The following is a 72,089-nucleotide window of genomic DNA, read 5'->3' as shown; positions in this document are numbered from 1 at the left end:
CTGTTCTTATTAGTTTAATAGCTGATACGACACCGAATGGTGAGAAATATGATTGCTGACAATTGGCTAGGTGGGCCTGGCTCACAGCAGGCTGCAAGGCAGGAGGAAAGTGCTATTCAATGGCACCAGCAAACTGAGGATTCAAATCACAGCAACTATTACCAAAAATTTTAATTTTTAATTATTAGAAAACTGTCACAACAAATATGATTGGTGTAAATATTTTTTAAGTAGGCCTGGCACACAGGCTTGGAAGGCTGTAGAAAAGTGCTATTCTAGGGCACAAGCAAACTGAGGATTAAGATCATCAACAATAAAGATTTTTTTAATTGTAATTATTAACTATACTGTGACAAAAAATTAGGATTGGTGTAAATAGTTGGAAAGACGGCCTGGCACAAAAGGATGGCAGGCAGGAGGTAGATGCAATTCAAGGACACTAGGAGACTGATTACTGACAGTCTAAACAGTGATGATTGACAATTTTTGCAATACTGTTAACAGAAATATGATTGCTGACAACAATTGGCTAGGTGGGCCTGGCTCACAGCAGGCTGCAAGGCAGGAGGAAAGTGCTATTCAATGGCACCAGCAAACTGAGGATTCAAATCACAGCAACTATTACCAAAACTTTTAATTTTTAATTATTAGAATACTGTCACAACAAATATGATTGGTGTAAATATTTTTTAAGTAGGCCTGGCACACAAGCTTGGAAGGCTGTAGAAAAGTGCAATTCAAAGGCACGAGCAAAATGAGGATTAAGATCAACGCTAAAAATTTTTTTTATTTAAATTAATAACTATACTGTCTGACTGTGACAACAATTATGATTGGTGTTTATAGTTGGCTAGACGGCCTGGCACAAAAGGCTGGCAGTGGCAGGCAGGAGGTAAATGAAATTCAATGGCACTAGGAGACTGAATATTTGCAGTCCAAAAAATTATGATTTTTTTTTTTATTACTGTTACAAGAATTGTGATTGGTGCCACTAATTGGCTACTTGGGCCTGGCAGACAGGTTGGCAGATATGAGTCGTGGATGGTAGGTAGGGCAGTAATTTAACACAGTATGCTGTGTAAGTGACAAAAACACAGGACTGATAGAAAATTAAGTTACATTAAATTATGTTAAGAAGTGCAATGCACATATGACTCTATGAGTGGTCGCACTGGCTGGCTGCTACGTAGGGCAGCAATTATAACAACAGTATGCTGTGTAAGTCAGATAGACAGTTACACACAGGCCTGATAGAAAATACAATTAGATTACACTAGCATAATGATTTAAAGACTTTTTTTTGGAAATTTTAAGAAAAAGGTTAAGCACATACATATGAGTCGTGGCTGATAGCCTTGGAAGGGCAGCTATTAAAAACAGTAAGCTCTGTATGTCGGATACACACACGCCTGATAGAAAATACTATTAGATTACACTAGAAAAATGATTGAAATTATTTATTGGGGGGGAAATTAAAAAAGGTTAAACACATATGAGTCGTGGCTCATAGACTAGGGAGGGCAGCAAGTAAACACAGTAGGCTCTCTATGTCAGCAAAACACACAGGCCGGATAGAAAATTATATTACATTACACTAGCAAACAAATTTAAACTTTTTTTTTTTATATTAAAATTAAGGTGAAGGAGAATAGATATGAGTGCTGGGTGGCTGCCTGGGGCTGGCACAGACCAATTAACCAAAAGACTGAAAAAAAAGAGGTATATTAATGCTGTATAGAATTCTATCAGCCAATCGGAATTAAGGTAGAAAAAAATCCAATCAGCCAATAGGATTGAGCTCACATTCTATTGGCTGATTGGAACAGCCAATAGAATGCGAGCTCAATCCTATTGGCTGATTGGATCAGCCAATAGGATTGAACTTAAATTACGTCACTTAAAGGTACCTTCATTCAACAAGAAGATTTCGCCAGAAGAGGATGCTCCGCGCTGAATGTCTTGAAGATGGACCCGCTCCGGGCCGGATGGATGAAGATAGAAGATGCCGTCTGCATGAAGACTTCTGCCTGTCTGGAGGACCACTTCTGCCCGTCTGGGAGACCAATTCTGCCGTATTCGTTGAGGACTTTGGCCCGGTTGGGTGAAGACTTCTCACGGCAAGGTGATCTTCAAGGGGTTAGCGTTAGATTTTTTTAAGGGGGTATTGGGTGGGTTTTAGAGTAGGGTTGGTTCTGTGGGTGGTAGGTTTTAATGTTGGGGGGGTTTGAAAAAATTTCTTTTACAGGTAAAAGAGCTGATTACTTTGGGGCAATGCCCCGCAAAAGGACCTTTTAAGGGCTATTTGTAATTTAGTGTAGGGTAGGGCTTTTTTATTTGGGGGGGGCTTTTTTATTTTGTTAGGGGGATTAGATTAGGTGTAATTAGTTTAAAAATCTTGTCATTTGTTCATTATCTTCTGTAATTTATTGTTTGTTTTTTTGTACTTTAGATAATTTTATTTAATTGTATTTAATTGTATTTAGTTTAGGGAATTTATTTAATTATAGTTTAGTGTTAGGTGTAATTGTAATTTAGGTTAGGTTTTATTTTACAGGTATATTTGTATTTATTTTAACTAGGAAGTTATTAAATAGTTAATAACTATTTAGTAACTATTCTACCTAATTAAAATAAATACAAACTTGCCTGTAAAATAAAAATAAACACTAACGGCTAAATTTAGAGTTTGGCGGCCAAAGGGGTGCGTTAGCTACGCGTGCTTTTTTCCCCCGCACCTTTTAAATACCGCTGGTATTTAGAGTTCACAGAATGGCTGGGTTTTCAGTGCGTTAGGCTCCAAAAAGGGAGCGTAGAGCATAATTTAACGCCACTGCAACTCTAGATACCAGCGGTACTTACGGACGCGGCCAGCTTCAAAAACGTGCCCATAGAAAACAATAGGGCAGTTTGAGCTGAAAAAAAACCTAACACCTTCAAAAAAGCAGCGTTCAGCTCTTAACGCAGCCCCATTGTTTCCTATGGGGAAACACTTCCTACGTCTGCACCTAACCCTCTAATATGTACCCCGAGTCTAAACACCCCTAACCTTACACTTATTAACCCCTAATCTGCCGCCCCCGCTATCGCTGACACCTGCATATTTTTTTTAACCCCTAATCTGCCGCTACGTAAACCGCCGCTACCTACATTATAGTTATGTACCCTTAATCTGCTGCCCCTAACACCGCCGACCCCTATATTATATTTATTAACCCCTAATCTGCCCCCCACAACGTCGCTGCCAGCTACCTACAATAATTAACCCCTAATCTGCCGATCGGAGCTCACCGCTACTATAATAAATGTATTAACCCCTAAAGCTAAGTCTAACCCTAACACTAACACCCCCCTAAGTTCAATATAATTTTTATCTAACGAAATAAATTAAATAAATTATTCCTATTTAAATCTAAATACTTACATGTAAAATAAACCCTAATATAGCTACAATATAAATTATAATTATATTGTAGCTATTTTAGGATTAATATTTATTTTACTGGCAACTTTGTATTTATTTTAACCAGGTACAATAGCTATTAAATAGTTAATAACTATTTAATAGCTACCTAGTTAAAATAATTACAAAATTACCTGTAAAATAAATCCTAACCTAAATAAAATACCTACAATTATCTACAATTAAACCTAACACTACACTATCAATAAATTAAATACAATTCCTACAAATAAATACAATTAAATAAACTAACTAAAGTACAAAAAATAATCAGCCAATCAGATTGAGCTTGCATTCTATTGGCTGTTCCGATCAGCCAATAGAATGCGAGCTCAATCTGATTGGCTGATCGGATCAGCCAATCGGATTGAACTTGATTCTGATTGGCTGATTCCATCAGCCAATCAGAATTTTCCTACCTTAATTCCAATTGGCTGATAGAATCCTATCAGCCAATCGGAATTCGAGGGACCCCATCTTGGATGACATCCCTTAAAGGAACCGCCATTCGTCGGGAAGTCGTCGGAAGAAGAAGATGGGTCCGCGGTGGAGGTCTTCAAGATGGAGCCGGTCCTCATCGGATGAAGATAGAAGATGCCGCTTGGAAGAAGATGGTTGCCGGTCCGGATCTACTCTTCTTCCCGGATAGGATGAAGACTTTGGAGCCTCTTCGGGACTTCTTCAGCCGTCGCTTGATAGAAGACTTCAGCCGGATGATGGATGTCTAGCCCCCGCTTGTGCTTGGATGAAGATTTCGGAGCCTGGAACGATCGGTGACACCTGGCATGGTGAAGACAAGGTAGGAAGATCTTCAGGGGCTTAGTGTTAGGTTTATTTAAGGGGGGTTTGGGTTAGATTAGGGGTATGTGGGTGGTGGGTTGTAATGTTGGTGGGTGTATTGTATGTTTTTTTTTACAGGCAAAAGAGCTGAATTCTTTGGGGCATGCCCCGCAAAGGGCCCTTTTAAGGGCTGGTAAGGTAAAAGAGCTTTGAACTTTTGTAATTTAGAATAGGGTAGGGCATTTTTTTTATTTTGGGGGTCTTTGTTATTTTATTAGGGGGCTTAGAGTAGGTGTAATTAGTTTAAAATTGTTGTAATTTTTTTCTAATGTTTGTAAATATTTTTTTATTTTTTGTAACTTAGCTTTTTTATTTTTTGTACTTTAGTTAGTTTATTTAATTGTATTTATTTGTAGGAATTGTATTTAATTTATATATTGATTGTGTAGTGTTAGGTTTAATTGTAGATAATTGTAGGTAGTTTATTTAATTTATTTATTGATAGTGTAGTGTTCGGTTTAATTGTAACTTAGGTTAGGATTTATTTTACAGGTAATTTTGTAATTATTTTAACTAGGTAACTATTAAATAGTTATTAACTATTTAATAGCTATTGTACGTGGTTAAAATAAATACAAAGTTGCCTGTAAAATAAATATAAATCCTAAAATAGCTACAATATAATTATAATTTATATTGTAGCTATATTAGGGTTTATTTTACAGGTAAGTATTTAGCTTTAAATAGGAATAATTTATTTAATAAGAGTTAATTTATTTCGTTAGAATAAAATTATATTTAACTTAGGGGGGTGTTAGGGTTAGGGTTAGAATTAGCTTTAGGGGTTAAAAAATGTATTAGAGTAGCGGTGAGCTCCAATCGGAAGTTAGGTGTCGGCGATGTTAGGGAGGGCAGATTAGGGGTTAATACTATTTATTATAGGGTTATTGAGGCAGGAGTGAGGCGGATTAGGGGTTAATAACTTTATTATAGTAGCGGTGCGGTCCGCTCGGCAGATTAGGGCTTAATAATTGTAGGTAGGTGGAGGCGGTGTTAGGGGCAGCAGATTAGGGGTTCATAGGGATAACGTAGGTGGCAGCGACGTGCGGTCGGCAGATTAGGGGTTAAAAAAATGTAATAGAGTGGCGGCGATGTGGGGGGGCCTCGGTTTAGGGGTACATAGGTAGTTTATGTGTGTTAGTGTACTTTAGAGCACAGTAGTTAAGAGCTTTATAAACCGGCGTTAGCTCAGAAAGCTCTTAACTACTGTTTTTTTTCTGCGGCTGGAGTTTTGTCGTTAGATTTCTAACACTCACTTCAGCCACGACTCTAAATACCGGCGTTAGAAAGATCCCATTGAAAAGATAGGATACGCAATTGACGTAAGGGGATCTGCGGTATGGAAAAGTTGTGGCTGGAAAGTGAGCGTTAGACCCTTTAATGACTGGCTCCAAATACCAGAGGGCGGTAAAAACCAGCGTTAGGAGCCTCTAATGCTGGTTTTGACGGCTACCGCCCAACTCTAAATCTAGGCCTTAGCTAGCTACAATGTAACTATTAGTTATATTGTAGCTAGCTTAGGGTTTATTTTATAGGTAAGTATTTAGTTTTAAATATGAATAATTTACTTAATGATAGGAATATTTATTTAGATTTATTTAAATTATATTTAAGTTAGTGGGTGTTAGGGTTAGGGTTAGACTTAGGTTTACGGGTTAATAAATTTAATATAGTGGCGGCGGTGTAGGGGGGGGAAGATTAGGGGTAAATAAATATAATGTAGGTGGCGACTGTGTAGGGGGCGGCAGATTAGGGGTTAATAAGTATAATGTAGGTGGCGGCGGTGTAGGGGCGGCAGATTAGGGGTTAATAAGTATAATGTAGGTGGCGGCAGTGTAGGGGCAGCAGATTAGGGGTTAATAAGTATAATGTAGGTGGTGGCGGTGTAGGGGGCGGCAGATTAGGGATTAATAAGTAGAATGTAGGTGGCGGTGGGCTCCGTGAGTAGTGGTTTAGAGGTTAATAAGTATAATGTAGGTGGCGGCAAGGTCCGTGAGTGGCGGTTTAGGGGTTAAAAACTTTATTTAGTTGCGGCAGGGTCTGTGAGCTGCGGTTTAGGGGTTAATACATTTATTAGAGTTGCGGTGGGCTCCGGGAGTGGCGGTATAGGGGTAAAAAGTATAGTATAGTGTGGGTGTTTAGTGACAGGGTACCAATAAAGCTGTGAAAAGCAGAAGAGCAGCGAGATTGATGACTGTTAGTTAACAACAGTCTGCTGCTCATCGCCCTGTACTTGGTGCGCGGCTTTTTGACAGCTTTTTTGATAACTGCGGCAGCGATGTTAGGTGATCTTAGGCAAGCGTATTGGTGCCGTTGAATGCAAGTAAGTTGACAGCTTTATAAGTAGATGCCAATGGGTTAAAGAAGCATCAAAAAAATGTAATTTTACCTCAGTCTCACATTTCTATCATAATCTGTTACTAACAGACGCCTAGATTACAAGTTATGCGCGCAATAGGGAAATTAAAGAACACAACAAATGTTGCCTTATTTAACCCTCTATAACGCAGCCATTACAAGTTTTCAAACAGCCAGCTTGTGCATGCAATATGGCTGCATTGAGCTCACTACCTCACACAATCCAAACGTCCGCCATGAGGCCAAATAATAACTGCATATATAACATTAGTAGGCACTATGTCTCAGGAATCAAAAAAAGGAAGAAGAAAAAAAGGTTACAAGTGACATACTTTTGAGACTGCAAAAGATGGATGCCTAACTGTTATGTATATATACATGCATTGATGTTGCTTCATCTTATGATCTTAGTAGGTAGGATTTGTTCAATAATAAAGGAACAATTATTAGGTGGGTTTATAACAATTGAACAAAGCATTAGTAGCTAGAAACAGGCAACCTCCAGTGTGAATGAAATAGAGATAGGGAATATACATAAATAAATCGTACAAAATAGCATATGGTTTACAATTATTGTGAGTTTACTATAGAATAATAATGAAGCAACAAAGAATTTATGGCTAGATTACGAGTTTTGCTGATTGGAACAGCCAATAGAATACAAGCTCAATCCTATTGGCTGATTGGATCAGCCAATAGGATTTTTTACCCTTTAATTCCGATTGGCTGATAGAATTCTATCAGCCAAGCGGAATTCAAGGGACGCCTACTTGGATGACATCATTTAAAGGAACCTTCATTCTTCAAGAGGATTCGAAAGAAGAGGATGCTCCGCGCCGGATGTCTTGAAGATGGAGCCGCTCCGCTTCGGAAGGATGAAGATAGAAGATGCCATCTGGATGAAGACTTCTGCCCACCTGGAGGAAAATTTCTTGCCGCTTGGATGAAGACTTCTATTGGCTTCGTTAAGGACTTCTGCCCACTTGGATGAAGACTTCTCCCGGCTTAATGAGGTTGGATGTCCGGTCTTCAAAAACTGTAAGTGGATCTTCGGGGGTTAGTGTTAGGTTTTATTAAGGGTTTATTGGGTGGGTTTTAATTTTAGATTAGGGACTTTGGGCAATGTAAAGGAGCTTAATGCCCTTTTAAGGGCAATGCCCATCCAAATGCCATTTTCAGAGCAATGGGGAGCTTACGTTTTTTTATGTAGGTTTTTTATTTGGGGGGGTTGGGTGTGTGGGTGGTGGGTTTTACCGTTGGGGGGTTGTTTGTATTTTTTTTTACAGGTAAAAGAGCTGATTTCTTTGGGGCAATGCCCCACAAAAGGCCCTTTTAAGGGCTATTGGCAGTTTAGTGTAGGCAAGATTTTTTTTAGTATGGGTGGCTTTTTTATTTTGATAGGCCTATTAGATTAGGTGTAATTAGTTTAAATATGTGATCATTTCTTTTTTATTTTGTGTAATTTAGTGTTTATTATTTTGTAATTTAGTTAATTGTATTTAATTAATATAATGTATTTAATTTTAGTGTAATCTTAGGTGTTAGTGTAAGACAGGTTAGGTTTTATTTTACAGGTAAATTTGTATTTATTTTAACTACAGGTGAAACTCGAAAAATTACAATATCGTGCAAAAGTTAATTTATTTCACTAATGCAACCTAAAAGGTGAAACTAATATATGAGATAGACTCATTACATGCAAAGCAAGATAGTTCAAGCCATGATTTGTCATAATTGTGATGATTATGGCTTACAGCTCATGAAAACCCCAATTTCACAATCTCAGAAAATTATAATATTGTGAAAAGGTGCAATATTCTAGGCTCAATTAGTGTCCCACTCTAATCAGCTAATTAAGCCATAACACCTGCAAAGGGTTCTTGAGCCTTTAAATGGTCTCTCAGTCTGGTTCAGTAGGAATCACAATAATGGGAAAGACTGCTGACCTGACAGTTGTGCAGAAAACAATCATTGACACCCTCCATAAGGAGGGAAAGCCTCAAAAGCTAATTGAAAAAGAATTTGGATGTTCCCAAAGTGCTGTATCAAAGCACATTAATAGAAAGTTATGTGGAAGGGAAAAGTGTGGAAGAAAAAGGTGCACAAGCCACAGGGATGACCACAGCCTGGAGAGGATAGTCAGGAAAATGCCATTCAATCGTTTTGGGGACTTTCACAAGGAGTGGACTGAGGCTGGAGTCAGTGCATCAAGAGCCACCACACACATACGGATCCTGGACATGGGCTTCAAATGTCGTATTCCTCTTGTCAAGCCACTCCTGAACAACAAACAACGTCAGAAGCGTCTTACCTGGGCTAAAGAAAAACAGACCTGGTCTGTTGCTCAGTGGTACAAAGTCCTCATTTCTGATGAGAGCAAATTTTGCATCTCATTTAGAAACCAAGGGCCAAGAGTATGGAGGAAGACTGGAGAGGCACACACTGCAAGATGCTTGAAGTCCAGTGTGAAGTTTCCACAGTCTGTGTTGATTTGGGGAGCCATGTCATCTGCTGGTGTTGGTCCACTGTGCTTCATTAAGTCCAGGGTCAATGCAGCCATCTACCAGGAGATTTTGGAGCACTTCATGCTTCCTTCCGTAGACAAGCTCTATGGGGATGCTGACTTCATTTTCCAGAAGGACTTGGCACCTGCCCACACTGCCAAAGCACCAAAACCTGGTTTAATGACCGTGGGATTACTGTGCTTGATTGGCCAGCAAACTCACCTGACCTGAACCCCATAGAGAATCTATGGGATATTGCCAAGAGAAAGATGAGAGACATGAGACCGAACAATGCAGAAGAGCTGAAGGCCGCTATTGAAGCATCCTGGTCTTCCATAACACCTCAGCAGTGCCACAGGATGATAGCTTCCATGCCACGCAGCATTGAGCCAGTCATTGCTGCAAAAGAGGCCCAAACCAAGTACTGATTACATACAGTATGCATGCTTATACTTTTCAGAGGTCCGATATTGTTCTATGTAATATTCTAATTTTCTGAGATTGTGGATTTGGGATTTTCATGAGCTGTAAGCCATAATCATCACAATTAAGACAAATCACGGCTTGAACTATCTTGCTTTGCATGTAATGAGTCTATCTCATTATATATATTAGTTTCACCTTTTAGGTTGCATTAGTGAAATAAATTAACTTTTGCACAATATTCTAATTTTTCAAGTTTCACCTGTAGATAGTTAGTAAATAGTTAATAACTATTTACTAACTAGTCTACCTAATTAAAATAAATACAAACTTACCTGTGAAATAAAAATAAAGCCTAAGCTATCTACAATGTAACTATTAGTTATATTGTAGCAAGCTTAGGGTTTATTTTATAGGTAAGTATTTAGTTTTAAATAGGAATTATTTAGTTAATGTTAAATAGGAATTATTTAGTTAATGTTATTGCAATTTTTATTTAGATTTATTTTAAATATATTAAAGTTAGGGGTGTTAGGGTTAGGGTTAGACTTAGGTTTAGGGGTTAATATATTTATTTACTGTTAGTGATGTGGGAGGCCAGAGGTTTAGGGGTTAATAACTTTAGAATAGTGGTGGCGGCGACATTGGGGGCGGCAGATTAGGGGTTAATAAATTTATGTAGGTGGCAGCGACATTGGGGGCGTCAGATTAGGGGTTAATAAGTGTACGTAGGTGGCGGCGATGTCAGGGGGCAGATTAGGGGTTAATAAGTGTAATGTAGGTGTCGGGGATTTCGGGGGCGGCAGATTAGGGGTGTTTAGACTTGGGGTTTATGTTAGGGTGTTAGGTGTAAACATACATTTTCTTTCCCCATAGGAATCAATGGGGCTGCGCTATGGAGCTTTACGCTCCTTTATTCCAGGTGTTAGGCTTTTTTTTAGCTGCCTCTCCCCATTGATGTCTATGGGGATATAGTGCACGAGCACGTAAAACCAGCTCAAAGCAGCGCTGGTATTTGTGTGCGGTATGGAGCTCAACGCTGCCATATTTGCAAACCTGTAATAGCAGCGCTATTAAAGGTGAGCAGTAGAAATAACTTGCAAGTTATTACCGAGCCGCTAATAACGCAAAACTCATAATCTGGCCGTTAGATAGGTAGGGGGAGACCAATAGGGTACATGATGCTAGTGACCAAGACATAATATGGACAACTAACTATAAGTTACTTAAGATATTACCTAGCTTCTTAGTTGAGCCATCTAAGAAATATTAATAAGTGATAATGGCAAGTAGTAACATCCTCCCTTCATTGATAGGCAGAAACCAAGGAAAGTTTAACATATGTCTCAGTTATGTAATAAGCCGTCTAAGATATAATATGATTTAAGCTTTGAAGAGCATGAATAAAGCCATAAATTACTGATATAGTAGCATAATTATCTAGCTCAAAACCCGCACATGTTACATGAGTAATATCTTCATACTTAATCTTAAATCTAAAGAAGGTGACCTAGTGGCTCAAAGGCAAAGAGTAGTATGTTTGCACCATAAGCTGTTAAGACTAGTGAACTATTTGTAAGGGGATGCAGTATGTGAGGATTTGTTAGTTCAACACCAAAACACTAAAGAGCTTTCTGATGTTGTATAAATAAAAGTCCCCTCACAACCAGTAAAATAAACTTAGGGTTATCTGAAATCTATATAATAGGCTAAAGTTGCAATATAGGCTATTATGGGGTATTTAAAGAGTGCACCGGGGTGGTGATACATAAATATATTTAATGCAATCTGAAGTAATACATATAAGACCCCAAGCTAGAACTTAACTAATGTCAAAGCTGAAAGAAACATAAAGGAAGAAGAAAAAAAGGTTACAAGTGACATACTTTTGAGACTGCAAAAGATGGATGCCTAACTGTTATGTATATATACATGCATTGATGTTGCTTCATCTTATGATCTTAGTAGGTAGGATTTGTTCAATAATAAAGGAACAATTATTAGGTGGGTTTATAACAATTGAACAAAGCATTAGTAGCTAGAAACAGGCAACCTCCAGTGTGAATGAAATAGAGATAGGGAATATACATAAATAAATCGTACAAAATAGCATATGGTTTACAATTATTGTGAGTTTACTATAGAATAATAATGAAGCAACAAAGAACTTATGGCTAGATTACGAGTTTTGCTGATTGGAACAGCCAATAGAATACAAGCTCAATCCTATTGGCTGATTGGATCAGCCAATAGGATTTTTTACCCTTTAATTCCGATTGGCTGATAGAATTCTATCAGCCAAGCGGAATTCAAGTTTAAATATGTGATCATTTCTTTTTTATTTTGTGTAATTTAGTGTTTATTATTTTGTAATTTAGTTAATTGTATTTAATTAATATAATGTATTTAATTTTAGTGTAATCTTAGGTGTTAGTGTAAGACAGGTTAGGTTTTATTTTACAGGTAAATTTGTATTTATTTTAACTACAGGTGAAACTCGAAAAATTACAATATCGTGCAAAAGTTAATTTATTTCACTAATGCAACCTAAAAGGTGAAACTAATATATGAGATAGACTCATTACATGCAAAGCAAGATAGTTCAAGCCGTGATTTGTCATAATTGTGATGATTATGGCTTACAGCTCATGAAAACCCCAATTTCACAATCTCAGAAAATTATAATATTGTGAAAAGGTGCAATATTCTAGGCTCAATTAGTGTCCCACTCTAATCAGCTAATTAAGCCATAACACCTGCAAAGGGTTCTTGAGCCTTTAAATGGTCTCTCAGTCTGGTTCAGTAGGAATCACAATAATGGGAAAGACTGCTGACCTGACAGTTGTGCAGAAAACAATCATTGACACCCTCCATAAGGAGGGAAAGCCTCAAAAGCTAATTGAAAAAGAATTTGGATGTTCCCAAAGTGCTGTATCAAAGCACATTAATAGAAAGTTATGTGGAAGGGAAAAGTGTGGAAGAAAAAGGTGCACAAGCCACAGGGATGACCACAGCCTGGAGAGGATAGTCAGGAAAATGCCATTCAATCGTTTTGGGGACTTTCACAAGGAGTGGACTGAGGCTGGAGTCAGTGCATCAAGAGCCACCACACACATACGGATCCTGGACATGGGCTTCAAATGTCGTATTCCTCTTGTCAAGCCACTCCTGAACAACAAACAACGTCAGAAGCGTCTTACCTGGGCTAAAGAAAAACAGACCTGGTCTGTTGCTCAGTGGTACAAAGTCCTCATTTCTGATGAGAGCAAATTTTGCATCTCATTTAGAAACCAAGGGCCAAGAGTATGGAGGAAGACTGGAGAGGCACACACTGCAAGATGCTTGAAGTCCAGTGTGAAGTTTCCACAGTCTGTGTTGATTTGGGGAGCCATGTCATCTGCTGGTGTTGGTCCACTGTGCTTCATTAAGTCCAGGGTCAATGCAGCCATCTACCAGGAGATTTTGGAGCACTTCATGCTTCCTTCCGTAGACAAGCTCTATGGGGATGCTGACTTAATTTTCCAGAAGGACTTGGCACCTGCCCACACTGCCAAAGCACCAAAACCTGGTTTAATGACCGTGGGATTACTGTGCTTGATTGGCCAGCAAACTCACCTGACCTGAACCCCATAGAGAATCTATGGGATATTGCCAAGAGAAAGATGAGAGACATGAGACCGAACAATGCAGAAGAGCTGAAGGCCGCTATTGAAGCATCCTGGTCTTCCATAACACCTCAGCAGTGCCACAGGATGATAGCTTCCATGCCACGCAGCATTGAGCCAGTCATTGCTGCAAAAGAGGCCCAAACCAAGTACTGATTACATACAGTATGCATGCTTATACTTTTCAGAGGTCCGATATTGTTCTATGTACAATTCTTATTTTATTGATTGCATGTAATATTCTAATTTTCTGAGATTGTGGATTTGGGATTTTCATGAGCTGTAAGCCATAATCATCACAATTAAGACAAATCACGGCTTGAACTATCTTGCTTTGCATGTAATGAGTCTATCTCATTATATATATTAGTTTCACCTTTTAGGTTGCATTAGTGAAATAAATTAACTTTTGCACAATATTCTAATTTTTCAAGTTTCACCTGTAGATAGTTAGTAAATAGTTAATAACTATTTACTAACTAGTCTACCTAATTAAAATAAATACAAACTTACCTGTGAAATAAAAATAAAGCCTAAGCTATCTACAATGTAACTATTAGTTATATTGTAGCAAGCTTAGGGTTTATTTTATAGGTAAGTATTTAGTTTTAAATAGGAATTATTTAGTTAATGTTAAATAGGAATTATTTAGTTAATGTTATTGCAATTTTTATTTAGATTTATTTTAAATATATTAAAGTTAGGGGTGTTAGGGTTAGGGTTAGACTTAGGTTTAGGGGTTAATATATTTATTTACTGTTAGTGATGTGGGAGGCCAGAGGTTTAGGGGTTAATAACTTTAGAATAGTGGTGGCGGCGACATTGGGGGCGGCAGATTAGGGGTTAATAAATTTATGTAGGTGGCAGCGACATTGGGGGCGTCAGATTAGGGGTTAATAAGTGTACGTAGGTGGCGGCGATGTCAGGGGGCAGATTAGGGGTTAATAAGTGTAATGTAGGTGTCGGGGATTTCGGGGGCGGCAGATTAGGGGTGTTTAGACTTGGGGTTTATGTTAGGGTGTTAGGTGTAAACATACATTTTCTTTCCCCATAGGAATCAATGGGGCTGCGCTATGGAGCTTTACGCTCCTTTATTCCAGGTGTTAGGCTTTTTTTTAGCTGCCTCTCCCCATTGATGTCTATGGGGATATAGTGCACGAGCACGTAAAACCAGCTCAAAGCAGCGCTGGTATTTGTGTGCGGTATGGAGCTCAACGCTGCCATATTTGCAAACCTGTAATAGCAGCGCTATTAAAGGTGAGCAGTAGAAATAACTTGCAAGTTATTACCGAGCCGCTAATAACGCAAAACTCATAATCTGGCCGTTAGATAGGTAGGGGGAGACCAATAGGGTACATGATGCTAGTGACCAAGACATAATATGGACAACTAACTATAAGTTACTTAAGATATTACCTAGCTTCTTAGTTGAGCCATCTAAGAAATATTAATAAGTGATAATGGCAAGTAGTAACATCCTCCCTTCATTGATAGGCAGAAACCAAGGAAAGTTTAACATATGTCTCAGTTATGTAATAAGCCGTCTAAGATATAATATGATTTAAGCTTTGAAGAGCATGAATAAAGCCATAAATTACTGATATAGTAGCATAATTATCTAGCTCAAAACCCGCACATGTTACATGAGTAATATCTTCATACTTAATCTTAAATCTAAAGAAGGTGACCTAGTGGCTCAAAGGCAAAGAGTAGTATGTTTGCACCATAAGCTGTTAAGACTAGTGAACTATTTGTAAGGGGATGCAGTATGTGAGGATTTGTTAGTTCAACACCAAAACACTAAAGAGCTTTCTGATGTTGTATAAATAAAAGTCCCCTCACAACCAGTAAAATAAACTTAGGGTTATCTGAAATCTATATAATAGGCTAAAGTTGCAATATAGGCTATTATGGGGTATTTAAAGAGTGCACCGGGGTGGTGATACATAAATATATTTAATGCAATCTGAAGTAATACATATAAGACCCCAAGCTAGAACTTAACTAATGTCAAAGCTGAAAGAAACATAAAGGAAGAAGAAAAAAAGGTTACAAGTGACATACTTTTGAGACTGCAAAAGATGGATGCCTAACTGTTATGTATATATACATGCATTGATGTTGCTTCATCTTATGATCTTAGTAGGTAGGATTTGTTCAATAATAAAGGAACAATTATTAGGTGGGTTTATAACAATTGAACAAAGCATTAGTAGCTAGAAACAGGCAACCTCCAGTGTGAATGAAATAGAGATAGGGAATATACATAAATAAATCGTACAAAATAGCATATGGTTTACAATTATTGTGAGTTTACTATAGAATAATAATGAAGCAACAAAGAACTTATGGCTAGATTACGAGTTTTGCTGATTGGAACAGCCAATAGAATACAAGCTCAATCCTATTGGCTGATTGGATCAGCCAATAGGATTTTTTACCCTTTAATTCCGATTGGCTGATAGAATTCTATCAGCCAAGCGGAATTCAAGGGACGCCTACTTGGATGACATCATTTAAAGGAACCTTCATTCTTCAAGAGGATTCGAAAGAAGAGGATGCTCCGCTCCGGATGTCTTGAAGATGGAGCCGCTCCGCTTCGGAAGGATGAAGATAGAAGATGCCATCTGGATGAAGACTTCTGCCCACCTGGAGGAAAATTTCTTGCCGCTTGGATGAAGACTTCTATTGGCTTCGTTAAGGACTTCTGCCCACTTGGATGAAGACTTCTCCCGGCTTAATGAGGTTGGATGTCCGGTCTTCAAAAACTGTAAGTGGATCTTCGGGGGTTAGTGTTAGGTTTTATTAAGGGTTTATTGGGTGGGTTTTCATTTTAGATTAGGGACTTTGGGCAATGTAAAGGAGCTTAATGCCCTTTTAAGGGCAATGCCCATCCAAATGCCATTTTCAGAGCAATGGGGAGCTTACGTTTTTTTATGTAGGTTTTTTATTTGGGGGGTTGGGTGTGTGGGTGGTGGGTTTTACCGTTGGGGGGTTGTTTGTATTTTTTTTTACAGGTAAAAGAGCTGATTTCTTTGGGGCAATGCCCCACAAAAGTCCCTTTTAAGGGCTATTGGCAGTTTAGTGTAGGCAAGATTTTTTTTAGTATGGGTGGCTTTTTTATTTTGATAGGCCTATTAGATTAGGTGTAATTAGTTTAAATATGTGATCATTTCTTTTTTATTTTGTGTAATTTAGTGTTTATTATTTTGTAATTTAGTTAATTGTATGTAATTAATATAATGTATTTAATTTTAGTGTAATCTTAGGTGTTAGTGTAAGACAGGTTAGGTTTTATTTTACAGGTAAATTTGTATTTATTTTAACTACAGGTGAAACTCGAAAAATTACAATATCGTGCAAAAGTTAATTTATTTCACTAATGCAACCTAAAAGGTGAAACTAATATATGAGATAGACTCATTACATGCAAAGCAAGATAGTTCAAGCCGTGATTTGTCATAATTGTGATGATTATGGCTTACAGCTCATGAAAACCCCAATTTCACAATCTCAGAAAATTATAATATTGTGAAAAGGTGCAATATTCTAGGCTCAATTAGTGTCCCACTCTAATCAGCTAATTAAGCCATAACACCTGCAAAGGGTTCTTGAGCCTTTAAATGGTCTCTCAGTCTGGTTCAGTAGGAATCACAATAATGGGAAAGACTGCTGACCTGACAGTTGTGCAGAAAACAATCATTGACACCCTCCATAAGGAGGGAAAGCCTCAAAAGCTAATTGAAAAAGAATTTGGATGTTCCCAAAGTGCTGTATCAAAGCACATTAATAGAAAGTTATGTGGAAGGGAAAAGTGTGGAAGAAAAAGGTGCACAAGCCACAGGGATGACCACAGCCTGGAGAGGATAGTCAGGAAAATGCCATTCAATCGTTTTGGGGACTTTCACAAGGAGTGGACTGAGGCTGGAGTCAGTGCATCAAGAGCCACCACACACATACGGATCCTGGACATGGGCTTCAAATGTCGTATTCCTCTTGTCAAGCCACTCCTGAACAACAAACAACGTCAGAAGCGTCTTACCTGGGCTAAAGAAAAACAGACCTGGTCTGTTGCTCAGTGGTACAAAGTCCTCATTTCTGATGAGAGCAAATTTTGCATCTCATTTAGAAACCAAGGGCCAAGAGTATGGAGGAAGACTGGAGAGGCACACACTGCAAGATGCTTGAAGTCCAGTGTGAAGTTTCCACAGTCTGTGTTGATTTGGGGAGCCATGTCATCTGCTGGTGTTGGTCCACTGTGCTTCATTAAGTCCAGGGTCAATGCAGCCATCTACCAGGAGATTTTGGAGCAATTCATGCTTCCTTCCGTAGACAAGCTCTATGGGGATGCTGACTTCATTTTCCAGAAGGACTTGGCACCTGCCCACACTGCCAAAGCACCAAAACCTGGTTTAATGACCGTGGGATTACTGTGCTTGATTGGCCAGCAAACTCACCTGACCAGAACCCCATAGAGAATCTATGGGATATTGCCAAGAGAAAGATGAGAGACATGAGACCGAACAATGCAGAAGAGCTGAAGGCCGCTATTGAAGCATCCTGGTCTTCCATAACACCTCAGCAGTGCCACAGGATGATAGCTTCCATGCCACGCAGCATTGAGCCAGTCATTGCTGCAAAAGAGGCCCAAACCAAGTACTGATTACATACAGTATGCATGCTTATACTTTTCAGAGGTCCGATATTGTTCTATGTACAATTCTTATTTTATTGATTGCATGTAATATTCTAATTTTCTGAGATTGTGGATTTGGGATTTTCATGAGCTGTAAGCCATAATCATCACAATTATGACAAATCACGGCTTGAACTATCTTGCTTTGCATGTAATGAGTCTATCTCATTATATATATTAGTTTCACCTTTTAGGTTGCATTAGTGAAATAAATTAACTTTTGCACAATATTCTAATTTTTCAAGTTTCACCTGTAGATAGTTAGTAAATAGTTAATAACTATTTACTAACTAGTCTACCTAATTAAAATAAATACAAACTTACCTGTGAAATAAAAATAAAGCCTAAGCTATCTACAATGTAACTATTAGTTATATTGTAGCAAGCTTAGGGTTTATTTTATAGGTAAGTATTTAGTTTTAAATAGGAATTATTTAGTTAATGTTAAATAGGAATTATTTAGTTAATGTTATTGCAATTTTTATTTAGATTTATTTTAAATATATTAAAGTTAGGGGTGTTAGGGTTAGGGTTAGACTTAGGTTTAGGGGTTAATATATTTATTTACTGTTAGTGATGTGGGAGGCCAGAGGTTTAGGGGTTAATAACTTTAGAATAGTGGTGGCGGCGACATTGGGGGCGGCAGATTAGGGGTTAATAAATTTATGTAGGTGGCAGCGACATTGGGGGCGTCAGATTAGGGGTTAATAAGTGTACGTAGGTGGCGGCGATGTCAGGGGGCAGATTAGGGGTTAATAAGTGTAATGTAGGTGTCAGGGATTTCGGGGGCGGCAGATTAGGGGTGTTTAGACTTGGGGTTTATGTTAGGGTGTTAGGTGTAAACATACATTTTCTTTCCCCATAGGAATCAATGGGGCTGCGCTATGGAGCTTTACGCTCCTTTATTCCAGGTGTTAGGCTTTTTTTTAGCTGCCTCTCCCCATTGATGTCTATGGGGATATAGTGCACGAGCACGTAAAACCAGCTCAAAGCAGCGCTGGTATTTGTGTGCGGTATGGAGCTCAACGCTGCCATATTTGCAAACCTGTAATAGCAGCGCTATTAAAGGTGAGCAGTAGAAATAACTTGCAAGTTATTACCGAGCCGCTAATAACGCAAAACTCATAATCTGGCCGTTAGATAGGTAGGGGGAGACCAATAGGGTACATGATGCTAGTGACCAAGACATAATATGGACAACTAACTATAAGATACTTAAGATATTACCTAGCTTCTTAGTTGAGCCATCTAAGAAATATTAATAAGTGATAATGGCAAGTAGTAACATCCTCCCTTCATTGATAGGCAGAAACCAAGGAAAGTTTAACATATGTCTCAGTTATATAATAAGCCGTCTAAGATATAATATGATTTAAGCTTTGAAGAGCATGAATAAAGCCATAAATTACTGATATAGTAGCATAATTATCTAGCTCAAAACCCGCACATGTTACATGAGTAATATCTTCATACTTAATCTTAAATCTAAAGAAGATGACCTAGTGGCTCAAAGGCAAAGAGTAGTATGTTTGCACCATAAGCTGTTAAGACTAGTGAACTATTTGTAAGGGGATGCAGTATGTGAGGATTTGTTAGTTCAACACCAAAACACTAAAGAGCTTTCTGATGTTGTATAAATAAAAGTCCCCTCACAACCAGTAAAATAAACTTAGGGTTATCTGAAATCTATATAATAGGCTAAAGTTGCAATATAGGCTATTATGGGGTATTTAAAGAGTGCACCGGGGTGGTGATACATAAATATATTTAATGCAATCTGAAGTAATACATATAAGACCCCAAGCTAGAACTTAACTAATGTCAAAGCTGAAAGAAACATAAAGTCTTAATGGCCCCCGTCAACAAAGTACCTGAGCATACTGGGGTTTTCAGATCAAAGTTACTCATAAGATCAGCCAATTCCAGATCTGAGCCCATAGGGAACTCTCTGATAAATGTCCCGTATGTTTTTGGGGACGTAACAGATCTTTCAGTTTGAAGAGCCAAGTGCGTCTCCCACTGGGATTATGTTCAAGTCCGCCCGTCTCAGAATGCGAGCTCAATCCTATTGGCTGATTGGATCAGCCAATAGGATGAAAGCTCAATCCTATTGGCTGATTTCAACAGTCAATAGGATTTTTTTAACCTTAATTCCGATTGGCTGATAGAATTCAGCCAATCGGAATCTAAGGGACACCATCTTGGATGACGTCATTTAAAGGAACCTTCATTCGTCGGTAGTCATCGTCAGAAGAGGATGCTCTGCGTCGGATGTCTTGAAGATCGAGCTCTCCGCGTCGGATGGATGAAGATAGAAGGTGCAGTATGGGTGAAGACTTCTGCGGGCTTGGATGAAGACTTTGGACGCTTTGTTGAGGACTTCTCCCGGCTTCTAGGAGGATGGATGTTGGATCTTCAAAACTATAAGTAAATTTTCTGGGGTTAGTGTTAGGATTTTTTAAGGGTTTATTGGGTGGGTTTTAGTTTTAGATTAGGTCTTGGGCTGCAATAGAGCTAAATGCCCTTTTAAGGGCAATGCCCATCCAAATGCCCTTTTCAGGGCAATGAGGAGCTTTTTTACAAACATAAGAAAAATATTACAACAAACTAATTACACCTACTCTAAGCCCCCTAATAAAATAACAAAGACCCCCAAAAATAAAAAATGCCCTACCCTATTCTAAATTACTACAGTTCAAAGCTCTTTTACCTTACCAGCCAAACCCCCCTTAAATAAACCTAACACTAAGCCCCTGAAGATCATCCTACCTTGTCTTCACCTCACCGGGTATCACACCGATCCATCCAGAAGAGCTCCTCCGGTGGGCTGAAGAGGTCCATGATCCGGCTGAAGCCAATCGGATTGAACTTGATTCTGATTGGCTGATTCCATCAGCCAATCAGAATATTCCTACCTTAATTCCGATTGGCTGATAGAATCCTATCAGCCAATCGGAATTCGAGGGATGCCATCTTGGATGACGTCCCTTAAAGGAACCGTCATTCGGCTAGTAGGCATCGGGAGAAGAGGATGTTCCGCGTCGGAGGTCTGCAAGATGGATCCGGAAGAAAGAAGATTGAAGATGCTGTTGATAGAAGACTTCATCCGGATCATGGACCTCTTCAGCTCCCGCTTGGATTTAGACTTCAGCCGGATCATGGACCTCTTCAGCCCCCCGCTTGGGCTTGGATCAGGACATCGGAGGAGCTCTTCAGGACGGATCGGTGAACCTGGTATGGTGAAGATAAGGTAGGAAGATCTTCAGGGGCTTAGTGTTAGGTTTATTTAAGGGGGTTTGGGTTAGATTAGGAGTATGTGGGTGGTGGGTTGTAATGTTGGGGGGGGGGTATTGTATGTTTATTTTTTTACAGGCAAAAGAGCTGAATTCTTTGGGGCATGCCCCGCAAAGGGCCCTGTTCAGGGCTGGTAAGGTAAAAGAGCTTTGAACTGTAGTAATTTAGAATAGGGTAGGGCATTTTTTATTTTGGGGATCTTTGTTATTTTATTAGGGGGCTTAGAGTAGGTGTAATTAGTTTAAAATTGTTGTAATATTTTTCTTATGTTTGTAAATATTTTTTTATTTTTTGTAACTTAGTTCTTTTTTATTTTTTGTACTTTAGTTAGTTTATTTCATTGTAGTTATTTGTAGGAATTGTATTTAATTTATTTATTGATAGTGTAGTGTTAGGTTTAATTGTAGGTAATTGTAGGTATTGTATTTAATTAATTTAATGATAGTATAGTGTTAGGTTTAATTGTAACTTAGGTTAGGATTTATTTTACAGGTAATTTTTTAATTATTTTAACTAGGTATCTATTAAATAGTTCTTAACTATTTAATAGCTATTGTACCTGGTTAAAATAATTACAAAGTTGCCTGTAAAATAAATATTAATCCTAAAATAGCTATAATATAATTATAATTTATATTGTAGCTATATTAGGATTTATTTTACAGGTAAGTATTTAGTTTTAAATAGGAATAATTTATTTAATAAGAGATAATTAATTTTGTTAGATGTAAATTATATTTAACTTAGGGGGGTGTTAGTGTTAGGGTTAGACTTAGCTTTAGGGGTTAATACATTTATTAGAATAGCGGTGAGCTCCAGTCGGCAGATTAGGGGTTAATAATTGAAGTTAGGTGTCGGCGATGTTAGGGAGGGCAGATTAGGGGTTAATACTATTTATTATAGGGTTAGTGAGGCGGATTAGGGGTTAATAACTTTATTATAGTAGCGCTCAGGTCCGGTCGGCAGATTAGGGGTTAATAAGTGTAGGCAGGTGGAGGCGACGTTGTGGGGGGCAGATTAGGGGTTAATAAATATAATATAGGGGTCGGCGATGTTAGGGCAGCAGATTAGGGGTACATAGGGATAATGTAAGTAGCTGCAGTTTACGGAGCGGCAGATTAGGGGTTAATAATAATATGCAGGGGTCAGTGATAGCGGGGGCGGCAGATTAGGGGTTAATAAGTGTAAGGTTAGGGGTGTTTAGACTCGGGTTACATGTTAGGGTGTTAGGTGCAGACTTAGGAAGTGTTTCCGCATAGCAAACAATGGGGCTGCGTTAGGAGCTGAACGCGGCTTTTTTGCAGGTGTTAGGTTTTTTTTCAGCTCAAACAGCCCCATTGTTTCCTATGGGAGAATCGTGCACAAGCACGTTTTTGAGGCTGGCCGCTTGCGTAAGCAACTCTGGTATTGAGAGTTGAAGCTGCGTTAAAAATGCTCTACGCTCCTTTTTTGGAGCCTAACGCAGCCTTTATGTGGACTCTCAATACCAGAGTTGTTTTTATGGTGCGGCCAGAAAAAAGCCGGCGTAGTGACGTAAGCATCGATCTGTGTCGGACTGAGACCGGCGGATCATAAGTTACGTCACAAAATTCTACTTTTGCCAGTCTGTAGCCTTTGATAAATAAGGCGAATCAAGCTCTCCACAATTACACTGCGGAATTCCAGCGTATTTGCGGTTGACGGCTTGATAAATAGGGGCCAAGGTCTCATGGTTCTCCTCCATCTTGTATTAGCAGTTGAGAAATCCCAAGTAAGTGTATTTTTATTTATTGAATCCTTGTCTTTTGTTGATTTTTTTCCTTTTTTTTTTTTTACTTTGCAGCATTGGGTTAAAAAAATCAAAAGGGGGTCTTCTCTGGCCACCTGCCTGTGTAATGGAACTCAATATGCCCCAAAGGGTGTGGGTAAAAGCCGGATCTTGCCTAATTTCGACAGATACACACACATCTAAGTTTTTTCCACACAAACAAATCCAGACACTTCTGGATCTATCAATATTTTACACAAAAACATTTGGGTCCTTTCAGAACCACACTTTTTTACAGAAGAACAGCTGGATCCTGCCAGATCCATGCCTAATTAACACAGATACACACAAATTTAAGTGTTTTCCACACAAACACATCCAGACACTTCTGGATCCAACAACATTTTACTCAAAAACATTTGGGTCCTTTCAGAACCAACACATTTTTTACAGAAAAACATCCGGATCCTTCCGGATCCATGCCTAATTTAAACAGATACACACAAATGTAAGTGTTTTCCACACAAACACATCCAGACACTTCTGTATCCAACAACATTTTACTCAAAAACATCTGGGTCCTTTCAGAACCAACACTTTTTTACAGGAAAACAGCCGGTTCCTGCTGGATACATGCCTAATTTAGACAAATACACACAAAATTAAGTGCTTTCCACACAAACACACCCTGACACTTCTGTATCCAACAACATTTTACTCAGAAACATTTCAGTCCTTTCAGAACCAACAGTTTTGCTGTTTTTCTGTAAAAAAACTGTTGGTTCTGAAAGGACCTAGATGTTTTTGTGTAAAAAATGTACAATCCAGAAGTGTTTAGATGTGTTTGTGTGGACAAAAATTAAATTTGTGTATATCTGTCTAAATAAGACATGGATATGGCAGGATCAGATTATTTTTGAGTAAAAAAAATGTGTTTGTTCTGAAAGGACCCAGATGGTTTTGTATAAAATAGTGATGGATCCAGAAGTATCTGGAGGTATTTGTGTGGAAAACACTTACATTTCTTTATATCTGTCTAAATTAGACATGCATCCAGCAGGATCTGAATGTTTTTGCGTAAAAAAGTGTTGGTTCTTAAAGGGCCAGATGTTTTTTTGTAAAACATTGATGGAACCACAAGTATCTGTATGTATTTGTGTGGAAAATACTTACATTTGTGTATATCTGCCTAAATTAGGCATGGATCCGGCAGGATCCAGCATTTTTCTGTAAAAAAGTGTTGGTTCTGAAATGACGCAGATGTTTTTGTGTAAAGTATTATTGGATCCAGAAGTAACTGGATGTGTTTGTATAGAAAATATTTAAATTTGAGGATATCTTTCTAAATTAGACATGAATCTGGCAGGATCCGGCTGTTTTGAAGCAAAGTGTTGGTTCTAAAAGGACACAGATGTTTTGGTGTAAAATATTGAAGGATACAGAAGTGTCTAGATGTCTTTGTGTGAAAAACACTTAAATTTGTGTATTTCTGTCTAAATTAGGCATGGATCCAGCAGGATCTGTCTGTTTTTCTGAAAAGGATTGTTGGTTCTGAAAGGACCCAAACGTTTTTGAGTAAAATGTTGTTGGATACAGAAGTTTCTGGATGTGTTTGTGTGGAAAACACTTAAATTTGTGTGCATCTGGCATGGATCGGGTAGGATCCAGCTGTTTTTCTGTAAAAAAAAGTGTTGGTTCTGAAAGGACCCAAATGTTTTTGTGTATAATATTAATAGATCCAGAAGTGTCTGAATGTGTTTGTGTTTAAAACCCTTACATTTGTGTGTATCTGTCGAAATTAGGCATGGATCCGTCATGAACCGGCAGTTTTTCTGTAAAAAGGTGTTGGTTCTGAAAGGACCCAAATGTTTTTGAGTAAAATGTTGTTGGATCCAGAAGTGTCTGGATGTGTTTGTGCGGAAAACACTTATTTGTGTGTATTTGTTTAAATTAGGCAAGGATCCGGCAGGATCTGGCTGTTTTTCTGTAAAAAAGTGTGGTTCTGAAAGGACCCAAATGTTTTGCAGTAAAATGTTGTTGGATACAGAAGTGTCTGGATGTGTTTGTGGGGAAAACACTTAAATGTGTGTGTATCTGTCTAAATTAGGCATGGGTCTGGCAGGATCAGGCTGTTTTTCTGTAAAAAAAAAAGTGCTGGCTCTAAAGGACCCAAATGTTTTGCAGTAAAATGTTGTTGGATACAGAAGTGTTTGGATGTGTTTGTGTGGAAAACACTTACATTTGTGTGTATTTGTCTAAATTAGGCATGGATCCGGCAGGATCCGGCTGTTTTTCTGTAAACAAGTGCTGGTTCATCTGTCTAAATTAGGCAGGGATCCGGCAGGATCTGGCTGTTTTTCTGTAAAAAAAAGTGTTGGTTCTGAAAGAACCCAAATGTTTTTGTGTAAAATATTGATAGATCCAGAAGTGTCTGGATGTTTTTGTGTGGAAAACATTTAGATGTGTGTGTATCTGGCGAAATTAGGCATGGATCCGGCTATTTTTCAGTAAAAAAGTGTTGGTTCTGAAAGGACCCAAATGTTTTTGAGTAAAATGTTGTTTGGTACAGAAGTGTATGGATGTGTTTGTGTGAAAAAAATTACATTTGTGTGTATCTGTCTAAATTAGGCATGAATCCGTCAGGATCCGGCTGTTTTTCTGAAAAAAAAAGTGCTGATTCTAAACGACCCAAATGCTTTGCAGTAAAATGTTGTTGAATCCAGAAGTGTCTGGATGTGTTTGTGTGGAAAAAACTTTAATTTGTGTGTATCTGTCTAAATTAGGCAGGGATCCGGCAGGATTCGTCTGTTTTTCTGTAAAAAAATGGTTCTGAAAGGACCCAAATGTTTTTGAGTAAAATATTGATAGATCCAGAAGTGTCTGGATGTGTTTGTGTGGAAAACACTTAGATGTGTGTGTATCTGTCAAAATTAGGCATGGATCCAGCAGGAACTGGCTATTTTTCTGTAAAAAAGTGTTGGTTCTGAAAGGACCCAAATATTTTTGAGTAAAATGTTGTTTGATACAGAAGTGTATGGATGTGTTTGTGTGAAAAAATAAATAAATTTATGTGTATCTGTCTAAATTAGGCATGAATCCGGCAGGATCTGGCTATTTTTCTTAAAAAAAAGTGTTGGTTCTGAAAGGACCCAAATGTTTTTGAGTAAAATGTTGTTGCATACAGAAGTGTCTGGATGTGTTTGTATGGAAAACACTTAAATTTGTGTGTATTTGTTTATGCAGCATGTGAGGATTCGTTAGTTCAACACCAAAACTCTAAATAGCTTTCTGATGTTGTATAAATAAAAGTCCCCTCACAACCAGTAAAAGAAATTTAGGGTTATCTGACATCTATTTAATAGGCTAAAGTTGCAATATAGGCTATTATGGGGTATTTAAATAGTGCACCGGGGTGGTGAGATTGTGATACATAAATATATTTAATGCAATCTGAAGTAATACATATAAGACCCCAAGCTAGAACTTAACTAATGTCAAAGCTGAAAGAAACATAAAGTCTTAATGGCCCCCGTCAACAAAGTACCTGAGCATACTGGGGTTTTCAGATCTAAGGTACTCATAAGATCAGCCAATTCCAGATCTGAGCCCATAGGGAACTCTGTGATAAATGTCCCGTATGTTTTTGGGGACATAACAGATCTTTCAGTTTGAAGAGCAAAGTGCGTCTCCCACTGGGATTATGTTCAAGATGAAAACTCAATCCTATTGGCTGATTTCAACAGTCAATAGGATTTTTTTAACCTTAATTCCGATTGGCTGATAGAATTCTATCAGCCAATCGGAAACTAAGGGACACCATCTTGGATGACGTCATTTAAAGGAACTTTCATTCGTCGGTAGTCGTCGTCAGAAGAGGATGCTCCGCATCGGATGTCTTTAAGATGGAGCCGCTCCGCGCCGGATGGATGAAGATAGAAGATGCCGTCTGGCTGAAGACTTCTGCGGGCTTGGATGAAGACTTTGGCAGCTTCATTGAGGACTTCTCCCGGCTTCTTGGAGGATGGATGTTGGATCTTCAAAACTGTAAGTAAATCTTTTGGGGTTAGTGTTAGGATTTTTTAAGGGTTTATTGGGTGGGTTTTAGTTTTAGATTAGGTCTTGGGCTGCAATAGAGCTAAATGCCCTTTTAAGGGCAATGTCCATCCGAATGCCCTTTTCAGGGCAATGAGGAGTTTAGTTTTTTTTAGATAAGCTTTTTATTTGGGGGGTTGGTTGTGTGGGTGGTGGGTTATACTGTTCAGGGGGTATTTGTAATTAGTTTTACAGGTAAAAGAGCTGATTACTTTGGGGCAATGCCCCGCAAAAGGCCCTTTTAAGGGCTATTTGTAGTTTATTGTAGGCTAGGGTTTTTTTTATTTTGGGGGGGCTTTTTTATTTTCATAGGGCCCTTAGATTAGGTGTAATTAGTTTAAAGCTTTAATAATTTCTTTTAAATTTTTTGTAACTTAGTGTTTATTTTTTTTTTGAGTAATTTACGACTAGATTTAGAGTTCTGCGGCCAAAGGGGTGCGTTAGCTACGCATGCTTTTTTCCCCCCGCACCTTTTAAATACCGCTGGTATTTAGAGTTCACAGAATGGCTGCGTTTTCAGTGCGTTAGGCTCCAAAAAGGGAGCATAGAGCATAATTTACCGCCACTGCAACTCTCGATACCAGCAGTGCTTACGGACGCGGCCAGCTTCAAAAACGTACTCGTGCACGATTCCCCCATAGGAAACAATGGGGCAGTTTGAGCTGAAAAAAAACCTAACACCTGCAAAAAAGCAGCGTTCAGCTCCTAACGCAGCCCCATTGTTTCCTATTGGGAAACACTTCCTAAGTCTGCACCTAACACCCTAACATGTAACCCGAGTCTAAACACCCCTAACCTTACACTTATTAACCCCTAATCAGCCGCCCCCGCTATCGCTGACCCCTGCATATTATTATTAACACCTAATCTGCCGCTCCGTACACCGCCGCTACCTACATTATCCCTATGTACCCCTAATCTGCTGCCCCTAACATCGCCAACCCCTATATTATATTTATTAACCCCTAATCTGCCACCCCCAACGTCGCCGCCACCTACCTACAATTATTAACCCCTAATCTGCCGATCGGACCTCGTCGCTACTATAATAAATGTATTAACCCCTAAAGCTAAGTCTAACCATAACCCTAACACCCCCTAAGTTAAATATAATTTTATTCTAACAAAATAAATTAACTCATATTTAAAGCTAAATACTTACCTGTAAAATAAACCCTAATATAGCTACAATATAAATTATAATTATATTGTAGCTATTTTAGGATTAATATTTATTTTACAGGCAACTTTGTAATTATTTTAACCAGGTACAATAGCTATTAAATAGTTAATAACTATTTAATAGTTACCTAGTTAAAATAATTACAAAATTACCTGTAAAATAAATCCTAACCTAAGTTACAATTAAACCTAACACTACACTATCAATAAATAAATTAAATAAAATACCTACAATTATCTACAATTAAACCTAACACTACACTATCAATAAATAAATTAAATTAAATACCTACAAATAAATACAATTAAATAAACTAACTAAAGTACAAAAAATAAAAAAGAACTAAGTTACAAACAATAAAAAAATATTTACAAACATTAGAAAAATATTACAACAATTTTAAACTAATTACACCTACTCTAAGCCCCCTAATAAAATAACAAAGCCCCCCAAAATAAAAAAAATGCCCTACCCTATTCTAAAATTAAAATAGAAAAGTTCTTTAACCGTACCAGCCCTTAAAAGAGTGATTTGCGGGGCATGCCCCAAAGAATTCAGCTCTTTTGCCTGGAGAAAAAAAAACATACATTACCCCCTCCCAACATTACAACCCACCACCCACATACCCCTAATCTAACCCAAACCCCCCTTAAATAAACCTAACACTAAGCCCCTGAAGATCTTCCTACCTTATCTTCACCACACCGGGTATCACCGATCCGTCCTGGCTCCGATGTCTTGATCCAAGCCCAAGCGGGGGGCTGAAGACATCCATCCTCCGGCTGAAGTCTTGATCCAAGCAGGGAGAAGAGGACATCCGGACCGGCAAACATCTTCATCCAAGCTGCATCTTCTATGTTCTTCCATCCGATGATGACCGGCTCCATCTTGAAGACCTCCAGCGCGGATCCATCCTTTTCTTCCGACGACTAGACGACGAATGAAGGTTCCTTTAAGGGACGTCATCCAAGATGGCGTCCCTCGAATTCTGATTGGCTGATAAGATTCTATCAGCCAATCGGAATTAAGGTAGGAAAATTCTGATTGGCTGATGGAATCAGCCAATCAGATTCAAGTTCAATCCGATTGGCTGATCCGATCAGCCAATCAGATTGAGCTTGCATTCTATTGGCTGTTCCGATCAGCCAATAGAATGCAAGCTCAATCTGATTGGCTGATTGGATCAGCCAATCGGATTGAACTTGATTCTGATTGGCTGATTCCATCAGCCAATCAGAATTTTCCTACCTTAATTCCGATTGGCTGATAGAATCCTATCAGCCAATCGGAATTCGAGGGACGCCATCTTGGATGACGTCCCTTAAAGGAACCTTCATTCGTCGTCTAGTCGTCGGAAGACAAGGATGGATCCGCGCTGGAGGTCTTCAAGATGGAGCCGGTCGTCATCGGATGGAAGAACATAGAAGATGCGGCTTGGATGAAGATGTTTGCCGGTCCAGATGTCCTCTTCTGCCCGCTTGGATCAAGACTTCAGCTGGAGGATGGATGTCTTCAGCCCCCCGCTTGGGCTTGGATCAAGACATCGGAGCCAGGACGGATCGGTGTGATACCCGGTGTGGTGAAGATAAGGTAGGAAGATCTTCAGGGGCTTAGTGTTAGGTTTATTTAAGGGGGGTTTGGGTTAGATTAGGGGTATGTGGGTGGTGGGTTGTAATGTTGGGGTGAGTATTGTATGTTTTTTTTCTCCAGGCAAAAGAGCTGAATTCTTTGGGGCATGCCCCGCAAAAGGCCCTTTTAAGGGCTGGTAAGGTAAAAGAGCTTTTCTATTTTAATTTTAGAATAGGGTAGGGCATTTTTTTATTTTGGGGGGCTTTGTTATTTCATTAGGGGGCTTAGAGTAGGTGTAATTAGTTTAAAATTGTTGTAATATTTTTCTAATGTTTGTAATTATTTTTTTTATTTTTTGTAACTTAGTTCTTTTTTATTTTTTGTACTTTAGTTAGTTTATTTCATTGTATTTATTTGTAGGTATTTTATTTAATTTATTTATTGATAGTGTAGTGTTAGGTTTAATTGTAGATAATTGTAGGTATTTTATTTAATTTATTTATTGATAGTGTAGTGTTAGGTTTAATTGTAACTTAGGTTGGGATTTATTTTACAGGTAATTTTGTAATTATTTTAACTAGGTAGCTATTAAATAGTTATTAACTATTTAATAGCTATTGTACCTGGTTAAAATAAATACAAAGTTGCCTGTAAAATAAATATAAACCCTAAAATAGCTACAATATAATTATAATGTATATTGTAGCTACATTAGGGTTTATTTTACAGGTAAGTATTTAGCTTTAAATAGGAATAATTTATTTAATAAGAGTTAATTTATTTTGTTAGATTTAAATTATATTTAACTGAGGGGAGTGTTAGGGTTATGGTTAGACTTAGCTTTAGGGGTTAATACATTTATTAGAGTAGCTGTGAGCTCCGGTCGGCAGATTAGGGGTTAATACTTGAAGTTAGGTGTCGGCGATGTTAGGGAGGGCAGATTAGGGGTTAATACTATTTATTATAGGGTTATTGTGGCGGAAGTGAGGCGGATTAGGGGTTAATACATTTATTATTGTGGCGGTGAGGTACGGTCGGCAGATTAGGGGTTAATAATTGTAGGTAGGTGGAGGCGACGTTGGGGGCGGCAGATTAGGGGTTAATAAATATAATATAGGGGTCGGCGGTGCTAGTGGCAGCAGATTAGGGGTACATAGGGATAACGCAGGTTGCGGCGGTGTGCGGTCGGCAGATTAGGGGTTAAAAATTTTTATTAGAGTGGCGGCGATGTGGGTGGGCCTCGGTTTAGGGGTACATAGGTAGTTTATGGGTGTTAGTGTACTTTAGAGCACCGTAGCTAAGAGCTTTATGAACCGGCGTTAGCCCAGAAAGCTCTTAACTCCTGACTTTTTTCTGCGGTTGGAGTTTTGTCGTTAGATTTCTAACGCTCACTTCAGCCATGACTCTAAATACCGGCGTTAGAAAGATCCCATTGAAAAGATGGGATACGCAATTGATGTAAGGGGATCCGCGGTATGGAAAAGTCGCGGCTGGAAAGTGAGCGTTAGACCCTTTCCTGACTGACTCCAAATTCCGGCGGTAGCCCAAAACCAGCGTTAGGAGCCTCTAACACTGGTTTTGATGGCTACCGCCAAACTCTAAATCTAGCCTTATGTGTTTGTTATTTTTTGTAACTTAGTTAGTTTTTTGTAACTTTGTCATTTTTTAGTGTAGATTTAAATTATTTCAGTAGGGTTAGGTGTCAGTGGGGTGGCAGATTAGGGGTGTTAGGGTGTTAGGTGTACACATAACTTTTATTCTCCCATAGGAATCAATGGGATATTGAACAGCAGTGAACATAAGCTTTCGCTGCTTTCAGAATCCCATTGATTCCTATGGCATCCACCACCTCCAGGGAGGCGGATTGAAAACCAGGTACACTTGGCCGGAATAGTGGCGAGCGTACCTGGTAGTTATTTGATAAGTAGCAAAAGAAGTCAGATAGTGCCGAATTTGCATTTGGGAAATCTATAGTGACGTAAGCATCGATCTGTGTCAGACTGAGACCGGCGGATCGTAAGTTACGTCACAAAATTCTACTTTTGCCAGTCTGTAGCCTTTGATAAATAAGGCGAATCAAGCTCTCCACAATTACGCCGCGGAATTCCAGCGTATTTGTGGTTGACGGCTTGATAAATAGGGGCCAAGGTCTCATGGTTCTCCTCCATCTTGTATTAGCAGTTGAGAAATCCCAAGTAAGTGTATTTTTATTTATTGAATGTTTGTCTTTTGTTGATTTTTTTTTTACTTTGCAGCATTGGGTTAAAAAAATCAAAAGGGGGTCTTCTCTGGCCACCTGCCTGTGTAATAGGACTCAATATGCCCCAAAGGGTGTGGGTAAAAGCCGGATCTTGTCGGATCCTCCCGGATCCATTCCTAATTTCAACAGATACACACACACACATCTAAGTGTTTTCCACACAAACAAATCCAGACAGTTCTGGATCTATCAATATTTTACACAAAAACATTTGGGTCCTTTCAGAACCAACTTTTTTTACAGAAAAACAGCTGGATCCTGCCAGATCCATGCCTAATTTACACAGATACACACAAATTTAAGTGTTTTCCACAAAAACACACCCAGACACTTCTGGATCCAACAACATTTTGCTCAAAAACATTTGGGTCCTTTCAGAACCAACACATTTTTTTACAGAAAAACATCCGGATCCTTCTGGATCCATGCCTAATTTAAACAGATACACACAAATGTAAGTGTTTTCCACACAAACACATCAAGACACTTCTGTATCCAACAACATTTTACTCAAAAACATCTGGGTCCTTTCAGAACAAACACTTTTTTACAGAAAAACAGCCGGTTCCTGCCAGATACATGCCTAATTTCGACAGATACACACAAATGTAAGTGTTTTCCACACAAACACATTCAGACACTTCTGTATCCAACAACATTTTACTCAAAAACATTTGGGTCCTTTCAAAACCAACACTTTTTTACAGTAAAACAGCCGGATCCTGCCAGATCCATGCCTAATTTAGACAAATACACACAGAATTAAGTGTTTTCCACACAAACACATCCCGACACTTCTGTATCCAACAACATTTTACTCAAAAACATTTCGGTCCTTTCAGAACCAAGAGTTTTGCTGTTTTTCTGTAAAAAAAACTGTTGGTTCTGAAAGGACCTAGATGTTTGTGTGTAAAAAATTGTACAATCCAGAGGTGTCTGGATGCGTTTGTGTGGACAAAAATTAAATTTGTGTATATCTGTCTAAATAAGACATGGATATGGCAGGATCAGATTATTTTTGAGTAAAAAAAAATTGTTTGTTCTGAAAGGACCCAGATGGCTTTGTATAAAATAGTGATGGATCCAGAAGTTTCTGGAGGTATTTGTGTGGAAAACACTTAAATTTCTGTATATCTGTCTAAATTAGACATGGATCCGGCAGGATCTGACTGTTTTTGCATAAAAAGGTGTTGGTTATTAAAGGGACCAGATGTTTTTTTGTAAAACATTGATGGATCCACAAGTATCTGTATGCATTTGTGTGGAAAATACTTACATTTGTGTATAGCTGCCTAAATTAGGCATGGATCCGGCAGGATCCAGCATTTTTCTGTAAAAAAGTGTTGGTTCTGAAAGGACGCAGATGTTTTTGTGTAAAGTATTATTGGATCCAGAAGTATCTGGATGTGTTTGTATAGAAAATATTTAAATTTGAGGATATATGTCTAAATTAGACATGAATCTGGCAGGATCCGGCTGTTTTGAAGCAAAGTGTTGGTTCTAAAAGGACACAGATGTTTTGGTGTAAAATATTGAAGGATACAGAATTGTCTAGATGTCTTTGTGTGAAAAACACTTAAATTTGTGTATATCTGTCTAAATTAGGCATGGATCCGGCTGTTTCTCTGTAAAAAAAAGTGTTGGTTCTGAAAGGACCCAAATGTTTTTGAGTAAAATGTTGTTGGATACAGAAGTTTCTGGATGTGTTTGTGTGGAAAACACTTACATTTGTCTGTATCTGTTGAAATTAGGCATGGATTGATTAGGATCCAGCTGTTTTTCTGTAAAAAAAAAAGTGTTGGTTCTGAAAGGACCCAAAAGTTTTTGTGTAAAATATTAATAGATCCAGAAGTGTCTGAATGTGTTTGTGTTTAAAACACTTACATTTGTGTGTATCTGTTGAAATTAGGCATGGATCCTTCAGGTACCGGCAGTTTTTCTGTAAAAAGGTGTTGGTTCTGAAAGGACCCAAATGTTTTTGAGTAAAATGTTGTTGAATCCAGAAGTGTCTAGATGTGTTTGTGTGGAAAACACTTATTTGTGTGTATCTTTTTAAATTAGGCCAAGATCCAGCAGGATCTGGCTGTTTTTCTGTTAAAAAGTGTTGGTTCTGAAAGGACACAGATGTTTTTGAGTAAAATGTTGTTGGATCCAGTAATGTCTTAAATGTGTGTGTATCTGTCTAAATTAGGCATGGATGCGGCAGGATCCGGCTGTTTTTCTGTAAAAAAAAAGTGCTGGTTCTGAAAGGAAACAAATGTTTTGCAGTAAAATGTTGTTGGATACAGAAGTGTCTGGATGTGTTTGTGTGGAAAACACTTAAATTTGTGTGTATTTGTCTAAATTAAGCATGGTTCTGGCAGAATCCGGCTGTTTTTCTGTAAAAAAGTGCTGGCTCTAAAAGGACCCAAATGTTTTGTGGTAAAATATTGATAAATCCAGAAGTGTCTGGATGTGTTTGTGTGGAAAAAACTTACATTTGTGTGTATTTGTCTAAATTAGGCATGGATCCGGCAGGATCCAGCTGTTTTTCTGTAAAAAAGTGCTGGTTCTGAAAGGACCCAAATGTTTTGCAGTAAAATGTTGTTGGATACAGAAGTGTTTGGATGTGTTTGTGTGGAAAACACTTAAATTTGTGTGTATTTGTCTAAATTAGGCATGGATCCTGCAGGATCCCGCTGTTTTTCTGTTAAAAAGTCCTGGTTCATCCGTGTAAATTAGGCAGGGACCCGGCAGGATCTGGTTGTTTTTCTGTAAAAAAAAGTGTTGGTTCTGAAAGGACCCAAATGTTTTTGTGTAAAATATTGATAGATCCAGAAGTGTCTGGATGTTTTTCTGTGGAAAACACTTAGATGTGCGTGTATCTGTCGAATTTAGGCATGGATGCGGCAGGATCCGGCTATTTTTCTGTAAAAAAAAGTGTTGGTTCTGAAAGGACCCAAATGTTTTTGAGTAAAATGTTGTTTGATACAGAAGTGTATGGATGTGTTTGTGTGAAAAAAAAAATTGTGTGTATCTGTCTAAATTAGGCATGAATCCAGCAGGATCCGGCTGTTTTTCTGAAAAAAAGTGTTGGTTCTGAAAGGACCCAAATGTTTTTGTGTAAAATATTGATAGATCCAGAAGTGTCTGGATGTGTTTGTGTGGAAAACAATTACATTTGTGTGTATTTGTCTAAATTAGGCATGGATCTGGCAGGATCCAGCTGTTTTTCTGTAAAAAAAAAGTGCTGGTTCTGAAAGGACCCAAATGTTTTACAGTAAAATGTTGTTGGATCCAGAAGTGTCTGGATGTGTTTGTGTGGAAAACACTTAAATTTGTGTGTATCTGTCTAAATTAAGCATGGGTCCGGCAGAATCCGGCTGCTTTTCTGTAAAAAAGTGCTGGCTCTAAAAGGACCCAAATGTTTTGTGGTAAAATATTGATAAATCCAGAAGTGTCTGGATGTGTTTGTGTGGAAAAAACTTACATTTGTGTGTATTTGTCTAAATTAGGCATGGATCCGGACGGATCCAGCTGTTTTTCTGTAAAAAAGTCCAGGTTCTGAAAGGACCCAAATGTTTTTGAGCAAAAATGTTGTTGGATACAGAAGGGTCTGGATGTGTTTGTATGCAAAACACTGAAATCTGTATGTATTTGTTGAAATTAGGCATGGATCCGGCAGTATCCAGCTGTTTTTCTGTAAAAAAGTGCTGGTTCTGAAAGGACCCAAATGTTTTGCAGTAAAATGTTGTTGAATCCAGAAGTGTCTGGATGTCTTTGTGTGAAAAACACTTTAATTTGTATGTATCTGTCTAAATTAGGCAGGGATCCGGAGGGATTCGTCTGTTTTTCTGTAAAAAAAAAAAAAGTGTTGGTTCTGAAAGGACCCAAATGTTTTTGAGTAAAATATTGATAGATCCAGACGTGTCTGGATGTGTTTGTGTGGAAAACACTTAGATGTGTGTGTATCTGTCAAAATTAGGCATGGATCCAGCAGGATCCGGCTATTTTTCTGTAAAAAAGTGTTGGTTCTGAAAGGACCCAAATGTTTTTGAGCAAAAATGTTGATGGATACAGAAGGGTCTGGATGTGTTTTTATGGAAAACACTGAAATTTGTATGTATTTGTTGAAATTAGGCATGGATCCGGCAGTATCCAGCTGTTTTTCTATAAAAAAGTGCTGGTTCTGAAAGGACCCAAATGTTTTGCAGTAAAATGTTGTTGAATCCAGAAGTGTCTGGATGTCTTTGTGTGAAAAACACTTTAATTTGTATGTATCTGTCTAAATTAGGCAGGGATCCGGCAGGATTCGTCTGTTTTTCTGTAAAAAAAAAAATGTTGGTTCTGAAAGGACCCAAATGTTTTTGTGTAAAATATTGATAGATCCAGAAGTGTCTGGATGTGTTTGTGTGGAAAACAATTACATTTGTGTGTATTTGTCTAAATTAGGCATGGATCTGGCAGGATCCAGCTGTTTTTCTGTAAAAAAAAGTGCTGGTTCTGAAAGGACCCAAATGTTTTGCAGTAAAATGTTGTTGGATACAGAAGTGTCTGGATTTGTTTGTGTGGAAAACACTTAAGTTTGTGTGTATCTGTCTAAATTAGGCATGGGTCTGGCAGGATCCGGCTGATTTTCTGTAAAAAAGTTCTGGCTCTAAAAGGACCCAAATGTTTTGCGGTAAAATATTGATAAATCCAGAAATGTCTGGATGTGTTTGTGTGGAAAACACTTACATGTGTGTGTATTTGTCTAAATTAGGCATGGATCCGGACGGATCCGGCTGTTTTTCTGTAAAAAAGTGCTGGTTCTGAAAGGACCCAAATGTTTTGCAGTAAAATATTGTTGGATGCAAAAGTGTTTGGATGTGTTTGTGTGGAAAACACTTAAATTTGTGTGTATTTGTCTAAATTAGGCATGGATCCGGCTGTTTTTCTGTAAAAAAAAGTGCTGGTTCATCTGTCTAAATTAGGCAGGGATCCGGCAGGATCTGGCTGTTTTTCTGTAAAAAAAAGTGTTGGTTCTGAAAGGACCCAAATGTTTTTGTGTAAAATATTGATAGATCCAGAACTGTCTGGATGTTTTTGTGTGGAAAACACTTAAATTTGTGTGTATCTGTCTAAATTAAGCATGGGTCCGGCAGGATCCAGCTGTTTTTTCTGTAAAAAAGTGCTGGCTCTAAAAGGACCCAAATGTTTTGTAGTAAAATATTGATAAATCCAGAAGTGTCTAGATGTGTTTGTGTGGAAAAAACTTACATTTGTGTGTATTTGTCTAAATTAGGCATGTATCCAGCAGGATCCCGCTGTTTTTCTGTTAAAAAGTCCTGGTTCATCCGTCTAAATTAGGCAGGGATCCGGCAGGATCTGGCTGTTTTTCTGTAAAACAAAGTGTTGGTTCTGAAAGGATCCAAATGTTTTTGTGTAAAATATTGATAGATCCAGAAGTGTCTGGATGTTTTTGTGTGGAAAATACTTAGATGTGCGTGTATCTGTCGAATTTAGGCATGGATGCGGCAGGATCCGGCTGTTTTTCTGTAAAGAAGTGCTGGTTCTGAAAGGACCCAAATGTTTTGCAGTAAAATGTTGTTGGATACTGAAGTGTTTGGATGTGTTTGTGTGGAAAACACTTAAATTTGTGTGTATTTGTCTAAATTAGGCATGGATCCAGCAGGATCCTGCTGTTTTTCTGTTAAAAAGTCCTGGTTCATCCGTCTAAATTAGGCAGGGATCCTGCAGGATCAGGCTGATTTTCTGTAAAAAAAAGTGCTGGCTCTAAAAGGACCCAAATGTTTTGCGGTAAAATATTGATAAGTCCAGAAATGTCTGGATGTGTTTGTGGGGAAAACACTTACATGTGTTTGTATTTGTCTAAATTAGACATGGATCCGGACGGATCCGGCTGTTTTTCTGTAAAAAAGTGCTGGTTCTGAAAGGACCCACATGTTTTGCAGTAAAATGTTGTTGGATACAGAAGTGTTTGGATGTGTTTGTGTGGAAAAAACTTAAATTTGTGTGTATTTGTCTAAATTAGGCATGGATCCAGCAGGATCCGGCTGTTTTTCTGTAAAAAAAAGTGCTGGTTCTTCCGTCTAACTTAGGCAGGGATCCGGCAGGATCTGGCTGTTTTTCTGTAAAAAAAAGTGTTGGTTCTGAAAGGACCCAAATGTTGTTGTGTAAAATATTGATAGATCCAGAAGTGTCTGGATGTTTTTGTGTGGAAAACACTTAGATGTGTGTGTATCTGTCGAAATTAGGCATGGATCCGGCAGGATCCAGCTGTTTTTCTGTAAAAAAGTGTTTGTTCTGAAAGGAACCAAATGTTTTTGAGTTAAATGTTTTTGGATACAGAAGTGTCTGAATGTGTTTGTGTGGAAAACACTTAAATTTGTCTGTATTTTTCTAAATTAGGCATGGATCCGGCAGGATCCAGCTGTTTTTCTGTAAAAAAAAGTGCTGGTTCTGAAAGGACCCAAATGTTTTGCAGTAAAATGTTTTTGGATTCAGAAGTGTCTGGATGTGTTTGTTTGGAAAACACTTACATTTGTGTGTATTTGTCTAAATTAGGCATGGATCCAGCAAGATCCGGCTTTTACCCACACCCTGCCCCAAAGTTTTAATTATTATGCAGAAATGAAAGCCTGATATTTGATAATGATTTTTCTTTTTTAATAAGGGTACAAGCCTTAGCCTGCATATATAATGAGTTTTCTGTCTGGGGCAGTGTAATAATGGAGCAGATCAGCAGATTGTTAATGGCACACACTGCTAGATAAAGGCACACACACAATAGGAGAAATCTGGTGTGTGGCAGTTTGGATATTAGACCATTGGTTCTGTTTTTTTTTTTTAGTAAGGAAAACTTTTTATTTTTTGTAATAATTCTAGACTTTACGGTCAGTTATCCCCATGGGTGAATCATGTTATTCTCTGACCTGCAGATAGTCTGAAAATGTTGGTGCAACACAAAACTGCAAACGATTGGGACAAATTTAAGGCTAGATTTAGAGTTTTGTCGGTAACGACCCGCGTAGCTAACGCATGCTTTTTTTCCCCCGCACCTTTTAAATACCACTGGTATTTAGAGTTCACAGAATGGCTGCGTTAGGCTCCAAAAAAGGAGCGTAGAGCATAATTTACCGCTACTGCAACTCTCGATACCAGCGGTGCTTACAGACGCGGCCAGCTTCAAAAACGTGCTCATGCACGATTCCCCCATAGGAAACAATGGGGCAGTTTGAGCTGAAAAAAAAACTAACGCCTGCAAAAAGGCAGCGTTAAGCTCCTAACGCAGCCCCATTGTTTCCTATGGGGAAACACTTCCTAAGTCTGCACCTTACACCCTAACATGTACCCCGAGTCTAAACACCCCTAACCTTACACTTATTAACCTCTAATCTGCCGCCCCCGCTTTCGCTGACCCCTGCATATTATTATTAACCCCTAATCTGCCGCTCCATACACCGCTGCTACCTACATTATCCCTATGTACCCCTAATCTGCTGCCCATAACACCGCCGACCCCTATATTATATTTATTAACCCCTAATCTGCCCCCCACAACGTCTCCTCCACCTACCTACAATTATTAACCCCTAATCTGCCGACCGGACCTCACCGCTACTATAATAAATGTATTAACCCCTAATCCGCCTCACTAACCCTATAATAAATAGTATTAACCCCTAATCTGCCCTCCCTAACATCACCGACACCTAACTTCAAGTATTAACCCCTAATCTGCCGACCGGACCTCACTGCTACTCTAATACATTTTTTAACCCCTAAAGCTAAGTCTAACCATAACACCCCCCTAAATTAAATATAATTTAAATCTAATTAAATAAATTAACTCTTATTAAATAAATTATTCCTATTTAAAGCTAAATACTTACCTGTAAAATAAACCCTAATGTAGCTACAATATAAATAATAATTATATTGTAGCTATTTTAGGATTTATATTTATTTTACAGGCAACTTTGTATTTATTTTAACCAGGTACAATAGCTATTAAATAGTTAAAAACTATTTAATAGCTACCTAGTTAAAATAATTACAAAATTACCTGTAAAATAAATCCTAACCTAAGTTACAATTAAACCTAACACTACACTAGCAATAAATTAATTAAATAAAATACCTACAATTATCTACAATTAAACCTAACACTACACTATCAATAAATAAATTAAATAAAATACCTACAAATTAATACAATTACATATACTAACTAAAGTACAAAAAATCAAAAAAGCTAAGTTACAAAAAATAAAAAAATTATTTACAAACATAATAAAAATATTACAACAATTTTAAGCTAATTACACCTACTCTAAGCCCCCTAATAAAATAACAAAGCCCCCCAAAATAAAAAAAATGCCCTACCCTATTCTAAAATTAAAATAGAAAAGCTCTTTTACCTTACCAGCCCTTAAAAGGGCCTTTTGCGGGGCATACCCCAAAGAATTCAGCTCTTTTGCCTGTAAAAAAAACATACAATACCCCCCCAACATTACAACCCACCACCCACATACCCCTAATCTAACCCAAACCCCCTTAAATAAACCTAACACTAAGCCCCTGAAGATCTTCCTACCTTGTCTTCACCATGCCAGGTATCACCGATCGCTCCAGGCTCCGAAATCTTCATCCAAGCCCAAGAGGGGGCTGGCGATCCATCATCCGGCTGAAGTCTTCTATCAAGCGGCGGCTGAAGAGGTCCAGAAGAGGCTCCAAAGTCTTCATCCTATCCAGGCAGAAGAGTAGATCCGGACCGGCAACCATCTTCTTCCAAGCGGTGACAAGCGGCTCCATGTTGAAGACCTCCGGCGCTGATCCATCCTCTTCTTGTGACGTCCTAAGTCCGAATGATCCCTTTAAATGACGTCATCCAAGATGGCGTCCCTCGAATTCCGATTGGCTAATAGGATTCTATAAGCCAATCGGAATTAAGGTAGGAAAAATCTGATTGGCTGATAGAATCAGCCAATCAGATTCAAGTTCAATCCGATTGGCTGATCCAATCAGCCAATCAGATTGAGCTTGCATTCTATTGGCTGATTGGAACAGCCAATAGAATGCAAGCTCAATCTGATTAGCTGATTCGATCAGCCAATCAGATTTTCCCTACCTTAATTCCGATTGGCTGATAGAATCCTATCAGTCAATCGGAATTCGAGGGATGCCATCTTGGATGACGTCATTTAAAGGAACCTTCATTCAGACTTAGGACATCGCAAGAAGAGGATGGATCCGCGCCGGAGGTCTTCAACATGGAGCCGCTTGTCACCGCTTGGAAGAAGATGGTTGCCGGTCGGATCTACTCTTCTGCCCGGATAGCATGAAGACTTTGGAGCCTCTTCTGGACCTCTTCAGCCGCCGCTTGATAGAAGACTTCAGCCGGGTGATGGATCTCCAGCCCCCGCTTGGGCTTGGATGAAGATTTCGGAGCCTGGAGTGATACCTGGCATGGTGAAGACAAGGTAGGAAAATCTTCAGGGGCTTAGTGTTAGATTTATTTAAGGGGGGTTTGGGTTAGATTAAGGGTATGTGAGTGGTGGGTTGTAATGTTGGGGGGGTATTGTATGTTTTTTTTTTACAGGCAAAAGAGCTGAATTCTTTGGGGCATGCCCCGCAAAAGGCCCTTTTAAGGGCTGGTAAGGTAAAAGAGCTTTTCTATTTTAATTTTAGAATAGGGTAGGGCATTTTTTTATTTTGGGGGCTTTGTTATTTTATTAGGGGGCTTAGAGTAGGTGTAATTAGCTTAAAATTGTTGTAATATTTTTATTATGTTTGTAAGTAATTTTTTTATTTTTTGTAACTTAGCTTTTTTATTTTTTTGTACTTTAGTTAGTTTATGTAATTGTATTTATTTGTAGGTATTTTATTTAATTTATTTATTGATAGTGTAGTGTTAGGTTTAATTGTAGATAATTGTAGGTATTTTATTTAATTAATTTATTGATAGTGTAGTGTTAGGCTTAATTGTAACTTAGGTTAGGATTTATTTTACAGGTAATTTTGTAATTATTTTAACTAGGTAGCTATTAAATAGTTCTTAACTATTTAATAGCTATTGTACCTGGTTAAAATAATTACAAAGTTGCCTGTAAAATAAATATAAACCCTAAAATAGCTACAATATAATTATAATTTATATTGTAGCTACATTAGGGTTTATTTTACAGGTAAGTATTTAGCTTTAAATAGGAATAATTTATTTAATAACAGTTAATTTATTTCGTTAGATTTAAATTATATTTAATTTAGGGGGGTGTTAAGGTTAGGGTTAAACTTAGCTTTAGGGGTTAATAAATTTATTAGAGTAGCTGTGAGGTCCGGTCGGCAGATTAGGGGTTAATACTTGAAGTTAGGTGTCGGCGATGTTAGGGAGGGCAGATTAGGGGTTAATACTATTTATTATAGGGTTATTGAGGCGGATTAGGGGTTAATACATTTATTATAGTAGCGGTGAGGTCCGGTCGGCAGATTAGGGGTTAATAACTTTATTATAGTAGCGGTGAGGTCCGGTCGGCAGATTAGGGGTTAATAAGTGTAGGTGGCGGCGACATTGGGGGTGGCAGATTAGGGGTTAATATATATTATGTAGGTGTCGGCGATGTTAGGGGCAGCAGATTAGGGGTACATAGGGATAACGTAGGTGGCGGCGGTGTGCGTGGACTTTGGTTTAGGGGTACATAGGTAGTTTATGGGTGTTAGTGTACTTTAGAGCACAGTAGTCAAGAGCTTTATGAACCGGCGTTAGCCCAGAAAGCTCTTAACTCCTGACTTTTTGCTGCGGCTGGAGTTTTGTCATTCACTTCAGCAACGACTCTAAATACCAGCGTTAGAAAGATCTCATTGAAAAGATAGGATACGTAATTGATGTAAGGGGATCTGCGGTATGGAAAAGTCGTGGCTGGAAAGTAAGCGTTAGACCCTTTCCTGACTGACTCCAAATACCAGCGGGCGGTAAAAACCAGCGTTAGGAGCCTCTAACGCTGGTTTTGATGGCTACCGCCAAACTCTAAATCTAGGCGTTAGATTCCTATGTACATTGTATTAAGGCTGCTATGTCTCTCTCTCTCTCTCTCTCTTCCCCCCTCTCTCTCTCCCCTTCTCTCTCTTTCTCCCCCTCTCTCTCTTTCTCCCCCTCTCTCTATTTCTCTCTCTCTCCCTCTCCCTCTCTCCCTCTCTCTCTCTCCCCTCTCTCCCCCTCTCTCTCCCCCCTCTCTCCCCTCTCTCCCCTCTCTCCGCCTCTAGGTTTAGAAATCCCATGATAAGCCAAACAGATTGATAGAGCTACACAAAAGCATTGCTTCCCAGTGATGATTAATAAAACAACTTTGCACTATATTTTTATTATTTATTTTGCCCCCTTTCTCATGTGATAAAACATCCTCTTCATAGGGAATATTAACATAATCCAAAATATCTTAAAAACATATTTTGCCCCCTTTCTCATGTAATTTAGCACTGAATGTTAAACAATTCCTATTCAGAACATGGAATGCACATTGCTGACTTTTCAAGGCTCAGCCTGCTATATATCTGTCCCTAATTGGCTTTAGTGGATAACAGCTGCAAAACTCTTTATATTAACTTTATGACAGTGGCCTTGTTGTCTAAGGAATAAAGCCCAGATTGGCTTATCCAAATAAGGCAAACAGTGGGTGTAATTTGACTATTGGAGAATAGCTGCAGTAAAAAGGATGTTTATCTGTTTTAAAACTTTAAAGGAGCATTAAACATAAATGTTTTCTTTCATGTATCAGATAGAACATACAATAGTAAACAACTTAACATTTTACTTCTGTTATCTAATTTGCTTTTTTCTTTTGGTATCCTTTTAAAAGCATACCTAGGGGGGGTGGAGCTAGCCACGGAGCTGAGTAGCAGCACATCCAGAGAGCTCTCCCGTGAAAAGTTTAATAATTAACTATTTGGGCTTAAAAACCCACAAACTTTACCTTACACTACTGCAAAAGGCAATACGTTGCTTAGAGGTCAAGCTGATACCAGGATTATACCCATTTACTTGAGGCAGCCTGAAAGATTGAAAGCATTGAGTGCACGCCGGACCTCCAGCGCTCACAACTCAGAAGCCGCGTCTCTGCCCAGCCTGACTGCAGCACACAACTCCGGAGGGTCGGGGCTCCACTCCGGAGTGACTGCTGAAGTGGACATACTTTCCCCCAGCCTCCGGTGACCCACAGGAGTTTGCTCCGATACTTACCCCGCCGGACCGCAACCGCGGCAGCCTCAGACTTTCAGAGATCAATTGAAGCAGCAGCGGAGGCACCGGAGATACCTTACGTGAGGTCAGGAGGCTCTCCGGATCCCTCACCCGTTTGGGATATCTGCCCTGCCAGTCCCGAGGAGAAGTGGCTATAGTCTTGGCGCAAGCGGCCGCCTTATTGGGCCTAGCGCTCTGTAACCCTCGTGGCAGCGTGATCGCAGCATAATGATCTGGGTGAGTCAGAACATCGACACACTGTGCAGCCCCAAACACTCAACAATAGCAGGTCTGCACTTGGGACATCCGTTCTTAGTACAATTAAGGGGCTCTCTTAAAAAAACTGGCAGGCAGGCTCAGCAAGCTATAGGAGACACTTGGGACATGGGCAAACCTTTAATAACAGCAACGTAGGCCTTATTCACATTCATACTTGCTACAACCTCATCAACCTGCTGAGGAGATTCTGTTAATGTGGTATTATCCCATCTTCCTGGACTGAGTTCATGAACGCTATACCCCCCTGCACTGTAACCTGAAACCTCATAGTGCTCACATGACTTAAGTAAGACGCTTACATAAGGGCCATAACGCTACTTAGAGAAGGCACATGGATAGTAGCCTTATACATTTGACAAATATCTCTCCTGCTCAGCAAAGTGCGGATGGGGGCTTAAAGATACTTCGGAAGTGAAAACATAGCTGGATAACTCCTACTCATACAGCCCAAAAGTAGGCCTTAAGGACTGTTTTACCTCTAACTAGGAACTTTGATATAAGCAAACTGAACCCAGAGACAGGCCCTGCCATCTGGTGGCGCATCTACATTAAAGCCTAAGAAGGTTCATCAAGTACAGCCTAGCAATTGCAAGCTTTACCCCCCCCCTCCCTGCCATTTCCCACCAGATACTGCTGGTGGGTCATATCCTCAACCCCTTTACCCACTTCGATAGGAGACACATACCCTGGGGAGAGGGGTGCATTCTCAAAGCTACAATCACCATGTCTCCCGCTCTGAAAAACAGAGGCTGAACATACTTAAAGAATACACTTCAAGGAGAAGGGCCCACTTTTTCTTTTCTCCCTGCAGCAGATATAACTGTCCATACAAGCCAAGACACCAGCACCAAAGACTCCCAGATTGGGCTGCTTTCACCAGAGCGTCCTCTTCATCTGGAGGAAACGGGCCTTAACAACATGTAATTGAACACTAACTGTTCGTGGCTCCGCCGACTAATAGGTTCTTAATAGCATATGTAAAATAAGTAGGCTCTCAGCAGTAGCTCACACATACCACTAAATAGTCTCCCATCTCACAATAGCAAGATGTCGCAGGCCCAGAAAAGAAAGCAGAAGCCCCATGCTACACCAAAAAGAACTGTGGTAGATCATTTTCAGCACCGGTCTAGCACGGCCCAGGCGAGATCAGAAGATGAATACTCAGATACGGGGAGTGCCTCAGACACCCAGACCGGATCAATTTTAAAGCAAAAGGCCTCACAGGTCTTGGGGATGTCCAATAGCTCTAACAACAATATGATTCAAGCCATCCAATCCCTGTTAACTTCACACCATGATTCCTTAACTAAGAGATTCGACAGATCACATGCCGACTTGAAAAGAGATATGGTCTCATTGGAGAGAGAACGGATGCGCTAGAGCGCAAACAAGAAGATTTGGCAATAGATCACACCAACCTTCTTAGCTACTCCCAATCCCTGGCCATTCAGATTACAGATTTGGAGCTGAAGCTGGCAGATCTAGAAGACAGGTCGGGCTGCAACAATATACGCATTAAAGGCGTACCGGAATCAGTTCTACCACAGGACCTTGAGAAATATCTACATTGCCTATTTGAAGCGGTGTTGGGGCCAGCGACAGGTGCTGAGAATCTAATAGACAGAGTACACAGAGCCCTCAGGGCACGAACAGCGGATGGCGGCCAGCCAAGAGATGTGATAGCGAGGCTTCACTACTATACCTACAGAGAAAAAATTGTCAGAGCTTTAGCCAGAGACAAGCGATATTGAGAGAGAGAGATCTGAAGTACAGATGGGGGTTCCCAGTAAGGCTGTTTATCACCAAAGACGGTCACCAATACATGGCCTCTACCCCTCAACAGGCACGTGAGTTGTTACAAAAATGGAACTTGCTCCCTCTGGATGGAGGGGATCGCTCTCCCGATGCGGAAATAAGCACTGGACTAAGGGCATCAGCCCCACCATGGAAGCCACTACCACAAAGATCCTCTGGTACTCCTGGAACATCCAACGAGACATTCAAGAAGCACAGAGACTCTATTGATCCACAACGAGATGCAGACAAGTAGAGAGCCCACTTACTTTCTTATTCTACTTGTTTTACTTAATTTGTCCATCCTATTTGTTGTACCCTCTGTAGGGAGAAGATAAATCATCATAGGAGGGAGTGCTCTCCAATGCTTAAGGACTACCATGCAGACTAAGCAGGATGAAGATGGGTGAGAACTAACCAATCATATACTGTAGCTTGTTTGTTTGCCCAAGTAATGGACATTTGCCATAGACCTTAAACATGTTTGTTTCCCTGTTATTACTCACATGTAAACTGTTATTTTGTTGCACTAAGTTATTGATCGCATACATACTGTTACTCTATTGCACTGATTTATATACTAAGGCAATTGAACACCCATAAGCTTATCTATACTGTTCCCTTCAGCACTTAATTGCGGGAGACATTGAGAGTAGACTGAACTCATACCTGAATTCTCCCATCAAGTATATGGCCCCCACCACTCTAGGGACTTAACCATGAGTCGGATATACGCCCTACCCTTATCATATCTTAATGCCCCCTGCTAAGCCTTGTCCTACATAGTGGTTGCAGAGGCGTTTAACTTAACTTAACTGCGACTACCTTACAAGATGACTAGCCTGCCCTAGCAGAGACCCTTAGTTGTAAGTCCCTAACTCCTATGACCAGTAGATCCACAGTTAGTAACCTATAGGATAGTGGAAATTCCATGTCCTCTGGAAATTCAACTTTTTTAGATACATGCTAATTACCTAAGCAATGCCTTCACTGATTAATGAACTAGCTGACTGTCATACGGGAGACTCCGGACTACAACCCTAATACCCCTCTTAGTTAGCACAACTGCGTTGGAGCATGGATCAGGCCCCTGGCGAGAGCCTGATTATACAATAAATAGGGCTCTATTATAATTATTTTCCGTTATATCGCTTAGTACTGTTTAAGATCCCTCCTGTTGAGGGTAATGTTTATGTTATGAGGTTTACAGCATTTAATGTTTTATCATGTATGATGTACATATGCAATACATATGCTTTTTCATTTCACAAATTCAAAACCTGTATTTTAAGTCGGCAGGGTCATGGACCCCTCTCCGCTTAGCTCCCCCCCCAACATAGTAGTTGTGACCCACTGGCATAGACCGGTTGGTGCACTCATTGCGAAAGTGTATACTTACCACTTTTGTCCAGTCATAGAGGTTTTCTTTTATAATACCTCTTATTTAAAATATATCACGTTCTCCTAGCCCTCACAGTGTAAGACTGATCCCCCGCATCTGACTGCTAGACTGATTCTTCACCCTAAGTACTTCAGGTAGCTCCCCACCACTCTCATAATGGTCCCGATACGCATAGCTACCCTGAATGCGCAAGGCTTAAACTCCCCCACTAAGAGGAAATTGCTACAGCGATATCTCTTAGCACACAAAATACACATCATGCCCCTACAGGAAACGCACTGGATAGGGAAACCTCGAATTTCTGGGATTTCCCGATACTTCCCAGTGTGTGAAACTGCCTCCAACTCTGAAGGCAAGACTAAAGGAGTTGCCATTTTGATCAGTAGAGACTTGTCCTTTAACATGGAGTATGTTGAAGAAATAGTGAGGGTAGATTTCTGATACTTATTTGCTCACTCAATGACACACTCTTCACACTAGTCTCGCTATATGCGCCTAACTCCAAACAAGTCCCCTTCCTCCGTAAGCTCTTAGCACACATAGAACAGATTAAAAGGGGATACCTAATCATTGGGGGGGATTTCAACATGGTCTGGGACCCAGCCAAAGACAAACAGTCCATCATCACGACACACTCTGACAGAAACATCTCATCTACCTCCAACGCCTTCCGGAAACTCATATACCAACACAACCTCTATGACACTTGGAGATGCTTAGCACCTTCAGTAAAAGACTTTACACACAACTCAAAGGCCCACAATTCATATTCCAGGCTTGATCATATATTCTGCGATTGTTGGTCTCTGGACCAACTTATTAACCCTAACATTAGACCGTGTACGTGGTCAGACCATGACATGGTCTGCTTAGACTTCACTAAGCTGCAAGCCCTGACTAATAGGCCACCATGGCAACTCCCTGAGCAATGGCTATCTGATATAGAACTTCCAGCACTCCAGGAGGTTGTGCAGTAGTTCCTGTCACATAATGACACAGGAACCACTGACATCGACATGGTCTGGGCCGCCCTTAAAGCATACCTACGTGGGCACTTTATTAAAAAAATGACCCGACTGCGCAAAGAGAATAGCCAGCCCCTTGCAAAGCTATATGGAGATCTTCGCACCCTTGAACAGACGAACAAAACGAGCCCTAGCACTCAAGTAGCCCGCCAAATCGGACTTTTTAGGGAAGAAATCTCCAAGAGAGATTCGTCCCGGGTTCAGGAGAATTTGCATAAGCTCAAACAATTGTATTATCACAAAGGAAATAGGGCAGACAAACTTCTAGCTAACAAACTACGCATGCGCACATTGCAGAAAAGGATACCTCACATAGCAGTGGTGTGGTACACTCTCCCAAAGAAATAGGCGCTGCGTTTGCTGATTACTATTCTTCCCTATACAATCTTGAGATATCAGAAGCAGCTGGCAGATCTGACCGTAGCGGCATCCTCAGATTTTTAGAAACGCTACCTGTGCCCACTCTATCCAAGGAATCTAGGGCCGAATTGCAATGGCAGTTCACATCAGCAGAGGTCAAAGTAGCCATAGAAGACCTTGCGCCCCTGGGCCAGATGGGTTCACGGTGATGTTCTATCGAACGCTTAGCCCGATTATAACCCCGATATTGCTCCGACTGTTCCAAAATGCAGCGACTAAGGGTGCCTTTCTGGCAGAATTCCTAGAAGCAAACATTACCACAATTCACAAGGAAGGTAAAGACCCACTACTGTGCTCTAGCTACAGGCCCATCTCACTCATTAATGTAGATGCCAAAATCTATGCTAAAATATTGGCTAATAGGCTAGGGAAGCACCTACAGACAATTATACACCTAGATCAAGTGGGCTTTGTACAAGGGAGACAGGGCTCCGATAATACTCGGCACCTTTTAAATATTTTCTCGGAGGCCGCGGATATGGGACTTCCTGTACTCACCCTGTCGTTTGATGCCGAAAAGGCCTTCGACAGGGTGAGGTGGGACTACTTATTTCAAATCCTATCAGCATTTGGAATACTGGATTCTTTCATCACAGCGACCAAGTCGTTGTACTCGGCCCCCACTGCAGGTGTTAGGGGGTTGGGATTCTGCTCCCCTAAGATCACAATTAGTAATTGAACCAGGCAGGGATGCCCTCTCTCCCCTCTACTATTTTTCCTGGCTATTGAGCCCCTGGCAATCGCAATTAGATAGTCGAAAAAGATTCATGGCGTGCAGATGCATGATACCCCTCAGAAGCTTGCACTATTTGCAGATGACCTTACGGTCTGTCTTTCCGACCCAGCTGATTCTATCCCCCCGTTAATGGCCCTTTTCACACAATTCGGGGAAATTTCTTATTACAAACTCAATGTGACCAAAACGGAGGCCTACTCTATTAATATTCCGCAGAATGAACGGGAAGGGATCCAGCTTGCCTACTCCTTCAAGTGGTCCTGCAAAGGAGTCCGCCACTTGGGAGTCTTTCTCTCCCATAAAAAGTCAGTGGTGATCAAGGAAAACTTTGAAACGCTGCTAACAAACGTCACATCGGAGCTTCATTCTAAAAGATATAGTGAAATATCTTGGATGGGCAGAATAGCGGCTCTTAAGATGATGATCTTACCAAAGCTCACCTATCTGTTCCGCTGTATTCCGATGCCAGTCCCATATACACTGATAAGGAAGTTTAAGACCCTCTTCAACTCATACACTTGGCTGCACACATCCTACAGATGCCGATAGAGAAAGGAGGCCTTGGTCTTCCCAGCGTCAGGAAATATTATGAAGCGGCAATGCTAACCCATGCTACAGCATGGGGTAAAGATCTCCCCCCAACAAGGTGGAGAGAGTTAGAGCAGGCTTCACTACCGGCTTACATCTATCTAGAAGATTTGCTTTGGCTACCCCCACACTGGCAAGCCAAAGTTCACGTCGCTAACAGCATAGTGAAAGGGTGTCAAGAAACTTGGAATAAGCTGCGACATAACAAACTAGTGGCCCCACACCCCTCACCAATACATCCAATAAGGGCCCTTCTAGTGGGACTTCTTAACACACACCCTAGCGCATGGGCTACTACGGGCATAAACACAGTGGGCGACTTCTACTGTAATGGACAGTTAAGAACACATGGAGACATGTTGAGCCTTCCTACACTAACCCCCAAACATCAATTTGACTTACTGAGACTTTGCACACTGGTGAAATCCTGGGGCTTTTTAGGCGAATCATTGAGAGACCTGACTATTTGGGAGACACGGTGGACAATCAATACCCAACAACATAAACCCCTCACAGTACATTATCACTGTCTTATAGAGGAAGAGACTACTCCAAAAACAATTCATATGGATGCTTGGGAGAGAGATTTGCTGGCCACGTTTCCATCAGATGCCTGGGGCAAGGCCATTAGTTTAACGAAAAAAGCAACCCATTGCATAACTTTATATGAGTTATACTTCAAAGTAATCACCAGATGGCACTTAGTGCCCACAAAGCTACAGAAGCTTTTTCCTGAACACTCGCAGCAGTGTTGGAGAGAATGTGGAGAACCGGGGTCCCCCATTCATGTTTGGTGGACCTGTCCTAAACTGATGACTTATTGGCAGAAGGTCAAAAAGATCTGTAAAGAACTAGAGCTAACACCAACCTTGAGCCCAGCCCTAGCCATACTGCACCTAGGTGTGGACAAGCTCCCCAAAACCAAGCAAAAGCTTCTGATATATATCCTTATTTCTGCTAAATTGCTAATAGCTAGGAATTGGAAAAAGAACCAACCCCCCAGGATACAAAGTGTAATTGAGGGGGTGAACTACATTAAAAATATGGAAAATTACGTTGCTAGAGAACAAGGGCAATTAAACAATTACTGCTTAATTTGGGAACCGTGGGAAACCATGTTGACTCACCTAACCCCCACCTGAACACTCAGAAATAATAAGATGAATAGGAATACACCCCCTCTAGCCATCTCAACTTCTAGCCCCCTTATTTGCCCCTATCCCCTACATCTTCCTAGAAACTAAGATAGAAGCCCAATATCCTAACTAGCAGATAATGAGCGAAGAGGGGTCGGAGGGCCCCCCCATACTAATAGGAGACTGAGAGGTAACATGATAGTTAAAACTACACTATTTTACCACTTCCATTGACTGGTTTGTTGTTCTAAGGATAACACCTTTGTAGAATGATAATATACGATTGTATACCCCTTCATTGTATATATAAAATGAGGACTCCCTCGCAAGGAGAAATTTACATTCTCATTGGTAGTCTGCAGTTACAGAAACCTTCAACCTGCCAATTTAATTGTAAATTTAAGCTGCCTATGTCGGGTTCATATATGTGTTTCCCAGGCATATCATAGCCAGTGCCTCACTAGCCTCACCGCACGTCACTGCACCGTAACCCTAAACCTAACACCGCCTAACTTTAACATAATTGAAATAGAGCTAAATTAAAGTTACAATTATTAACTAAATAATACCTATTTAAAACTAAATACATACTTACATTCATACCTGTGAAATAAAACCTAAGCTAACTACAATACTAATAGTTATAGTGTTGCTAGCTTAGGTTTTATTTTTATTTCACAGGTAAGTTTGTATTTATTTTAACTAGGTAGACTTGTTAGTAAATAGTTACAAACTATTTACTAACTACCTAGTTAAAATAAATACAAACTTACCTGTGAAATAAAACCTAAGCTGCCTTACACTAAAACCTAGCATTACAAAAAACAATAAACCTACCATTAAAATTTTTTAAAAAAAACACTAAAATTACTATAAAAAAAAAACCTACTATTACAAAAAATAAGAAACAAAATTATCTAAAGCAATAAAAAATATTCCTATGCTAATACCCTTTAATAAAAACACCCCAAAATAAAAAAAGTCTAATTTAGAATACCAAGGGCCCTTAAAAGGGCCGTTTGTGGGCCTATAAAAGGGCCTTTTGTAGGGCATTGCCCTAAAGTTAACAACTCTTTTACTACAAAACCAAACACCCCCTAACAGTATACAAACCCCCACCCCCCCAAACCCACAAAATAAAAATAAAGTAAAACCTAATCTACCCATTGCCCTGAAAAGGGCATTTGCATTTGTATGGGCATTGCTCTTAAAAGAGCATTTAGCTCTATTTACTGCCCTTAAAAGGGCATTCAGCTCTTTTATGAAATTCCCAATCCCGAATATAAAATTAAAACCCACCCCAAAATGAAAAAAATACATTACACAAAATAACAAACAATTAATCAAAAATAATAAAAAATATTCATATTCTAATACCCATTTAAAAAAAACACCCCAAAATAAAAAACCTAATCTATAATAAACTACCAATAGAATTTCAGTAGCTCTCAAACTATTAGCTGATTTGAACAGCCAATAGGATTTAAGCAGCCCTAATTCCTATTGGCTGATTCAAATTTTTCCGTAGATATGTGCCTGATCGAAAAATTTGTTTTTGGTTCGGATCGATTCATACAATACTAGTGTAATCCATGGCCATCCGAATTTACCGAATAAATCCAAACTAATTCGGATTTATTCTGTAATTTCGGCAGTATTTTAATTCGGAAATTCGGTTCTATCCGAATCTCCAAATTTGCTGAATTTTCCAAATTTCCGAATCGATCTGAAACGAATTGAACATATCTATTTTTCAGCTAATAGGAATGCAATGGTACCCCCAGTATAATAGGGGTACCTTGCATTTCAATCCTCAGTGTGTGGCGGACGATCGCATGAAGAGGACCTACACGACAGATCCATTGACCTCCACCTGGACCTCCGCCTTGGACCTCTGCCTGGACTTCTGCCTTGGACCTTCACCTGGATCTCCGCCTTGGACCTTCGTCTGGACCTCCGCCTCCAAGAATCGACCACTCCGCCTCTGCAGGGATGAAGAAGATGCCGGTCCTGCAATGGATTAAGATGGAGCCGCCTGGATGAAGATGCTGCCTGAATGAAGATGGAGCCGTCTGGATGAAGATGGAGCCGTCGGGACGAAGATCCTTCAAGCGGGACTTCAGCAACTGTAAGTGGATCTTCTGGGGTTAGTGTTAGGATTTTTGAAACTTTTTTTTAGTTTAAGGTTTGTGCTTTTCATAAAAGAGCTAAATGCCCTTTTTGGGGCAATTAAAATGAGCTAAATGCCCTTTTAAGGGTAATGCCCATACAAATGACCTTTTCAGGGCAATGGGTAGCTTAGGTTTTTGTTAGATTTAGGTTAATTATTTTGGGGGGCTGGTTGGGTGGTGGGTTTTACTATTCGAGGGTCTTTGCATTTTTTTACAGGTAAAAGAGCTGCTTAACTTAGGGCAATGCCCTACAAAAGGCTCTTTTAAGGGCTATTGGTAGTTTATTGTAGGCTAGGTGTTTTTATATTTTAGGTGGGCTTTTTTATTTTTATAGGGCTATTAGATTAACTGTAATTCTTTTTTATTTTTGATAATTTAATTTGTTATTTTTTGTAAATTTGTCTTTTTTATTTTTTGTAATTAGAAAGCTTGTAATTTTTATAGTAGTGTTAGGATTTTAGGTCAGTATAGTTTATTTAATAGGTAGTTAGTTTAATTTTAGTTTAATAGTTCTATTAGTTTAATTGTTAGTTTAAACTTAGTTCTTTTAATTTGACAGGTAAGTTTTAATTTAATTTAACATAGGGAAGATTTAATTTTAATATAAATTTAGGGGGGCGTTAAGTTTAGGGTTCACTAGTTTTAAATTAGTTTATTTCGTTGTGGGGAGCTTGCGGTTTAGGGGTTAATAGGTTTATTATAGTGGCGGCGGTGTAGGGCTTAATAACTTTATTATAGTCGTTGCGATGTGGGCGGACGGCAGATTAAGGGTTAATAATATTTAAATAGTGTTTGCAATCTGGGAGGGTGGCGGTTTATGGGTTAATAACTTTATTATAGTGGTGACGATGTCGGGGAGTGGCGGAAAAGAGTTAATACATTTTATTAGTGGCGGCGATGTCGGGGCAGCAGATTAGGGGTTAATAAATTTAATATAGTATTTGTGATGTGGGAGAGCCTCAGTTTAGGGGTTAATAGGTAGTTTATGGGTGTTTAGTGTACTTTGTAACACTTTAGTTATGAGTTTTATGTAACAGTTTTGTTGCGTAAAACTCAAGACTACTGCTCTCAGATAGCGAAATGAATCGTGTTGTTATAGGCTGTAACGCAAGCTTTTTAGCCTCATTGCAAAACTCGTAATGGCTGCACTATGGAAGGACGTCCCATGAAAAAACGTCATTTTTACATGTGCGGGTCTGACGTTGCGTTACAGGTTAAAAGGCTTGTGGTACAGCTATACCGACAAGACTTGTAATGGCTGCATTGCTGTTTTAACACTGAAATTACCATTTTTTCAGCGTTAAAACCCGAACGCAAAACTTGTAATCTACCTGTTAGTAAGGATTGAGGTTTCTCCCAGTTTCTGTTCTAAAAAAGTAAAAATTAAACATTCATGATTCCAATAGGGCATGCAATTTTTTTTATTTTTTTATTTCTTTTTCTTTTATTTTCCAACAGCATATTTACATAATCAGTCTATTACATATGGAATCCTGTTTCACCTTGCAAGGAAAAAAAAACAAATAATGAATTCATTAAAACATTATACGGATATTTTTCTATATCTCAAAAACCAATTTATAAACTAATTCTGATAATACCTCTTAAGAGAAAGATTAAAACTAAATAATAGCATTTTAACCTTTGTAGGTCGTCTATTTCAACTATTTTGTCCTAACCTATTGTTGGCGTTCTAAGGTAATTCTGCCTATGCATTTCCATATTGTATTACTGGACCTATTATTCTGTTGGAATCTACGATTTGCCTGCTACCCTAGGGGTGCTCAATGAGTTAACTATGATTAATATAGGCCGGCAGGGAGGGGGAGGGGACGAACCAAAGAGGGGGGCGGGCGGAGAGGAGGGGGGCGAGAGAAGAAAGGAGGAAGGGAGAGAGAAGGAAAAAAAAAAGAAAAAAAAAAGGGGAAGAAGAATGGCTCTTGGAAGATGGAGGAAAGCCTAGATGTTAATTTCCCTTCTTATTCCTCAGTTTCAATGCCTTTACCAAATTCCTAAAAGAACTAGATCTGAATTCCTAAATGGGTAAATTAAATGGTCTATTTCTTCTTTTGGGAAAATCTTTATAAACGCATTTTTTTAAAAATCTGTTAATATCTCGTGGTTCAAATAATTTTGAGTCATGCTGTTCTAATATGCATTGATTTTTTATGCAGTTTCTAATCTCTGGCATACTAGGAGTTGAAGTTTCCTTCCATTTCTTAAACAGTAAATATCTTGCTGCCAGTATAGTAATATTAACAATAAATTCTTTATCTAAAGGAAGTCCTTCTTCTGTTCTAAGAAATATATTTTTTATATATGAAAGCGCGACATGGGTAATACCTATTCTTCTGCTAAGCCAAAATTCCACTGTCCTCCACATTGCTCTAACCTTTGGGCATTCCCATAGCATATGCTTAAGATTAGCTGCACCAAGTGAACATTTTGAACATTTGTTAAATTGTATATTACCCCATCTATAACCCTTTTCCTGGGTAATATATTTCATATGCAGGAGTTTCAAGTGTGACTCCCTCCATGTGGAGGAAAGTGTTGTCTGTTGATATAGATATTTGGGAATATCCCTCGTCTAAGCGTATTGGCTCTATAATTGGATCCCATTTTAGTTCTATTTTTGTTATATTAATTGGCCCTTTACTTGCATTTAGTAATTGATAGCAGGGAGAGATAGACATCTGGCCTTTTTTGACCAGCAATAACCATTTCTCTAATGATCCTAATGACCAGTTCCAGCCTAAAATATTTGTTAGCCTCCAAATATAATGTCTTGCCTGGAGATAGATAAAAAAATCTTTTTGTGGGATATTAAACTCATTCCTAAGGTCATTAAATGATTTAATGCAATTCCCTGTTGTATCTATTAGTTGTGCCACCCTTTCTAGTCCTTTTTTCTGCCATCTTTGGAGAGGTGATATTTGTAGTCCTAATTTGAACTGCGGGTTTCCAATTAGGGGTAGATAATTTGAGATTTTTTTGTTAATTTTTAACAAATTACAGATCTTTAGCCACGCTTTCATTGGAACAATAATAGAATGGAATTTCTTAATTTCCTTTGGTATGTCAGTAATTTTATTATGAATTAGCGCTGTAGGGAGATTGGGAAAGCTTATATTCCTCTCTAACTCATTATCTGTTACGTAATCTTTACAATGAACACAATCTGTTACTATGCGGGCTAAAAAGACAAGATTATATAAATGTAAATTTGGTAAAGCACATCCTCTGTATTTTATAGGAAGAGATCATTTTTCAAGAGAAATTCTAGGTTTCTTAACTTGCCATATAAATTTTCTAAGTGTTATGTTTAAGAGTCTTATATCTTTTTGCTTTAAAAAAATCGGTATATTCTGACATACATATAAAATTTTTGGCAATAATACCATTTTGTATAGAGCAATTCGGCCAGAAAGTGAGATGGGGAGATTCTGCCAATTCTTCAATGTATTTCTAGTGGCTTCCAAGATTGGAGAAATATTAAGAGAATACCACTGTTCTGGGTTTGAGGAAATTATAATGCCTAGGTATTTAAATGAATCGGTTGCGATCTTAAACGGTATATTTTCTATTATTTGTTTTGGGTAAATTAACCAATACAGTTCAGACTTATTAGTGTTTATCCTATATCCCCAGAATGAACTAAACTGAGATATGATAGATAGTAATTCAGGGATATTTATCTGAGTATTACTCATATAGATGTCATCCGCGTATAGTGAAATTTTCAGTTCTTTTTTCCTTATTTTTATTCCTTCGATATCCTGCCTAATTAAAATTGCTAGCAGTTCAATTGCAATATTAAACAGCAATGGAGATAGAGGACAGCCTTGCCTTGTGCAAGATGTATATCTATTGATTGCCTTGTATTAACTAGCAGCTTAGTGTGTGCTTTTGTATAGAGATTGTCAATAAATTTAGGGAATTGACCTTTAAACCCAATTGAAATAGTGTATGTAGAAGGTGGTCATGATTAATCAAGTCGAATGCCTTCTCGGCATCGACTGAAATTATTGCTTTGTCTAAGTCATTTTGTCCTCCGCCTTGTGCTTGGGTCGGCTCTTTCTTAACATAGTCAATGGTAAGAAATAGCTTGCGAATTTTAGCTGAAGAATTTCTGTTTGTCAGAAATCCTGCTTGATTTTTATGTATTATATGTGTGAGAGGGGCTTGTAATCTCTGTGCTAGTATAGATGTCAAGAGTTTATAGTCTACATTTAGTAGAGCAATAGGTCTATACGACTCTTTTTGAGATTTGTCTTTGCCAGGTTTTAAAATAAGAGTTGTATAGGAGGCTGAAAAACTGGCTGGTGGTGAGCTACCCTCTCTGTACATATCATTAAATAATTTTGTTAAATATGGAACTATAGCCGGCGACAATAGCTTGTAAAATTCACTAGGCAAGGCATCTGGACCTGATGCTTTATTAATAGGCAAGTCCTCTATACCCTTCTTTACTTCTAGTTCTGTGATGGGGAGGTTGATTACTTCATTAATTTCTTCTGAAATTCTTAAATATGAGATTTTTTTCCAAAAGTCTTCTCTTTCAAAAATTTTTAATGGATTTGGAGAGTAAAGATCTTGATAGTATTTTACCATTATGTTTAGGATCTCTTCTGAGTCTGAGACTAATTTATCATCCTTCTGAATAAATTCAATTGGGGAATTTCCTTTATCTTGTTTAACTAATCTAGAAAGTAATTTTCCTGCCTTATTCCCGTACTTATATAATTGTGATTGAAGTCTTAATTCTTGTTGAGTAGCTTTATGTAGTAGAAAAGAATCTCTATCTTTTTTTGCTTGTGCATATATATTCCAGGTTAAAGCTGTTTTATTAACTATATAGCTGTTATAAGCATTTGATAAAGATTTCATAATACTTTCTTCTTTTTTTTTTGTACTTCTTAGTTCTATTAATATTATAAGCCAGTATCTCTCCCCTCATAACTGCCTTTGCAGCTTCCCAGAATAGCATTGGGCGGTCTTTATATTCCCTATTGAAACGTACATATTCTTCGAATTTTAAATTTACTATTGTTTTAAATTCTGGGTCTGCAGCGAGGTATTGGGGAAAATAAAATCGATTATTTCTGATTTTAGCATCTTGTGAATATATTTCGAATGTTATTGGGGCATGGTCCGAGATTGTGATCGGTAAGATTCTGGCCTTAATTTGTAAATTCAATAGTTTCTCATCTACTAAGAATAAATCAATTCTCGTAAGAGATTTGTGTGCCTTCGATAGACAAGTACAATTTTTACTCTCTGGGTTTTGAGATCTCCATATATCTTTTACTCTTAAATTATTGAATAGTTTGTTAAAAATTTTGGCTTCTAAATTATCTTTTTTTGTTTTCAGTATTTTAATATTGTGTCTGAATTTTTCTAAGGCATAATAAGGTGACATATTAAAATCTCCTCCAATTATTAACATCCCTTCTATTTTGGAAAGGATCTTATTTTATAAAATCTCCCAGAAGGCATAATCTATAATATTTGGAGCATATAAATTACAGAGTGTGTATACAGCGTTACCATGTTTTATTTTTACGATTAAAAACCTTCCCTCTGGATCTGATTCAATAACCGTAATTGATGTTTTTAATTTTTTGCCTATTAAAATTGCTACCCCCCATTTCCTTCCTAATGCTGGAGTAGCTATATCTTCTTTCACCCAAGATTTTTTAAATTTATGAACTTCTTCTAATTTTATATGGGTTTCTTGAAGGAGAGCAATATCTACCTTCAGCTTTTTAAGATGGGAAATAATTGTATTCCTTTTTATTGGGGACCATATAAAAAGGAAAGAGACCATTTTACAATCGTTTGCTGTCATTTATAATTAGGACAAATGTAACATCCTAAAATACAACTAAAATCAACTAAGAGGGAAGAGAGACAGAAGGAGAGAGAAAAAAAAAAGAAAACAAAAGAGGGAAAAAGGAGAGAAAAAAAGGAAAAAAAAGAGAAAGCCAGATTCGGCCCCCCTCCTCCCCGATCCCCCCAATCCCCCGGTCCTCCCCTGTAATCCTCACCCCTTGGGTATGCTCCCTGCGCCCTGGTCCCCTTTGTGATGACCTCGTGGTCAGAGTAACTCTGACCCAGGCATCTTCCCTATTTACAGACTGAGTGTTCATTATAAAGTTCATATTAAAAATGTTCCTGTTTAACTTTTATTTGTAGTTTAATTACTATTTCAGCTTTTACCTTGTACTTGAGGAACCATTTGTTTTATATATTTCTCAGCTTCCTTAGCTGTTTCAAAAAATTGCACTTCATTACCTATTGTTATTTTGAGTTTGGCTGGATAAATTAAGGTAGCTTGATACCCTTGGTTTATCAAACGTGTACAGATTGGTGCTAATTCTCGCCTTTTAGCTGAGGTTTCCGCTGAAAAGTCCTGGAAGAGCATAATTTTAGTATTACCCAGTAAGGTGGGTTGCTTTTGCCTATAGTGTTGGAGTAGGGTAAGTTTGTCTTGATAATTGAGAAGTTTAGCTATGATAGGTCTGGGTCGGTCTTTGCCTCTCTCCGGGTTATACCATCCTAATCTGTGAGCCCTTTCAACTATTATAGGAGGATATGTATGAGGCAGCTGGAGAAGTTGTGGAATAGTTTCTGCGATTAATTTATTTAAATCCTCATACTGTTTATCTTCGGGAACACCAATTATTCTAATATTATTTCTTCTTGCCCGGTTTTCTAGATCTTCTATTTTCAATTGCATTTTCAGTACTTTGGCATTTATTTCTTCTAAGCTAGAGTTCTGGTTCAGGCTGGTATTTTCTAAGTCAGAAATTCTCTGTTCTGCCTCAGAGATTCTTTTAGAGAACTGTTGCACTTCTATAGTTAAAGCATTGATATCATGCTTAATTTCATCTCTCAGCTGTTCAAACTTAGGAGAGATGGCTTCTGAAATTTTAGTAACTAATGTTTGTATATCAAGTTGTTCATTTACATTTAGTGGACTAATTGGACGGGATTCTGCTGCAATATCTTGCATGTTCTTATTCTTCCTCTCTCTTTGTTTTGTTGCCATGACTGAGGGAGAAGTTCTAATTTGTGCAGTGATGTATTTGTCCATAGATTGTGAAGAATTGTGTAAATGTGTTGTATATTGAGTGATACAAGATTAGTGAAGAGGGAAGGAAAGGAATTTTCCGATCCCCATGTGTGGGAGAAAAAAAAAGGGGGAAAAGGGGAGGAGTGGAGTGACGGGAAGGGAGATATCAAGTGAGATAAGTGATAACTGTTATAGTGCTATAGTGAATTACGTGAAGAACTACAGTGAGAGAGAAGGAGGAAAAAAAAAAAAAAAAAGGGGTTAGGAAAGAAGGGGGCACCAGGCCCGTGTATTTCAGAACACCTCAGTCATGCAAGTCTCCTGTTGAGTAGGAATGTTTCTAGTTGAGATATATTTTTTAATGTTATTTGAATATGTGATAATAAAAGAATTACCTTTATTTATGTTTTTCTAAGATCCTGCAAACATTTAGTTAAGCTACACAAAATTGTGTTATTTTAAATTGTACCAAATTTAGTATGGTTTCAAGGTAGTTATAGAGACTTTATAAGGAACGCTATTAACAATTTTCCTCTAGAGAATAGAGACCTATTTCAGTCACCCCAAATAATCACAATTCTATGCTATTAACTGCTCATTTTCTATTGAACCCAAACTTTATAAACACTATGAGCTATTTAGCAGCTCCTGATAGAATTTCTTTTTCTCCTTTTTTTCTTTTCTCTCTACCCTCCTTTTTTTAAGAATTTTATTTGTGGATTCCTTTTTCTAAAAAAAAAAATGTAAACAATTTTCCAGCTTAGCAATAAATTGATGCCCTCTTACATTTCAATACAATAGAAAAAAATAAGATTTTAAGCTCAGATAGAGTTAATACCAAGAATATATGCAACCCCAGCATTTATTACTTTCTCACTGTTGTGGGTCAAAATATTTAAAATCAAAGTAAACATGCAAAGAAAGTATATTTAAGCGTAGGAGGTAGAAGAGACAAGAGTGAGCTTATACAACAGCCTAGGGTAGATTTTCAACCATTTTTAGCATATTTTTCTCTTTGAGTAGGGCCTAGTCAGTAAGATAATACACTTTTAGTTTTATTACACTGAATATATATGCAGCACTATTCCTTTTGCCACTGTGTTTATATAAAGTCTTGTTAAACTATTTCACTTTATGCAACTGCAGTTCTACCTCTCTGTTTAGTATAATTTCTATACTTATATAAAAGGCGATTTAAACACTTAAATTCAGCGATTTAGATCAATAAGCCCTTAGCTCTATTGTGCATATTTCAGTTATTTTGCTCAGATTGATCAAATATGGTCAAAGTAGATTTCTGATAGATTACTTTTGTATATTATGCATCGATTTCTGTACACCTTAGACATAAATGGTTAAAAAATCTGATACTGTTAACAACTATATCCTAACACACATAAAGATACAGTTTCTCTTTTTATACTCAACAGCTGTTAATTTTAGAAAGTATGTATCAATCCCAATAACTCTATTTTTTTGCCACTATGTATCATAGGCTCCAACTTTTAGTCCAGTTAAATCAACAGTTATCCTCTTTCGATATCTTCCTTCCCCTCACCTTTTTCTCTGTAAAAAACAATTTATATGCTCCTGCCACAGAGATAGACCCAAAGCAGTTCTATAGTCTCACTCGAAGCTTGCAACTCACTATCGTGTGAGGGACACCAGTATCCAGAGGGAACAGAGCTACAAGGCACGGCAAATAGAAAAATAACAAGCAAGAAAGCCACAGAGAAAGTACCTGACCCGATTCTACGGGATCCACTAGTCCCAAGGCAGCGGCGATAAGGGTATTCAAACTCTGGATGAAGGACCAGTCTCCCCCGCGCAGCATCGGTGGGGGGGGGGGATTGTGAGAGAGTGAGAGAAGAGCCCGGGCTTGTTTAGAGACATAAATCCACTTCACATCAAGGAAGGCGTCTGTCCTCCTCAGGATTTTTCCCACCTTTTATTCCAAGCGTGTCGATCAGACCAGTTCAGCCTGACCTCCCCTGCATCAAAACTGTAAGAGAGTCGACCCGCCTCCAGGTGTATGCAGGTTCCGGGCAAGGCAGATGCACCCCTCCGCCTCTCCTCTCCGCATCTGGGGCAATCACACCAGGGGATTCGCCAGATGCCTGTCGTTGATGCCAGCTGGTAAGCTTTTTTTTGATCGCTCAGCGTATCTTTCGCGGGAATGTTTAAACACCTCCTTTTATTTTTGCTATTCCTCACGGGGGAGTAAGCGGCATTTACAGCACTGAGGATCCTCTGCTCCCCCTCACGCAACACCGGTGGGAGGGGGGTGGGTGTAATATTCCCGGTATCGCAGAAATATCAGCTTTAGGAGTATTCAGCTCCTCCGGTTGTTTGTATGAAAACCAGGATATAATCAGTTCTTTATAATTTAACTGTTATTTTCCTTCAACAGTTTTTTTTTAAATAGGAACCAGTTCTTCTTGGCAAAAGTAAAAAAAAACACTTGTCTCAGTCTGTAAGTTGCAGCTGACTGCAGCTGGGTGCGTTGGCTTTGCACCTGTGGAGTGTTTGGAGCTGATATTAAATTGCTATATGAGCCACCCACGGATTAGGGTTTAGGCACTAATTCTCTGCCAAACAGCTCTGAAGGAGCAGAGTGCAAGCGTTCACACGTCCTCACGCTTGTGCTCCACCCAAGACACTCCTCTCTTCTACAGCATGCACTTTTTTCAGGGCATGCAATTTTAAACAACTTTCCAATTTACTTTTATCATCAAATTTTCTTTGCTCTTTTGGTATTCTTTGTGGAAAGGTAAACTTAGGTAGGCTCATATGCTAATTTCTAAGATGTTGAACTGCCTCTTATATCAGTGTATTTTGACAGTTTCTGACATTTAGACACTGCTAGTTCATGTGTGTCATGTAGATAACATTGTGCTCACTCCCATGGAGTTATATAAGATTTATCACTTATTGGCTAAAATGCATGTCTATCAAAATAACTGAGATAAGCGGGCAGTCTGCAGAAGCTTAGATACAAGGTAATCACAGAGGTAAAAAGTGTAGTTATATAGTAGTGTTGGTTATGCAAAAATGGGGAATTGGTAATATAGGGATTATCTATCCTTTTAAACAATACAAATTCAGGAGTAGACTGTCCCTTTGAATGACACGGTCAATTTTGGCATTTTTGTTAACTATCGCTTTCACCTTAATTATCCACTCTCTTGCAAGACCAGACTGGGAAATTATACCAGACCTGGACAATTTTTATACCACCTGTATTACTAAATAAGAACACCACTTCTTTAAAACCTAATGATTTGTTAATACCAAAAACCTATTAACAATTTGGTATACAACCTGGAATTGATATACATCCCAATGAAATTTATAAGCAATTCTTTCAGCTCAGCCGACATTGTAGACTTCAGACCTATACAAGAAAAAAAATTTTTTTTTTATAATAGTGCTCTTTCATTTGCATTACTTGAGTCTGGACAGATAGCTCATCGTGCTAATTCACTATTACAGAGGTCTGTGGCAAACCAAGGGTTGCAGGTTTGATCATGGCAAGGTCCACTCAGCCTTTGATCTTTCCAAGATCGATAAAATGATTACCATTAAATTGGGTGATAAAAATACTTGTTATCAGTTGTGCGCTATCCAATTATTGTACTGTCCCTTTTAATTGAAAGTGTTTTGTTTATTTACCAATGTTTCAAAGATACACCTCAAACTGAGCAATATTGTTTTCAGGTTCAGCCAATTGGCTGAACCTGAAAACAATATTGCTCAGTTTGAGGTGTATCTTTGAAACATTGGTAAATAAACAAAACATTTTTTTAGAAAAAATCAATTACCATGTGATCTAAATAAATTAAAGTATTTCTTACTACAATGTTTTTAATACATTGAAACATATTTTTCTGTGACTCTGGGGCATATTTATCAAGCTCCGAATGGAGCTTGATGCCTCGTGTTTCTGGCGAGCCTGCAGACTCGCCAGAAACAGCAGTTATGAAGCAGCGGTCACAAAGACCACTGCTCCATAACCTGTCTGCCTGCTCTGAGCAGGCGGACAGACATTTCCGGAAATCAACCCGATCGAGTACGATCGGGTTGATTGACACCCCCCCTGCTGGCGGCCTATTGGCCGCAAGTCTGCAGGGGGTGGCATTGCACCAGCAGCTCTTGTGAGCTGCTGGTGCAATGCTGAATACGGCAAGTGTATTGCTCTCCGTATTAAGCGAGTTCTGGTGGACATGATCCGCACTGTCGGATCAGGTCCGACAGACCTTGATAAATAGAGGCCTTTAGATTAAATGGACAGTAAACCTAGCAAATAATGTTATATAATTCTGCACATAGTGCAGAATTAAATGGCATTAGCTTAGCGCTAGCTTTCTAAAGCAAAGGGTTAGAGGGATATTTTACTACGAAAACAGAACGCTGCTCCGGGCTCTACTGAGGGGGTCTGTTTTTTTCTCCTAAGCTCATTGCGGGCACGCTGTCTAATCACAGCCAATCACGCTATTAAACTCAAGGTAGCTTGCACCCGCTACCGGACCAAAGGAGCAAGCTACATTGAGTTTAATAGCGTGATTGGGCGATTTGGATTTTTTTTGTACATTTTTATATACACCTAGTAAGCTAAGCACTAATTACATTTTTAAAATAATTTAAAATGTTCTCTTTGTTAACATTCAAAGAATAAACTATGCAAAAACCTTAAATATATTTAACTTATATTGTTTATTTTTGGCCAAGTAAGGCCAATCGCAAATAAGAGTGTGCATTGTACTAAGCAATCAAACTGTAAATATAGTTCATTAACACCAAAAACGGTATTTGCACAATAAGATGTTATATAAACACAATAACTAGGCAGCATAGTAATATAAGGAAACCGGGACGATCTGACCTCAGGAACCCTTAACGCTAGCATGCCAGAAATTATAACAGCAGTAAGAGCTCCACGAGCACTGACAACTCTCGCGGTTCTAGTTTTTTAGACTCCAGCAACGAGGGGAGTGTGCCTGTAAACACCACCAGGAGGCCACAAACATAGACAAAGGAGTAGCATGACACAATCGCCCAAAGAGAGAGACAGTTCAGGGAAGACATTGGCAGGAAAGGAATCAACAGTAATAAACATCTCCAGCAGCACTCTAACAGATAGTAAGTACAACATATTGAATAAGGGATTAACATTTTGCCCCTCTAAAGAAATTGATTTCTTTGAATTAGAAAAGGATATGAATACATTTTTTTAGGACTTTGAAATTGAGTAATTTTGTTCCACCACATTATAATAGCCGTGTGGAGACATATTTTAGATTAGTGTCTGGAGATTAAGGCCTAGATTTGGAGTTCGGCGGTAGCCGTCAAAACCAGCGTTAGAGGCTCCTAACGCTGGTTTTGGGCGCCCGCTGGTATTTGGATTCAGTGATTAAAGGGTCTAACGCTCACTTTTCAGCCGCGACTTTTCCATACCGCAGATCCCCCTACGCCATTTGCGTATCCTATCTTTTCAATGGGATCTTTCTAACGCTGGTATTTAGAGTCGTTTCTGAAGTGAGCGTTAGAGCTCTAACGACAAAATTCCAGCCGCCTGAAAATAGCAGGAGTTAAGAGCTTTCTGGCTAACGCCGGTTTATAAAGCTCTTAACTACTGTACCCTAAAGTACACTAACACCCATAAACTACCTATGTACCCCTAAACCGAGCTCCCCCCACATCGATCGCCGCCACTCGATTTAAATTTTTAACCCCTAATCTGCCCACCTACGTTATACTTATGTACCCCTAATCTGCTGCCCCTAACCCCGCTGACCCCTGTATTACATTTATTAACCCCTAACCTGCCCCCCACAACGTCGCCGCCAGCTACTTAAAATAATTAACCCCTAATCTTCCGACCGCAAAGCGCCGCCACCTACGTTATCCCTATGTACCCCTAATCTGCTACCCCTAACACCGCTGACCCCTATATTATATTTATTAACCCCTAATCTGCCCCCCTCAACGTCGCCGACACCTGCCTACACTTATTAACCCCTAATCTGCCGAGCGGACCTGAGCGCTACTATAATAAAGTTATTAACCCCTAACCCGCCTCACTAACCCTATCATAAATAGTATTAACCCCTAATCTGCCCTCCCTAACATCGCTGACACCTAACTTCAAGTATTAACCCCTAATCTGACGACCGGAGCTCACCGCTATTCTAATAAATTGATTAACCCCTAAAGCTAAGTCTAACCCTAACACTAACACCCCCCTAACTTAAATATAATTTACATCTAACGAAATAAATTAACTCTTATTAAATAACTTATTCCTATTTAAAGCTAAATACTTACCTGTAAAATAAATCCTAATATAGCTACAATATAAATTATAATTATATTATAGCTATTTTAGGATTAATATTTATTTTACAGGCAACTTTGTAATTATTTTAACCAGGTACAATAGCTATTAAATAGTTAAGAACTATTTAATAGTTACCTAGTTAAAATAATAACAAATTTACCTGTAAAATAAATCCTAACCTAAGATATAATTAAACCTAACACTACCCTATCAATAAATTAATTAAATAAACTACCTACAATTACCTACATTTAACCTAACACTACACTATCAATAAATTAATTAAACACAATTGCTACAAATAAATACAATTAAATAAACTAGCTAAAGTACAAAAAATAAAAAAGAACTAAGTTACAAAAAATAATAAAATATTTACAAACATAAGAAAAATATTACAACAATTTTAAACTAATTACACCTACTCTAAGCCCCCTAATAAAATAACAAAGACCCCCAAAATAAAAAATTCCCTACCCTATTCTAAATTAAAAAAGTTACAAGCTCTTTTACCTTACCAGCCCTGAACAGGGCCCTTTGCGGGGCATGCCCCAAGGATTTCAGCTCTTTTGCCTGTAAAAAAAAACATACAATACCCCCCCCCCAACATTACAACCCACCACCCACATACCCCTAATCTAACCCAAACCCCCCTTAAATAAACCTAACACTAAGCCCCTGAAGATCTTCCTACCTTGTCTTCACCATACCAGGTTCACCGATCCGTCCTGGCTCCAACATCTTCATCCAACCCAAGCGGGGGTTGGCGATCCATCATCCGGTGCTGAAGAGGTCCAGAAGAGGCTCCAAAGTCTTCCTCCTATCCGGCAAGAAGAGGACATCCGGACCGGCAAACATCTTCTCCAAGCGGCATCTTCAATCTTCTTCCATCCGGGGCGGAGCGGGTCCATCTTGAAGCAGGCGACGCGGATCCATTCTCTTCTTCCGTTGTCTCCCGACGAATGACGGTTCCTTTAAGGGACGTCATCCAAGATGGCGTCCCTCGAATTCCGATTGGCTGATAGGATTCTATCAGCCAATCGGTATTAAGGTAGGAATTTTCTGATTGGCTGATGGAATCAGCCAATCAGAATCAAGTTCAATCCGATTGGCTGATCCAATCAGCCAATCAGATTGAGCTCGCATTCTATTGGCTTTTCCGATCAGCCAATAGAATGCAAGCTCAATCTGATTGGCTGATTGGATCAGCCAATCGGATTGAACTTGATTCTGAATGGCTGATTCCATCAGCCAATCAGAAAATTCCTACCTTAATTCCGATTGGCTGATAGAATCCTATCAGCCAATCGGAATTCGAGGGACGCCATCTTGGATGACGTCCCTTAAAGGAACCGTCATTCGTCGGGAGACAACGGAAGAAGAGGATGGATCCGCATCGCCTGCTTCAAGATGGACCCGCTCCGCACCGGATGGAAGAAGATTGAAGATGCCGCTTGGAGAAGATGTTTGCCGGTCCGGATGTCCTCTTCTTGCCGGATAGGAGGAAGACTTTGGAGCCTCTTCTGGACCTCTTCAGCACCGGATGATGGATCGCCAACCCCCGCTTGGGTTGGATGAAGATGTTGGAGCCAGGACGGATCGGTGAACCTGGTATGGTGAAGACAAGGTAGGAAGATCTTCAGGGGCTTAGTGTTAGGTTTATTTAAGGGGGGTTTGGGTTAGATTAGGGGTATGTGGGTGGTGGGTTGTAATGTTGGGGGGGGGGTATTGTATGTTTTTTTTTTCAGGCAAAAGAGCTGAAATCCTTGGGGCATGCCCCGCAAAGGGCCCTGTTCAGGGCTGGTAAGGTAAAAGAGCTTGTAACTTTTTTAATTTAGAATAGGGTAGGGAATTTTTTATTTTGGGGGGCTTTGTTATTTTATTAGGGGGCTTAGAGTAGGTGTAATTAGTTTAAAATTGTTGTAATATTTTTCTTATGTTTGTAAATATTTTATTATTTTTTGTAACTTAGTTCTTTTTTATTTTTTGTACTTTAGCTAGTTTATTTAATTGTATTTATTTGTAGATATTGTATTTAATTTATTTATTGATAGTGTAGTGTTAGGTTTAATTGTAGGTAATTGTAGGTATTTTATTTAATTAATTTATTGATAGGGTAGTGTTAGGTTTAATTATATCTTAGGTTAGGATTTATTTTACAGGTAAATTTGTTATTATTTTAACTAGGTAGCTATTAAATAGTTCTTAACTATTTAATAGCTATTGTACCTGGTTAAAATAATTACAAAGTTGCCTGTAAAATAAATATTAATCCTAAAATAGCTATAATATAATTATAATTTATATTGTAGCTATATTAGGATTTATTTTACAGGTAAGTATTTAGCTTTAAATAGGAATAAGTTATTTAATAAGAGTTAATTTATTTCGTTAGATGTAAATTATATTTAACTTAGGGGGGTGTTAGTATTAGGGTTAGACTTAGCTTTAGGGGTTAATCCATTTATTATAGTAGCGGTGAGGTCCGCTCGGCAGATTAGGGGTTAATAATTGAAGGTAGGTGTCGGCGATGTTAGGGAGGGCAGATTAGGGGTTAATACTATTTATGATAGGGTTAGTGAGGCGGATTAGGGGTTAATAACTTTATTATAGTAGCGCTCAGGTCCGCTCGGCAGATTAGGGGTTAATAAGTGTAGGCAGGTGTCGGCGACGTTGAGGGGGGCAGATTAGGGGTTAATAAATATAATATAGGGGTCGGCGATGTTAGGGCAGCAGATTAGGGGTACATAGGGATAACGTAGGTTGCGGCGGTTTACGGAGCGGCAGATTAGGGGTTAAAAAAAATATGCAGGTGTCAGCGATAGCGGGGGCGGCAGATTAGGGGTTAATAAGTGTAAGGTTAGGGGTGTTTAGACTCGGGGTACATGTTAGAGTGTTAGGTGCAGACGTAGGAAGTGTTTCCCCATAGGAAACAATGGGGCTGCGTTAGGAGCTGAACGCTGCTTTTTTGCAGGTGTTAGGTTTTTTTTCAGCTCAAAATGCCCCATTGTTTCCTATGGGAGAATCGTGCACGAGCACGTTTTTGAGGCCGGCCGCGTCCGTAAGCAACTCTGGTATCGAGAGTTGCATTTGCGGTAAAAATGCTCTACGCTCCTTTTTTGGAGCCTAACGCAGCATTTGTTTAAACTCTCGATACCAGAGTTAATTTTATGGTGCGGCCAGAAAAAAGCCCGCGGAGCGTTAACAGCCCTTTTACCGCCGAACTCCAAATCTAGGCCTTAGAGAGGCTAAAGACTAGGGTTAAAAGAAACTCTTGGAAATTTAAAATCAGTGTATCAAAGGCACAGTCCCAAGCTATTAATACACTGCTTAAAAAGGATGTAGTGGTAAGGGGAGCAGATAATGGTGGAGCGATCATTGTCCTTGATAAGGATTACTATATTTCTGAAATAAAAAGTCAATTTGAAAACAAAGATACTGTACCTATAAGGTCTTATCAGCTAACCCTTTACTTAAGATTCAAAAGGAAATTAAAAGTATTCTGGCCTTGAATTGATAGATAAAATATTATCTTAAAATCTATATATTGAATGGCCAAGGAATCCTATATTCTATACAGTACCTAAGGTACATAAGGATATTAATAGACCCCCTGGGCGCCTAATAGTTGCTGGGGTTGAATTAGAGTTTAGCCACATAGCCATATATTTAGGTAATATTTTACAACTAGAGGTGATGAAGAGGTGATGAAGGGTCGTGTCACCAAAACACTTTGTGGAACTGTGGTCTGGCCAGGCAAGTGTTGCTATGCACAGCTTTTTAGCTTATTTTAGCATTTTTTAGTATCCTATATCTTTTTTTTTTTTTTGGGCTGTTTTTTTTTTTTAATCAGATACGCAGTTAGAAATTCAAATGTTTTACTGACTACCATTTTTTAGAAGCCTGCAACTTTTTAGAAGCAGGTCATAAAACAGAACAGGCTTTTTATAGAATGCCTTATAGAAGTCTATGGGAAAATAAACTTTGAGCGGACACACTATCCGATCTCTATATGTTAGCATGCCTGAGACTAAATAGCGCTAATATTTTTGCACTCCACCTTTAATTTAGCACTAAATGTATATTGAAATGTTATCAACTTTTCAGCAAAAAACATTTTGTGGGGGACTACATTTTGAGTTTTGCAGGTCTTTAAAATTATTTTTGTTTAGAGATAAGTAATGGGTGATATTTGAATAGCGCTATATGTACATATAGTCTAGAAATTTGTTAATTCCTTACTAATTTCTCCCCTCTGAGAGAAGATTTATGTTTTTTTTCTCCATGAGTATGCATACTTAACATTTCAGATTAAACCGCCTATGAAAATATGGTAAATACAAAGCTGCAATATATGTTTTTTTAATAAGTTATATATCAATAACAAAGACTGTATTTAATAAAAATCAAATCACAATGGTGTTACCTTTATTTTCAATAACAACTGCTAGAACATTTTAAACGTGGGCTTGATGGACAGGTGTATTTTTTATGCCTGGAAGCAAATCTGTCAAATCTTTCCAAGGCTTCATCAGTAAATAATACATTGTGAAATGTTTCTTCAGTTCAATCTTTGGCCTGTTTTACACGTTTCTCTTTGTTGACATTCCTGACCATTTGGTGATGTCTTTCAAATATTGAATAAAGGGTAGCTTTGAAAGCATTCTTTAAAATGATCTTTGGGCAATAAAATAGGGTGAAATGCTGTATACAGAACAATGCTATAAGTAAACCATCAATATATGTAACATAAATCATTTAATCTATTAGTCTGCACAATAACTGAAAATCACTCCAAGGCATATTCTTTTCTGA

The sequence above is a fragment of the Bombina bombina genome, chromosome 3, assembly GCF_027579735.1.
Source record: "Bombina bombina isolate aBomBom1 chromosome 3, aBomBom1.pri, whole genome shotgun sequence".
In the NCBI taxonomy this organism is placed as follows: Eukaryota; Metazoa; Chordata; class Amphibia; order Anura; family Bombinatoridae; genus Bombina; species Bombina bombina.
This window is presented reverse-complemented; position numbering follows the sequence as displayed.